Source organism: Lissotriton helveticus, chromosome 10 (assembly GCF_964261635.1).
Source record: "Lissotriton helveticus chromosome 10, aLisHel1.1, whole genome shotgun sequence".
NCBI classification, from domain to species: Eukaryota; Metazoa; Chordata; class Amphibia; order Caudata; family Salamandridae; genus Lissotriton; species Lissotriton helveticus.
The window spans coordinates 485,338,156-485,410,244 of NC_136071.1; the positions used below are offsets into that span (position 1 = coordinate 485,338,156).

The window sequence follows — 72,089 nt, forward strand, 5'->3', positions numbered from 1 at the left end:
ACATTCTTCACCCACTTTATTTTTCCTATATTGGATATCTGCTCTTCTTGGTTCAGACTTTTGGGACTTTGCTCACTGTGCATTGGACTGCCCAAAGGGGAGGGTGTCAAGGGGGTTAGGAGGTGCCAACGGATGTTGCTAAGTTAGCATGAGTTTGTACCTTGCATCACTGCCCTTTTAGCCGCTTTTTCCACACAACTCTAAATTCACTGGTTCTCATAAACACTTCTGTTTTCGATGCTTCGCATGGGAACTAACTGCCTTTCACTATTTCTGCTGTGCACTGAGTACTCATCTGTATGCCGTGCTCAAGAGCAGAAAACAACATTGCTGGTTATTCAGCTTTGGCCCGTCTCACGCACATATAGACATAACATGGAACACACCTTCGCTTCTGAAATTTCAAGTGCTTTTAATATTGCACAGGATGCAAATTACACACATTTGGAGAACAATCTGTACCGACGAAGAGCTGTGCTTGTCCGGAGATATAAATCCTATCATATAAGACTTGAGGTAGGGGGTTCCGCTGTCCAAGCCCAGAGGTCTTCCACTGACATAATAAATATAGCTCGTAGCATGGGGAGGGTGTTACGTGCTATTTGGCTTAATCCGCTGACATTAAAATATCCAATCCCCATTCGTACTTTATGCAATTGTAACTATGCTGATTGTATTGTTTACATGCATTCCTTTGCTCACCTTAGCACGTGTACTACATTACAGAGCTTGTTAGTTGAAATAAACATTTTAAACTATACCAAGTCTCTGGTTATACATATTGTGAACAGGTATGAGTATCTAAGTGAAAGAGTGTCTTGTTCCCACGAATTCTGAGAGGACCTGAGTCGCATTGTTCTAGGATATCTAATCATTGGTAGCTCCGCTGCAGTACGGAGAACAAATGATATACTATAGCTAGCCGGATAGGGGTTTCTGTGCACTGAGGCGTGCTTTTCGTACACCACAACATACTGAGGTCATGGTTTCCTGTGACTTGGGGAGCGAGCTGCGACCCAGTGATGTGGGGAGAGGGACCGTGAACGGGGTATCTGGCACAGACAGAGCTGCAGTATATTTTCAGTGTTGCCTCGCAGAGGTAGAACTATGGACCCAATGGCTTGTAGAGGGAGAGATGCGAGCTGAGGGACTGAATCACAAAATGGCTAGCAACACTTTCTAGTTTTAATCGTTCACAGACAATCAGCCGCAAGCTTGTGCTCTTAACCCCTCAGCCAATCAGATGTCAGAATTCCCAAATATCGATATCTGGCAAATGTGACATTTCTCAAAAACAACTGAACGGATTTACACCATTTAAACAAAAGCAAGCTTTCTGGACCAAGACCTTCCTCCCTGCCCAATTTGACGTAATTCCGTTCAGCAGTTTGACCTGTACCCTTGTCTCAAGTTTCCAATGGCAAATGCATTGCGAAAACACGTTTTGGGACCCCCCTTTTTTCTCAGTCCCCCCTTGACCAATCACCCTTAAACTTTCAAGATAAGAGCTGATCAAAAAAGAGAAACTTTTTGGTAAATTACGTAAAGATTCATCAAACATCGCAAAAATTATAAGCACATGGAGGTCTCCAGGAGGGGAGCCGCGCAACCCCCCTCCCAACATGAGTGAAGCTCCGAACCACAGCAAGCCCCGCTATTATTTTTTAAGAAATGCCCCCTGAACCTAGCCCACCCAGAGGCCTCATTAATATAAACGCGAAAACACCCGACCCCAGCGTGAATTGCTCAGATCTATTTTTTTTAACAAATTTTTGGGGTCCTGGGGGTCCTCATAGGACCCCCCTGAGCAGGCCTAAGGGGTCAGGGAAATTCTACCCTGCCCCTCCTCTTGTTTTATATCTTGGTTTCTCTGTTTTCTGGTGACTCGCTTCTACCGAGACAAAAGATGGCTAACAACACTTCCTAGTTTGGAGTGTTGGCAGCCAATCAGAGTGAAGCTCGTGCTTGGGAGTTAGGCTCCGCCCAGATATCGAAACTTTTATTTTTTTTATTTCTCGCAACTATTGAACGGATTTACACCATTTAAATAAAAAACGGTACCTTTCTGATCAGAAAGCTACCGTTTTGCTAAATTTGGGGTAATTCCACTGGCGACCGCCAGTAGGTAATATATATATATATATATATATATATATATATATATATATATATATATATATATATATATATATATATTTATATATGTATATATTTGTTAAATTTATACATAATTTCAAAATCATAAATTACGTTGAAATTATTCATTTGATAATTGTTTTAAAGTAAATTACCTACTGGCGGTCGCCAGTAGGTATATATAGTTAGGATTTTTTCTCTATGGGATTTTTGAAAATTCTATGTCTAATAACTTTGGCGTTTGTGGACGGAATTGGCTGAAATTTCAGGAAAATTGCACATTTTGTTTCTGAGCAGCCCCTGAAAATTTGGGGGGGTTTCGTCAAGGGGGGGCCGAGAAAAAAGGGGGGTCCCAAAAAGCGTTTTTCCCATGCAATTTTCCATAGGGCAGTTGGACTCACTTTTAGCTCGAACGGCTGAATGGATTTCAACGAAACTTGGCAAAATTGTAGATATTGTTTGCCCGATGTGCCTTTGCTAGGTCTCAATATATGTGCTCCAGTGGATTTTGATAAATTAGCGTTCAAAAATATATATATATCTGTAACAGCGCTCCGGTTAGCGCTCCGGTTCGCGTACCTGACGCGTAACGGAACTTCGCAAAGCGAAGCTGATTGGTTCTCCGGTGTCTGTCAACATTCTAAACAGTCCGGAGCGGCCGCCACCTTGTCTCTCAGTAGGATCGAGAGACAAGAGGAGGCCAAAACAAAGGGGGAAATGACCATAAGGGGGCATAGTAGATCCTCCCTGACCCCCTAGGTTTGATGTGGAGGCTTTAAAAGGGCCCCGCAGGGCAAAAAAATAAATACTTTTTTTTCGGTTTTTTTGCGTGGGGAGCGCCCGGTACGCGCACCGGGAAAAGGTCCGGGGAGCGTATTATGAGGAAAAAAGAATGATAGACTTTTCAAATATTGTATGTTTATTAATTGTTCGTTTTGTTGGTTTTTTTTCGTTTTTTTTTATTTAAGTAGCAATATGTAGGTACCAATGCAGAGTCAAAAAATTAATATACACTGTCTCCTTTGTAGATATCTTGCATGTTGTTTCAGAAGTTATTGTGGAATATGGAATTCATATCATAGTGTGTCAGGAAAGCAGAAACAATATGGAGGCAGGAGATGATAAAGAGATGTTAAATACACATTGGAGATAATATAGTTGGAGAAAGGAAGTAACTATGAGCAAAATTACTATGTAACATAAAAAAGTTGCACAGTATACTATAAGTCTGAATTTACATTATAATCAATTTGGTACTAGTTTATGAATTACATATAAAAATGATTAAAGTCTCAAACAATTTTTGATTATTAAATATAAATTTATTTTTGTGATTGTTTTTCAAAATTTAATAGAACGTCTAACATTTGACTGTCCGAAATGTCGTCATTTTCAGTGAACATAACTTCCAACATTTGAGTGTCCGAAATGTCCTTATTTTGAGTGAACATAACTTGCAACATTTGAGTGTCTGAAATGTCCTCATTTTGAAGGAGGAAATCTACAGATTGTACACATTGTAATAGTTCATGGTCCCGTGATTCATCCATGAATTCAATGTCATTTGGTTCAATGTTTTCTTGATTGGTCTCTGCAAGGACAATTTCAAATGACACTTTGTGTTCTCCTTCCATTTTGCCTGAAATTTGCATAAAAAAATATATATATCAGTAGAGATAGGGCACTGTTGGGATTAATTTTAGGTAGGTAGTTTTTAACAGTGAATTTATCTTTGGGCAGTGTATGGTATCAGACTGGAAGTAGAAATATAAAAAAGTGTATGTGATGAAACCTAAGTAAATTCATAATTATACAAGACAAGCCTAAATCCATCCGTAACTATAACAGAGAAGTCTATCTAAATCTATAACTATTATAGAGGGATAGTATATAACTATCAGAAAAAGTTTTCCATATTAACTTAAAGTGCACAATATACTTCCGTTTTCAAAATAACATCTTACCTTTTAAAAACAAGTTTAAATTGTCAGTGAAAATGCTCTTGCAATGTACTTCAGGAAGTAGTAGTCAAAATGGCTGTGTTTCCCTCTCTTTCTTTATATATATTCAGGTACATTACCAATCAAATGTCAGGTAAAAAAAGTAGAAAATGAAAGTAACATTTTAATTGGTTGTCATTTCCAACACTTCAGATGTGTTTTGTGAAGTAATTTACCTCAGGGTATTTAGAGAGGTCTACAGGCTAAATGGCTAAATGGAATTCCAACCAAATTTGTGAAAATGGTAGGGATTGGTATGTAGTATGAGCTAATCTATATTTGGTGAAAGTGTCTCCAGTGGGTTTTCTGTGAATTACTTTCCCACCTTTTTTAATCGAGCGCTTCCTGGTGCGCGCCCCGGTACGCGAACCGGCAGCATTACGGGAGTCCTCCATTTTGTGTTTCGGTAGAATTGAGATATAAGATGGAGGGCAAATAATGTTCAGAATGGGTAGAAGGGGGCACGGTAGACGTATCCTGACCCCCTAGGTTTTCTGAGGGTGGCTGAGGAGGCCCATATGTGCGGAAAAAAAAAAATTCAAATTTTCGCGCGGTTAGCGTCCGGTGGGCGTACCGGGTAGCGCTCCGGAAAGCGTAAATAGTGATCATAGTTAGGGTAGCTCTGAGAAGAGCTTTTGGGTCTGTGGTAGATTTAGGTACTTATAAGTAGGTGCCAATACATAGTTTTAAATTCAGGATGAAAATTCTATTCCCCTCATCTGAGAAGTGTACTCCATCTCCTCTGTAGATATCTTGCTTGTAGTAACGCAAGTTATTGTTGTACATGGAGCCCATTCCATGGTCTCTCATGTAAGCTGAAACAGACTTATTTACATGCTTCCTCGATTTCTCAATTTGTGGACAAAATTGGTTCGACCACCTCCATTTCTGTCTTTGGCATATATTTGAATATACCAAGGCAGTTTGAGGAAAAAGTGCCATCAATTGGTCAAAGGTGTCCTTTAAAAGCATTTCCAGACCTACCCCAGTCAAAGTGCCCAAGTCATTTCCTCCACAGGGCACAATTAACAGGTCAGGTTTTGGCAAATGCAAAAAGGTTTTCACCAATGGTATCAAATGGTGACATCTTAATCCTCTGTGGCCAATCCACTTGATTTCCACATTTTGTAAATTGAGGTTGTGTAAATTTCTGTTATCAGCATACCTTTGAGCCCAGTGGATGTAACTATGTCCAACAATCCAGACAGAAAACATGGTGAGAGGAGGTTCTGCTGCAGTCAGATGAAGTGTGGGTATGAAATGGCAGTTGAAACAGTAGGAGTTTGTAATGAAAAAAAAAGTGGAGTTTGTGTGCTAATGATTCAGTAGCAGTGATTGGTGGATTTTGATTGCTGAAAACAGAAAGTTAGGGTGCATGGATGAGTTCTTTGAAAGATGTAATTTGAATGGTCAAGAAAAAATCATTTTATGAAAGATTGCACTGGATATGCAGGTGTACTGAGAATTCAGAGTTCAATTGAAACATTGTTGTGTGAACTTGTAAACATGAGAGGTCTTTCAGGAGGTGGTTGCTATGGAAAAAAGGCAGAAAGGGCAGAGGGGGGAAGGGTGTTGATTTGAAAAAAGTGAGGGAAGAGTTTTGATTGGGTGACATGAGAGATATGTGTGATGAATTATAGCATTTCTGTGCCATTGTTGGTTGCAGCCTCTGGAGTGCATACCTTTTGCTCTGCTAAAGAAAAATTGGTGTATGTCTGAGACTGTTTTGAAACTCAAAAAGTATTTGCTAAGGTGAGAAAAGATTCATTTAATTTAGATAGAGAATAGTATGCTTTAGGGAGAAAATTATGAAGAAAGTTGTGTATTTAAAATGTTGCTTTGTGTCAAGTGTTTTACAAATAGATTTTGTTTCTTTGAGTTACAAAGCCATGTTAAAAGTGACGCAAAAATGGTGCAAGGGCCTTAAAAATACGCTTTCATGTGTGTTAGGGCATTTTAAGTCACTTCCCCATGAATGTGGTTGAATAATTGCTTTACTTGATGTGTTTAAAAACGTTTTTTGAAGTCAATTAGGTTTCTTGATATGTACTGCTAGAGTTTCATAGGCTGCTTGGGGCATATTTAGAAGGACTTTGAGTCACTTTGAAGTTATTTTTCCCATTTTAATTTAAGACATTTCTCCGTGGTGCAAGGTCCTTGTAAATACGCCCCCATGTGTGCTTGGCAAATTTAGATTTTGTTTCTTTGAGTTACATAGCCATGTTAAAAGTGATGCAAAAATGGTGCAAGGGCCTTAAAAATACGCTTTCATGTGTGTTAGGGCATTTTAAGTCACTTCCCCATGAATGTGGTTGAATAATTGCTTTACTTGATGTGTTTAAAAACGTTTCTTGAAGTCATTTAGGTTTCTTGATATGTACTGCTAGAGTTTCATAGGCTGCTTGGGGCATATTTACAAGGCCTTTGAGTCCATTTGATGTTATTTTCCCCATTTTAATTTAAGTCATTTCCCCGTGGTGCAAGGTCCTTGTAAATACGCCCCCATGTGTGCTTGGCTAATTTAAGTACTGACAGGGTGTGCTTCTACATAGGACCTGTGTTGTGTTTTCAAATTATGACCAGAAAATCGTTTTTTTTTTTTTAAAACGCTTTTCACATTTATGAGAAGGTCATATTGGTGTCTGCTTCTTTAAATAAATATTTCACTTTCCACCATGAATATGTGAGAATAATTTTCCTTGTTTGCCGGTTTAAAAACACGTTTCTTGAAGTCATTAAGGTTTCACAATATGTTCTGCAAGAGTTTCATAGTCACTATGATGATAATGATATACATTTAGAACTGTGTAGGAGGCATGGAGAAACTGAGGCTTCTGGAAGTGTCAAGGGAGGTGAGTAATGTACATTGCTCTGTTGCATACAGTCCTCATCTTCTGCGTACTCTTGGATATGCTAGACTACATCTGCACAATGAGATAACTAAGCTGAGGAAACACAGGTGATGTGATTGTGAATTGAGCATAAATATTTGCACGTTTTTCAATTACATCACCTGTGTTCCCTAATATTACGAATCACATTGTGCAGATGAGGTTTAGGCCTGTCCAGGGAGATAGAGGAGGTCTGGCCTTTGTTCAAGAGTGCAGTGGACATGACTCACTTCATTGGTAGACCTGCACATGTATTATCTCCTCTGTACTCTTCAATAAGCCTAAATTTCATCTGCAACCCTGTGTAGGCCTCACCTCAAACAAACCTCTGGATAGGCCACACCTTATCGTCATCTTGAATCAATCATTTAAAATGTTAGGGGCAGATTTATGATGGCCGTGCGCCTCTTTTGTGCCGCTGTTGCGTCACTTTTGTGACGCAGCAGTGATGCAAAAGATGCACCATGTTGCAAGATAGGCCTCACTTCATCTGCAACAAGATACCGTCAGTTTAAACTGTAAACATTTAGGACTGTGTAGGGGGCATGGAGAAGCTGAATCTTCTGTAAGTGTCAAAATTGTTGCATACAGTGCTCACCTTCTGCGTACTCTTTGATATGCTAGACTACATCTGCATAATGAGATACTTAAGCAAAGGAAACACAGGTGATGTGATTGTGAAATGAGCAAAAAAATTGCACGTTTTTCAATTACATCACCTGTGTTTCCTAACATTACGAATCACATTGTGCAGATGAGGTTTAGGCCTGTCCAGGGAGACAGAGGAGGTCTGGCCTTTGTTCAAGAGTGCAGTGGACATGACTCACTTAATTGGTAGGCCTGCACATGTACTATCTCCTCTGTACTGTTTAACAAGCCTAAATTTCATCTGTAAACCTGAGTAGGCCTCACCTCAAACAAACCTCTGGATAGGCCACACCTTATTGGCATCCTGAATCAGTCATTTAAAATGTTAGGGGCAGATTTATGATGGCCGTGCATCTCTTTTGCGCCGCTGTTGCGTCACTTTTGTGATGCAGCAGTGGTGCAAAAGATGCACCATGTTGCAAGATAGGCCTCACTTCATCTGCAACAAGATACCGTCAGTTTAAACTGTAAACATTTAGGACTGTGTAGGGGGCATGGAGAAGCTGAATCTTCTGTAAGTGTCAAAATTGTTGCATACAGTGCTCACCTTCTGCGTACTCTTTGATATGCTAGACTACATCTGCATAATGAGATACTTAAGCAAAGGAAACACAGGTGATGTGATTGTGAAATGAGCAAAAAAATTGCACGTTTTTCAATTACATCACCTGTGTTTCCTAACATTACGAATCACATTGTGCAGATGAGGTTTAGGCCTGTCCAGGGAGACAGAGGAGGTCTGGCCTTTGTTCAAGAGTGCAGTGAACATGACTCACTTCATTGGTAGGCCTGCACATGTATTATCTCCTCTGTACTCTTCAACAAGCCTAAATTTCATCTGCAACCCAGAGTAGGCCTCACCTCAAACAAACCTCTGGATAGGCCACACCTTATCGTCATCCTGAATCAATCATTTAAAATGTTAGGGGCAGATTTATGATGACCGTGCGCCTCTTTTGCGCCGCTGTGCGTCACTTTTGTGACGCAGCGGCGGCGCAAAAGATGCGCTATGTTGCGACATATTTACAACTTGATGCATCTAGGCAGATGTGTCATGCTGTAAAGTCCTGTGCCACATGAAACCTGCGTCAGGTTTCATGTGGGCGTTTTGTTGCAGGGTGGGCAGTCATTTGCATGAAAGCCCTGTAAAACTAACACAGTAAAATTAAGAAGATTTCACTGAGTCAGCTTTATGGCATTGCTGAATCTAATCCTTACGCCTTTTTGAAACAGGCATAAGGAGTGATGCACCATGCAATGTGTGGCTTGCCCCTGTGCATTGCAGTAGATATGTCGCGCTTATGACATGATTCCTGCAATGCGCTGCTTTTGTGGCACTGATGCGTGACTCATCTGTGCTGTTTTTGCTCAATGGTGCTCCGCATTGTAACTGCGGCACATCATGGGTGGCAGCGCAGTGGCGCACGTTAACTGGTGCATCCCTGGGGATGCGCCAGTTAACATAAATCTGCCCCTTTACATTTAAGTATGAGCAGGGGACACAGAGTTGGTGAGGCTTATCCAAGGTTAAGAAGAGATGAGTCCTGTTCACTGAAAACTTGGACGTAGGCCTCACCTCCTCAGCATCGCTGGACATGGTTAAATAATATCTACAGAAGCTGAGGTTTCTGTAAGTGTCAAAATTGTTGCATACAGTGCTCACCTTCTACGTACTCTTTCATATGCTAGACTACATCTGCATAATGAGATACTTAAGCAAAGGAAACACAGGTGATGTGATTGTGAAATGAGCAAAAAAAATTGCACGTTTTTCAAATACATCACCTGTGTTTCCTAACATTACGAATCACATTGTGCAGATGAGGTTTAGGCCTGTCCAGGGAGACAGAGGAGGTCTGGCCTTTGTTCAAGAGTGCAGTGAACATGACTCACTTCATTGGTAGACCTGCACATGTATTATCTCCTCTGTACTCTTCAACAAGCCTAAATTTCATCTGCAACCCTGAGTAGGCCTCACCTCAAACAAACCTCTGGATAGGCCACACCTTATCGTCATCCTGAATCAATCATTTAAAATGTTAGGGGCAGATTTATGATGACCGTGCGCCTCTTTTGCGCCGCTGTGCGTCACTTTTGTGACGCAGCGGCGGCGCAAAAGATGCGCTATGTTGCGACATATTTAAAACTTGATGCATCTAGGCAGATGTGTCAAGCTGTAAAGTCCTGTGCCACATGAAACCTGCGTCAGGTTTCATGTGGGCGTTTTGTTGCAGGGTGGGCAGTTATTTGCATGAAAGCCCTGTAAAACTAACACAGTAAAATTAAGAAGATTTCACTGAGTCAGCTTTATGGCATTGCTGAATCAAATCCTTACGCCTGTTTGAAACAGGCATAAGGAGTGATGCACCATGCAATGTGTGGCTTGCCCCTGTGCATTGCAGTAGATATGTTGCGCTTATGACATGATTCCTGCAATGCGCTGCTTTTGTGGCACAGATGCGTGACGCATCTGTGCTGTTTTTGCTCAATGGTGCTCCGCATTGTAAATGTGGCACATCATGGGTGGCAGAGCAGTGGCGCACGTTAACTGGTGCATCCCTGGGGATGCGCCAGTTAACATAGATCTGCCCCTTTACATTTAAGTATGAGCAGGGGACACAGAGTTGGTGAGGCTTATCCAAGGTTAAGAAGAGATGAGTCCTGTTCACTGAAAACTTGGACATAGGCCTCACCTCCTCAGCATCGCTGGACATGGTTAAATAATATCTGCAAAATTTTACTCTTGTTAAACAATTTTACTATTATAGTCTCTGAGATTTGTCTCTTACTCTGCAACATCTCATTGTTGTTCTCTTTCTTTAAAGATAACGACAACATCAAGCATGAGTGATAATGAGCAATCTGTTGATCTCGATCTTATCATTGAACTTGTTATTGAAACGTCAGTGGAAGTAGATCCCTTGGATGATTTATATCCTGTGGATGATGAAGAATATGATGAGGATGCTGATTTGTCAGAATTGTATGACATAGGGTGGGCAGATGACCTGCTCGAGTCTATTAACCTACAAAGACTTTTAGAAATAAATTTAAGATACTTGTATTGAAAAGTAACCATGTAAACCGTTTCATTTAAAATTAAAAACAACTTCAAAAACAGCTTGTGTGAAGTGTCTTCAATAAAATAGTGAAATATGCTAATAAAATTAGTTCAGATTCACATATAAAAGAGCACAGATCAAATGTAGAAGCATTCCATTTCTTTGCTACTATTTGTGAGTTTTAAATTTGCCAATGCACTAAAAATTATTGTATGTAGAATTGACAACTAGTATGTTAATTTTTTGACGACTGTTATTGATTTACTGTTTGGTAATAGTGGTTAATAACATTTTTTATTATATTTTACCACAGATTCAACTGCAGATCATTTCAAAACTACACTATGCCATCGAAGCAAAGAAGCCGAAAGGCTACAAAACGTCAAAGACAGCAGCTTACTACATGCTTGTAGCAGTCCTCTACAATAAAAACTTGTCAAGTCACCAAAAAAGCTCCGGGTAAGAGAACGAAATCTTTCCTAAGAAACATTTCAAGAAAAAAAAATATCAGTACAGAAAATGTTTTAGTCCAGAAAAAGAGAACCAATATAAACGGAAAGGAAAGGCCACTCAAATATTTTACTGCTAGAGCAGGAGATAACTCTGTGCATGGTAGTAGAAGGAAAAATCAGTTTAGGGACATTCGTAGACGAATGTTCCGCAACAGGATAATTGGCAATTTGTTAAAAAATATTAAGAAAGGTCAACAGAAAGTGGCTTTTTATAAGAGAAAGAGAAACATTGAGAAAATTATTGATCAGGCATTCGAAATTAAGCGAAAGTTATTTATTTTGATGATCAATAGAATTAGGAAACTAAACAAGGTAATTTATGATTTCAAAACAAATAGTAGATGGAAGGGAACAGTTAATCGTAGTAATTTTTGTGAAGTTTTTTCAGGAGAATGGATGCATAGTTCAAGTTGTGAGGCATTTTTTAATGAGGAGAGTTATTTCCAGGATAATGATTTGGTGCATGCAGTTGACACCAGTGGTCGAGCATATGAGGTGAAAGATGGTTGTCCGGTTGAAAAAGAAAAACTTGTGTCAACAGAGGCAGAAGAGGTGTTAGGTAATGAGGTTTTAGGAAGACGTCCTAAGGGACCAGTGTACACCTGGAAGTGTAGTAGTATTTGCAGTGTGCGACAGGATTCCATCAATTTGCTTTGTGATTTTGTACGGACATTTAATAGGAAAAGTTTAAAACAGAAAATGAAATTGTTGCAAGAATTAGATCCTTGCAGAGTGAGAGAAGTGACAGGTTTGCATGGTCATTCACTGGCTTGTCTTTCTAGGAGAGTATGCCAGAGTGTTTTCATCATTTCAGGATGCTAGCAGTGCATCATAATAAAGTGAGGAAATTAGTTAGAATGTTGTATTATGCTAAGAGTCCAGCAATTATGCTTGAACAATTATGCACTGCTCTTTTGCATGGTTCTGAAGTAGATGTGAAGAATATTTGTGAAGAAATTGAGTTTTGTTACTTTACAAGTAAAGAGAAGAATGTTGAAATTGACCCAGAAGAAAAAGGTAATGTGGAAGAGAGTGTACAGGTTTCCAGTACAGATAATTTTCAGAAGGAAATTGCCACGTTTCAGGTGAAATCAAGTGAGAGGCCTTATTTCACTTGTGTGTGTTGTCGACGCACTTATTATAAGAATCAGACTAAGTTAGTGGATTTATATGCAAAAAGTGAAAGGGAAAATAATAGTGAATGGAAGGACTTCGCAACATACTTGATGGTAGATAATAGTTTTGATTTGGGATCGGATCAACGTGTGTGTACTTATTGTTGTAACAAATTAAATCAAAACCAGATGCCTGCTAGAGCGGTTCATAATAATCTGGAATTGGTTGAGATTCCTTCTGAATTGAAGGATTTAAATACTCATGAATCTATTTTGATTCAAAGTGTTCATCCCTTTCAGGCCATTGTACGAATGGAGCCAAAGACAGGGAAATTGCCTCCATCAGATTTACAGAGAGAGGATTAAAGGGAAGAGTTGTTTATTTGCCTCTAGATTTGAAGAAAAACATTAATACAATTGGAGTAGAGAAGGTGGAAGAGGAACCTCTGGTTATCTTAGTTAATGGGGTTCCGACAAAGAGTAAGAAAATCTGGCAAGATTTAGTGGATGTTAGGAAAGTCAAAAAGGCAACATTGTATTTGAAGACAAACAATAAGTACTACAAGAATGTATATGTTGCAGAAGAGGAAGTAAGTGAAGAAGAGGATAGCGATTTGTGTGCTGGTCAAATTGAGAAAGTAGAAGCCTCTAAAAATGAAGAAATATATGAACATTATAATGTTCATCCTTTGCTTTCCAAGGAAGTCATGGGGAATGCTATTGAGTTGTTTCAAATGAAACAAGCCAAAGGGAGTCCCATTAGTGTTTGGGAGGAAAGTTTGGAAGCTCGGTGTTTCCCACAACTATTTCCAACAGGTCAAGGAGGAAGATATGATGAGCGACCTGATCAAATTCCTGCTTCTGAATACCGGACTTTACGATTGTATGCAGAAGATCCTAGGTTTCGTCAATGCATTCCCTATTTGTTTCATCTACTGTTTAAAAGCGATCTGTCTGGACTGTCATATGCAGTGAACCACATCTTGAAAAGTGGTGTACAGATGCAAAATATCTCGGCAAGGGACTTTATGGATAAAGTCAATGTGCAAGACAGTATTTTGGATTCTCACTTGATTAATCTCATGGCGTGTCAGCGTGGTACTAATAAGTACTGGTACCGTCGTCATGGTGATTTAAAATGTATGCTGAGGAACTTAGGAACTCCCACATGGTTCCTCACTCTCAGCTGTGCCGAGTATGGCTGGGAAGACTTACTTGAATTTCTACGAGAGGCAAATGGAAACATTGAAAATATCGAATTCAAGACACCCGGAGAACTGTGCTCTTTGGATCCAGTGAATGTATGCAGGTACTTCAATCATAGATTTGAAGCTATGATGTCTTTCATCATGAACAAGAAAAATCCACCTCTTGGAGAGGTGTTGGATTTCTTCTGGAGAAAGGAGTACCAAGCAAGAGGTGCTCCTCATATACATATGCTGCTATGGATCAAAGATGCACCCAAATTTGGAACAGATCCGGATGACTTAGTGATGAGTTTCATAGAATAGTATTCTACATGTGCTGTTCCAAAGTCAAAGGAAGACAAAAGCCTAAGAGAACAAGTTTTACGCTTCCAAAGCCATCGTTGTGGAAAGTACTGTCGTCGTAAATTCAGAAACAAGGACAAGTTCTACACAAAATGTCGTTTCGCCTTTCCACGACCGGTGATTTCCAAAGGAAGAGTGAACAGTTTGAGGTCTTCGCTGCGACATAATGTGACGAGGAAATCACCCAAAAATACATACAATTTGAAAAGAAACGAAGAGTCTAAGTACATCAACGACTACAACCCAGTGATTTTGTCCATGTGGAATGCTAACATGGATATACAGTTTGTGGCTGATAACTGTATGGCTGTGGCTCGGTATGTGACATCTTACATCACAAAAAAAGAAAAGACAGAATTGAAGGATATGTGGGAGGACATTTCCCATGAAAAGAGCCTCAGTAAGAAGTTGTACAGTTTCAGTCTGAAGATGTTGTCGCATCGAGAAATCGGAGCTTACGAATGTTCTGACCGGTTGTCTTCAGCAAGTCTCTATGCCAAATCCAGGAGTATCATTTGGGTGAGTCTTGGTCTTGCTGCAACACGTAATCGAGTTCTGAAACCTGTACGGGAAATTGAGTATTTGGCAGAAAAGGAGCCAAACAGTACAGATATTTTGAAGACCAACATGTTGGATACATATTATCCAAATAGAAGCAGTCACCTCGAGAATGTTTGTCTGTATGAGGTTCTACAAAATTACATATTCAAGAGGAACATCAAAGAAGATATTGATAAAGGAGTGTATGCTGTAATTGGAAGTGAGGGATGTCTGGTCAAGCAAAGAAAATGCTAATTGGTAAACCATCGAAAATTGAGTGGCGAATCTCCTGAAAGAAAAGATTTTTTCTATTTAGCATTTTTGCAACTTTTCAAGCCTTGGCAAGCAGAAGAGGAACTGCTTGAAGATTTCCTCTGTTACGAAGACTCTTTCAATGCCGCCAAGGAGACCATAGAATGTCCTGTTTTTCCCAAATATCTAGAAATGTTGAATGCGGAAATCAAGCAGGAAGCAACGATTGCAGCCGAGATTGCTAGAGACAGTTCTCAGGACAGTCAGAGTTCTGTTTCATTGAGTCAGGATCCACTAGGAGGACCAGTTATCGAAAATGAAGCTGCCACTGCCATGATTGAAGTGGAAAGAGCCATGGCACATGCTCAGGAGGATGCGGTTAACTTAGATGACTTGGAAAGACAACTCAACGTTGAGCAGAGGAAAATATATGACGAAGTTACCAACCAAATTGATCATGGATTAAGTCATGAGAAGAAAGAGTGCTCATGTACGTCGTTGAAGCCTGTCCGACTGTACGTGAGTGGAGAAGCGGGAACTGGAAACATTTTCCTCATTAAAGCAATTTCATGTTATTTGCAGAAAAGGACTGAGTCATCGCTGTCTTGTGTTGTCACCGCTCCAACTGGACTGGCAGCACATAACATTAAAGGTATTACTTTGCATCGTCTACTGATGCTGCCAGTGGAGCATGATAACAAATTACAATACCACAAGTTATCTGGAGATGCTTGTTGTGAAGTTTCCAGAGTCTTGAGGAAAATGAAACTTCTTATCATTGACGAAGTAAGCATGGTTTCCAATGTCATGCTTGCCTTTGTGCATTTGAGAATGCAAGAAGTTCTCAAAACAGAGTATGATGTGTTATTTGGTGGCAAACACATCATTGTTTTCAGTGATCTTCTGCAGCTGACACCAGTGAAAGGACAACCTGTGTTCAAAATGCTCACGCATGAAGATACCAGGAAGTGCCTAGGGAGCATTGGCAACGTTAATATATGGTTAAACTTCAATTATGCTGAACTGCGTGAAAATATGCGTCAAGCGAAGGATGAAGATTATAAGAATATTCTACAAGATGTTAGAATCGGAAAAGTGACCGAGCATGGGAAAGAAGCTTTACATGCACGATTACTGTCAAATTTGTATCCAGAAGAAGACGTTGTGCCTGAGAATATTTTTCAGGGAATTACTGAGAAGAAATCTGGAATATGTTTGATGCCAACTCTTGCAGAATGTGCCATCTTCAACAACAAAATGTTGAATTTAGAAAACCAAGAGATTGTGAAACTGGAAGCTATTGACAGAATAGAGCATACGGGAGCAACAATTATTTTGTCTGAGAATTTGAAATCAAAATTGGATTCATTAGAGAAGACTATATCTAAAACTGCTGGTTTTGTGTGCTTAAATTGCCGTATAATTTTAAGAAGGAATTTACATGTTGAAAGAGGTCTGGTAAATGGATCAATGGGTAATGTTGTTGATTTTGAGAAATACAGAAATAGAGATGGAATTGAATTTTTTAAAATTAAATGTGATGGCATTGAGGAAGTACAGCTAATTGGTCGTTGCTCTGCTAGGTTTTTGCTTGTAAAAGACTTATATGTTCGCCGTAAGCAGTTTCCTGTTTGCTTGGCATATGCGGTGACAATCCATAAATCGCAAGGTTTAAGTGTAGACAGTGCATTGGTGAATATTGACAGTTCTGTGTTCAAGGAGGGTATGGCATATGTGGCATTGTCACGAGTCAGAACTTTATCGGGATTGTACTTGATTGAGTGTGATGTCACAAACATTTGTGCGGATCTAGATTGTGTTAAGGAATACAATAGGTTAAGAAGAGAGTATGCGCCACATTTGCCTCAATATCCTTTGTTTGAGAAACGTGTGGTAGGCCGGAAACGAAGAAATGTGACCAATAGTAGGGAGGTTGTAGCAAAAAGACGAAAAGTCGATGAACCCAAAATTATAAGCAGAAAAAAAATGGATTCTGTTGAAGATGTTGTTGGTTTTCAATTTGAAAATAGTTCTGGTGTCAACTGCTATGCTAATGTAGTGGTTAATGTTGTCTTTTCTCTAGAAACTTTAAAAGAAAAGATTGTGGTCAATTCGGATCAAAGATTTTGCAGTTTGTTGAATTCTGTGTTAGAGAAATGTAGCACTGATAGAACAAAAATAGAAAGTGTGTCTGAAGTTCGAAATCTGTTAGACAAATGTTCAGGTCAAACGCAATTCTCTCAAAAAATTCAGCAAGATTGTCAGGAGTTTTTAATGTATATGCTTGATGTATTGCAAGATGAAGGTGTAGATGTAGATCATCTGTTTGGACTTTCTTATCAATAGCAGCATGACTGCGAGAACTGTAGGGTATCAAGTACTACTAGTGTAGACTCAGAAAGATTTATATATTTAACTTTGCCAGACAGTAAATCAGTGTCCTTTAATAAGCTAGTAAAAGCAGCCGATCACAACATGGAGTGTAGCCAATGTAAGTCTGTAATGTTGTCCACATTATTTATACGAACATATGGCCAGTATGTCATTTTAATGTTCCAACGATGTAGGCCTGATGGAACAAAATTGACAACTTTAATTAAAAATGTTGTGGCTTCGCAGTTGTCAATATCAGGAAGGACTTTTGTAACTGCAGCAATTATATATCATGACCGTCCTTCAACAACATCAGGACATTACACAGCTTATTTGAAGTCTAGAAACGGCTGGTCATTCTGCAATGATTCTGTTTTAACTTTCAAAAAAAATTGCCTTTTGACCTTAAAAATTCTTACCTGGTGTTTTTACAACCAACATTTTAGGGAAAGAATCTCGGGATTTGCTCTGAGGAATTTCAAGAGGTTCTAATGGCTCCTACACTATTTGGCCTTGAGGATAAGTGTAGTACAGAGTAAAAAGTTATTTTTGAGTTTTAAGTAGTTCCTGAAAAAAAAGAAGGGTTTCTTACAGAGAGTGGTGGGCATGGATTAGTTAAAGGACAACAGAGTATTTCCCAAAGCAAACGGTGTTCTTACCATAACACTTGACGTCATGGAAAAATAACTGCACTTTGAATGAGTTCAGAAAAACTGTTTCTTTTAATAAGCTAATTCAAGCAGCCAATCAAAACATGGAGTAGAGGTAATGTAAGTCTGCAATACTGTCCACATTTTTTGAACAAACGTTTGGTTATAATGTCATTTAAAAATTCCAACTATATAAACCTGATGAAAGTAAGTTTTCAACTTTAATTACAAATGTTGTGGCTACACAGTCGTTGATTTTAGGAAAAACATTTCTTTTTTTTTTTTTTTCTTTTTTTTTACAAAAAGGCATTTTTATTTCCAGTCAGAAATAACTTTTAATGTGTAACATTTACAAAAATAAATGCAAAAACATTTTTATTCAAAATTATTGGTAAAACTTTATTCTTTAATCCATTCCTTGCCATTAAACAGAAAAATTGTAGAGAGCAATGTTTGTTTTACAAAGATAATGCTATCTCCCAGAAGCCTTGAACAGAGGGAAATAGGAATGGGACAAAGAAAATAATAAAATAGAGAGCCTCTATTCAGAGAAAATAATTCCTGATCTTTTGGTTAAAATACTTACACTATTCTGTTTCTTTGCTTGATGAGTGTAACTGGAGAACTTAAGTAAGAGATGGGAAAAACAGAAAAGAAAAAAACCTGAAAACCATGTAGGCACCATCTGTCACCTTGATGCAAATATTCTCAACTATCAAAAGCTGAAGCAATTCTTTACAATATGCTGGGTGCCGCTGCAAACCATGCGTATTGTCAGGCACAGACTTTGATGTTTTAACTCAGTTTTTAAACCAGTAAAAAACAAAAAGGTTATTAATGCTGCAGTGTTCCAGGCAGCAAACTTGTGCATGTATTAATATATATATCTTTATTTAAATTATCACACAGATGGCACTTAACCCATATGAAATTCTGCACTTTATCAAACAGCCACAGAGAAAATAAATCACAAAACCCCCCAAAAAGCGTGGAGTACTTCAACAAACATAACAAGTCTTTCACTCATTCAACATTTTGTTTTATCAAAATTCATAAGGCTAAATTAGAGCTTGGAAAAGAAACATTCTGACATTTGGCCTTGAATTGATTAAGGAATTGGGGTGCAAGTAATTATCCACACGTACGTATACGCTATAATTATATACACGTATGTATAACATACATACGCTATGTATTCAACCCTGTTTACGTGGTCCTCAACGCAGACTTCACAAGGAAAATGTATTATCAAACTGCAGAAAAAAACACAGGGAGCTATGGCATTGAAAAACCTTTTCAGAAAGAATTACGGTGGATGACACACGTCAGTGCAGAATTTCATAGGGTTTATTATAATACAACTGTTTCGATTTACACAGGCAAAGAAGATGCGCAGATACCAGTTGCGTAGGATGCACCATTCAAATAAAGCTTCTAAAATGTTGATACTATAAGGCTTTCTCTTTAAACTCTCCACCAGCAACTGTGCATAATTTCTTTAAAAAAATGGTTTCTTCAATTTCTGATCTTAAACATAACATGGAAGATGTTAAAATGGGTGTAATAGTTACACAGAATAAGTTTTTCAGAATTTCTGAGGGACAAGTAGGTAGATCTTTTTTCCTCTTCGGTACACCCCTCGATTGATCGTACTTGATTAGGTAATGTGCTTTGTCGATGTTAGTCAATAACACCAGCTTGACGGATCTTTCTCTCTATGCCATATCCATTTGTGTTATCCGGTCCCTTTGGTTGGCGAAGAACCATTAAACGTGGCGCACTGGCATCATCTAAAGTAATGCTTTTCAAACGATTGACCAATCTGTCTGGACGAGGAGCTGCAACTGCCTTTGGACCTTCACATACACGCCAAACATTACAGGCACTACATTTCCCAGTACGTTGGTTTAGAATAACTGCAAACTCCACTTCATCCCCAGCTTGCAATTCTATCCCATCCTGGACTTCTTTTACATGGAAAAATAGTTTTTTGCTGTCACCCACTTCATAGTTAATGAAGCCAAACTGATCTTTAACACATTCCACGGTACCTCTGCGAAGGGGTTCAATATTACAAGCCATGGTTTGTTTGTTCTGTCCAAAAACACCAAGCTGGAATTTGACTGTTTCACCCTTCTGCAGGCAATCAGATTTATTTGCCATCCCAACTATGCCAAAAGGAAATACTTGACTTATCATGTTCACTAATGGAGGAGGTTCTGGTTTGGCAAGTTCAATGCCAACATCTGTGGCTGCTTCAGGGTTTTCTGGGTTGGCTTCCAGGGATTCTTCAGATAGCTCCTCACTGGTCTTTTGCTTTTCCTCCTCAGTGATTTCAATCAATCCTTGGTATTCACTCTGTGTTGGATCCACGCTTCGGAGAGGTCTGATTACTTTACCCCAATACACTGGGTCATCAATCTCGTTATCGGAGTCGATCACTGCATTTGTTTTGTTAACCCTTTCGTTAACATTTCTAACTGCAGCTATTATATGACATGATCGTCCTTTGACAACATCCACTTATTACACAGCTTATTGAAAATGTAAAAAAAGCTGATGTTTCGGAAATGATTCACATTTGACTATGAAACAATGTTGCCTTTTGACTTAAAAATATTCTTACTTTCTGTTTTTAGAAGAAAGAATTTTGGGTAGGTAACTGGCCTATAATGATTCTAGGAGTTGATATAATTTTATGTACTGTTTTAAATTGCTTTGTGATTAAAAGTGATGTAGAGAATTAAATAATTGTAGTAGTCATAGAGGTAGTGTAAGTCTGCTTCATAGTAAGCAGTATCAGTGTCATAGGAAATGTGGAACATGAGTGAGCAAGAAGGGTAAAATATTACTAGTACAGGATTGTGAAAGTGATCTTGAACGTTTTCTTTCTGAAAGTTGCGGAAAAAGAAAATGACGGGATTTGCTTAGAAGAATTCCAAGAGTTATAAATGGCTCTTACACGATTTGGCCTTGAGGAGAAGTGCGGTAGAGAGCGAGAAGTCATTTATTGTATGTAACATATTTGTCAAAACGATGGAGCTTTTCTTTCAGAAAGTGGTGGGCTGAAAATAATAACAGCCCAACAGAGTGTAAGCTGTTCATAGGACATCCTTCGACGTCATGGAAAGTAAGTTACTTTTAAGGAGTTCTGATTTCTGATTGGTTATGTTATATGGGTTTTTTAAACACAATCATTTTGATTGTGGGTTTTTTTCCCCGCTGTTATATGATGAATACCTTCAAGTCACTGTTTTAGTGAAATTTGATATATTCTGAGAACAGCAAAAATAATTAATTCTGTACTTTGTATAGTGAATTTTAATTTGTACTCGTCTTATCTCATGCTCACTCATCTTTTACTACCTTCTATCAATCCTCCTTACATACTCACATTGCCTTTTGTTTTATTCTCTATCACCCTTGCTCTCTAACTCCACTTATCTTTCAACCTTTGTTTCCCTAATCCAACTCTGTTTTTTTCTTTTCTCCCTTGCACCATTTTCCAGCTTTTAGACCTTCTGATTCGCTTGTCTTTTCCATCTTTCCTCCCATTGTTTTCTAAATTAAATATTTTTGGGTTCTCCTTTTTTGGTGCAATCAGTTATTATAACTCACCCTCACTCATTTATCTTTCTTTGTTGCCTCACTCAGTCTGTATCTGACACTCTTTCCTTCACTTCCTCTGTCTCCTCTCTCCCTCACTCTCTTTTCCTTATTCACCCTTTCCTTATATAGTTTACCTTATTCACTTTCTTTTAGTAGCTTACACAACTTCAATTTAGTTTGCTCTTCTATCCTTCTTTTCTGTCACTGAAAGTATCTTCCTTTTTCTTCTCTTAGTAATTTACTCTATTACAATTTCTTTTTGTCTCTGACTGTCTATCACCGTTTCTTTCTCTTTTTTTTCTGCATTTTTATCTCTAACTTTATTTCTTTGTAAAATTGGATGATTGTCAATCTTTTCCCTTGTCTTTTCTAATTTTTAAATACATGTTTTAATATTTTTCAAATTTTTGTTCTTTCTTTCACAGATTGAAAATATAAAAATAACAAGTGACTAAGTTAACGACAATTATAAGGTAAGTGTTTTGTACTCTTTTCGTTACATTTCTATCACATTTAACTTCTATTAGTTCCACTGCTTCATTTGTTTAACCCTCAGTTTCCTGCCTTTGCTACTTCCCTCATTCCTTTTCTATTACTTACTTATTCTACTCCTTCCACTCCTTTTCTCAGTCCCTCTGTTCTCATAGTTCCTCACTCCTGTTCACTCACTGCGTCTCTATTACTCTCACTATCTCTGACTCATCACTCTTTCACTACTTGTTCATTATGCTTTTTCCCTGTAGTTCAAGCACACTAAGGGGCATATTATCAACACAGGCGATAAAATTATCGCTGCTTTTATCGGCAGAAAAATGCCGCAAAAGCGGCTTTAGCGGCAGTTTTCTGCCGCAAAAGCGGCTTTAGCGGCAGTTTTCTGCCGATAAAAGCAGCGATAATTTTATCGCCTGTGTTGATAATATGCCCCTGTTATTTACATTTCTTTGCTGTTTCAATCATTCCTTTTCTGTCACTTCTTCTTTTCTGCTTTCTGTTTTTTCTCTCTGTTATTCCACATGTTTTAACCTTAGTCACTATCATACATCTTGTTTTATTCCTATTTACTTTTGCTCACTGTTTTCTTAACACTTTCCCTCAGGATTGTTCTTTTAGTCCGGTTCTATCCCTTCCTCTCATTCCACATCCTTTACTGTTTTTCTTCTTAATTTGAACATTCACTCACATTCTCTAAGAAACTCTTGTTTATTATTCTTCTACTCTCCTTTTTTTCTTTCACTTCCTTATCTATTTTGTTTTTCACAATTATACCCTCTTCCATCTTTTCTTCGGTAAATAGATCTATTAAACAGTATCTCTGTGTTACTCTCTCTAGCTGTCTTTCTTTTAACATTACTCTCTGTTTCCTTCCCTTATACTTACTCTTCTTTTTTTTTTTTTTTTTTTTTTTTCTGGTTCGCTTCCGGTTTGCGTACCGGCGCGCGAACCGGGAAGCGAATCAAAAGAAATAGAGGTTGCCAGAGTGCTAAACATTCTAGCAATTTTTTATAAATGGGAGGTAGTTCTGAAAAGAACTTTTTTTATTGTTTTTATTGTTTTATATTTTTTTTATTATTTTTCTGAACATTTTTTTACTTTTTTTGTATTTTTTGAACGGTTTTATATTTTTTTTGGTTTTTTTGGGGGGGGAAACGAAAATGATTCATTATAAAGGGCTCAACAGGAGCAACAAAAAAAAAGATAATTTATTTTCTGGGGCGTTTTGGACAATTATGATTGTCAATAGCTACATTGATTAAATTTATGCTACTTTCCCTGTAGCAAATCAATTGGCCGCAATAAACGCACACTTGTTTCACACTCCCAAACTTCATCTGTATATTTGGGACCGTCTCCCTCGCCTCTGGTCCCGTCACTGCCTCTACATTTGATGTTCTGGCCACAGGAGGGGGGTTATCCTGCAGGTCACGTACCTGCGCAGCACTATAATTAATAGGGTGCCACCTCTCCATGTGGCGATGCATGGTGTAATTGCCATAGCTATATTTCTTATCTGTCCCTTTGGACAGATCTTTTTTGCAGATAAGGCAAGTAACATAGCGGGCATTTACTTTTTTTGGGCCCCCGGGATATTTGAAAAATTGCCAAATGAAATTTTCCTTGACATGGGACCTCCTAGGCTCTTCAGGCAAAAACTGCCTCTCTTGCTGCTCTTCCTCTTCTTCCTCTTCTTCCTCCTCTTGCTGAACGATAACCTGAGGAGGTGGTCCTCTCTTCCTAGGAGGTGGTGGTGGTGGTGGGGGTGCACCAGCTGCAGCTACAAGACTTGCCATTTCTAAGTAATCAAAAAAGGTCTTCCTCCCACAAAGTTGAAAGTCAGAGTGAGGAAACAAGGAGGGGTTTTCATCATTTGGGAAAAAAAATAGTTCTAAACCAATGAAAAGTGTTATTTTTAGGTCACATGACCTAGCCTTACATCATTAGGAAACCAAAAGTGAAATGAACCAATGAAAAGTTTTATTAACAAGTCACATGACCTGTTATGCTTACGTTACGCGCTCCGCGACGCGCCCCGGATCGCTTCCGGGAAGCTGCGCTTCGCGCCTCGCGCACCGGAGCACTTCAGGGTGCGCTAACACGGCGCGTCATATGACGCATTACGCGACAACGTGATACGTCGCGGTTACGGGACGCGTCACGATGTTGTTTTCTAACGCCGCAGTTGCGCAAACGGAACGTTTACTGGTTCGCGGACCGAGTCGCGGCACCAAATTGAGCTAACGGGAAGCTACCCGGTTCGCGGACCGGGAGCGAAACAAAAAAAAATAATAAAAAAAATACAAAAAAAATTGTATTAAAAACATATTAAATATATTTTTCGATTTAAAGAAGAATACATTATATAGCTTTTGATATTTGCTATTAAAAAAAACATTGAAATTCACTTAAAAAACCATAGGTTATAGACCATATATAGTTAGGAATTAGCATTTACAAAACCATGAAAATTCACTGAAAAAACCATAGGTTATAGACCATATATAGTTAGGAATTAGCATTTACAAAACCTTGAAAATTCACTGTAAAAAACCATAGGTTATAGACCATATATAGTTAGGAATTAGCATTTAAAAAACCTTGAAAATTCACTGAAAAAACCATAGGTTATACACCATATATAGTTAGGAATTAGCATTTACAAAACCTTATTTTACTCACACAAAACCATTGAAATTCGCATATATAGTTAGTTGCACTAACTATATATCGCGCACCCGCAATCCACTGCTGATGATGTCACATATTACATCATTCATGACATGGTCAGTGACATCACTGATGACATCTCAAATGACATCACTGATGACATCACTGATGACATCTCAAATGACATCACTGAGGCTTTGTTTAGTGACTCCTTACCATAGTGTCCCACATATGCTGGCGTTTGGCAGATTCATTGATTTCATTCTAATATCTAGGTACTTCACCAAGGCCTGCGCTGTTGGTGGAGCGCTGTAATCAATTTCTTTGTGGCCCCGTACCTGGAACACCTTGGAACCACCACGACTCTGCCCCCTGTAGCGTTTTTTTGCCAACAACCCCAGACGACAACTCCTTTGCTGTAGTCCTCCCGCCGCCGCTCCTGTCATCAGCGGCCGCAGAGCGGGGGACTACAATTCCCTTGGGGCTTTGCGGCAGGAGCCGCCACCGCCATCTCCCGCCCCCAGGAGGCGCTACAAAGGCCCGCGCTGCCCGTGTCGCGGGACGCCGGGCGAAGCCCGGGCAAAGGGCGGGCCATTTTGTGGTCGTTCAGAGGACAAAGGAGGCCGGGCTGGGCCACCCCCCTAGGCCCTTGGCTGCACTAAATGCAACCACGGGACTACTCTGCAGTGTATAGTAAGAACTTCATATTTGTGAACATTGGGACTTACTGCTTATTTGCATTCTATTAGCTACTAAAATGTCCACTTTAAAAGCTAAAAAACAAGCCAAGCCTACCTCACATTCCTTTACAGCAATCGACCGTATGCTCCAAAAGAAAATTGGAGCAGTGGCGATTGCTATTGAGCATGCTGAGAGACACCTCTCCTTACCTGCGGGGTTACTGCCCCCTCTCCTTCCTATTAATATATCTGGGACAACCAACAACACTCAGGATTCGTATTTACTTCCGTCATTTATATCCCTCCCAGGCATGCCGTCTGCAACAAATGTACATCATAGTCAACCCCATTTGGACGTTATTACTAAGGAACCATCTTTCCTGCCTATCATCGCAGCTTCTCCCCCCCTGGTCAATGATGACTGTGCATCCCTGGGGATAATCAGTGAGGATGGGTCTTTTCTAGAATGGGCTGATGGACGAGATAATGAAGGTGACATTAGTATCCCTCCTCAACTGCGGGATCATGATATCTTGCTTGAATACACAAAAGATTCACTGCAAAGGGAAACACCACTAGAAATCTCCTTGGAGGAGACTTCCTTGGTGGATCCTCAAATACCTAGATCCCCATCCACAACTCAAAAAAGTCAGGGTGCACATAGAAAGAGGAAACATGGGGTGGATAACTTCCAAGGTAGAAGTGCTAAGACCAGGAAAAGAACGTATACCATAGCAGCAAATGGAAAAAGCTTAGGGAAAGATTGCACATCAAATGCGACAAATGGGCTGAATAATGAAATACTACAATTCCCCCTAATTAAAGAATTGGTTGGGAACTTTGAGCAACTAATTAAATCACTAATACTACCCGTGGTACACAGATTACAAATCATTACAGATAAGCTAGGATACCTGGAATCCACAACACAAATCAATGTAGAACTGACCAGGGAACTCACAAAACAGGCCAACAAAAATCCAGTATGTAAGAAAGTAACCATACCACCACCCCCCCAGGAAAACAATCATAAGATCAACACAAAAACAACCAAAGGACAAACAAATCCTAATAGTACTTCCGAAAATAAAAATACTCCGCAACAATCACAGCTCAAGGTGGTTACCGATAATTTGCCATCTTCATTTCAAACTCAATCGGGCCCAAAAAATAATGGGGCTAAAAGCACGAGGGCTGTTCCTGTGAATAGTCTACCTAATAGCAGAAATAAAAATAGGACAGAGGGGATTCTGCTTAATAATAAGGAAACTTCCATACCCAGAAATAGCAATTTAAGTTCCCAAACGGGGGCAGAAAACAGAACTCGCCCAAACGTCCCAATTATTCTTCCCCCTGAATCAGCTCCCTACGTTGCTGTGCTGACTGGGGTTCCTGAACTGTTGCCAGGCCAATATGAGGACTACAGGAGCCTTAAAAATAAGGCCATCTATTGGTTAAAAACAAATAGACCCCTTCCACCAAACATTAACGGAGAGATACTATACTTGAGAAGGACAAAATGGTTGGGTGTGAGACCGAAGGACATTAGTGGAGACGTAATAATAATTAACTTCAAAGATCACAGGGTTATGAACTACCTAAATGATTGGTACCAGGAAAATGGAAATCTGGGCATACAGATTCGGCAATTAAATTATTGTTTTCCCAGGTCACTGATATTACCCCAACATCAAGTTAAAATTCAATATGAGGGACAGCAAGAGGCTTATCACTACCCAATTCCAGTTGTAAACAGATACCACGCTCTTTCAGGACTAGATGGTTTAGATTGACGTACCCAGGGTGACCCCCGTGAGGCAAATTCTTTGCCTCAAACACACTTGACCGGTGAACAATCAATAGTTGCTACCCAACTTACTAGTAATACGAGGGATACTAATGACGTCTCTCCTCAAAGAAGTAGCACTGAATTTATGTCAGTGCCGCTAAGTGATCCATCATCACCATCCATTACTGAAAATCAGGGTACCATAATCACCTGGAACGTAGCGGGTCTTGCTGCAAAAATTAATGATATCAGTTGGGAATCGATAAGAATGACCCATTCTATTATAGCCCTCCAGGAAACATGGGCAACTGAAGAATCCCATTTACTGGGATATAAAACTATTTTTACCCCAGCTGTACCTAGCAGAAGAGGAAGACACAAGGGAGGTTTGTCCCTGTATTTATCAATTACCACTGGCCCAACCGTTCTTAAAAGCTTTACAGATAGTAGTTATTATCAAATCCTAATCTCAATGTGGGGCTCTCAAATAAATTTGGTTATAGTAAACTTCTATAACAATATCCCCACAACACAAATAGAGAATGTTATTAAAAAATTCTCAGCTACCCTTAGTAACATCGAAGAAAGCTTATCAGGAGACATGGCCCTCATGTGGGTAGGAGATTGTAATTGCTCCCTATGTTCAAGGAGCCTACAGGGTGTGTGTGGTCTGGAGGATGAAAATCAAGGGGCGCTGAACCATTTTTCTCATACTAAATTAGGGGACCTGTTGAATAATATACTGGGAGATTACTCCTTAGCTTTCATTAAAGAAGTTTGTACCCCTCCGAAAAAAGTTAGTCCCACTTTCAATGGCAGAGGGGCAAAATCAACTATTGATTTTACACTCCTTTCTTCCCGTTATGCTGCCTTAGTTACTAACTGGGAGACAGTCCTTACTGGTGTGAGTGACCATTACCCTATTTCGGTAACTTTTAACTTTGATCTGGGTAAGCCACCTCAAAATAACTCCTCAAAGTACGATCTGAATCCAATCCTTGGGCAACAAAATGGGTTTTGCATTAAATGGGAGAAGGTAATCCCAGAAAATTTTATAAAAAGTTTGATTACTAGCTCCAAACAGGAAATTAATACTTGTTTGTCACCAGAAGAAGATCCAACTTCTGTGCTTGAATCTTTTAATAAAATCTGTTCATGCATTAAACAGTTCCTGGCGAGAACCCATCGTAATGTGGTTAAGGGCTCACCTGGGTGGTTTGATGCAATTTGCACTAGGGCACTCTCTGCTCTCGAAAAAGCCCTGCATTCTATTCCATCAACCAGACTACAGATTCAATCGGCAAGGCGCAGGTATCGTACTGCCTAGGCTAACAGAAAGAAAGAGCTGAAATCCCAAGCTTGGTCTGCTCTCCATGCACCGTCTGAGCTAAAGGATAATGTTGCCTTCTGGAAGGCTGTAAACGCACCGTTCTATCGAGATTGTTAGGGCCCTCGGATAGATAATGCCATATCGGCACAGGAATGGTAGAATCACTTCCAGGCCCTCTATAGCATTTCAGCCCCCCTAGAGGACTCCACTCACTCAAGAATTGCATCAGAAAAAGCATGTACTCCCTTTCCATTAGACATACAATTTGAGATTGAGGAGGTCTATAAAGCACTAAGGGAAAGTCCTGCGGCTAAAGCCCCTGGACCAGATTGTGTTCCCATTGATGTTTTTAGAAATCTCCCGGATCTCTGGGCGCCAATGTTTACTACAGTACTAAATTGCTCAAATAAAATTGGCTTTATTAGGACCTGGCAGGAGGCAGTCCTGGTTCCCGTATACAAAAAGGGGGACAGGAATGATCCTGTCTGCTATCGGCCCATCTTGCTTTTAGATGGGCTCATGAAGATAGCGGGCAGGATAATTCTTGCCCGTATACAGGATTGGTTAGAGGAGCATGATGTTTTATCCACCCTACAATACGGGTTCAGGAGAGGGAGAGGGACAATAGAGCAAGGCTTAAATCTTTCTCTAATAACTTCTAAATATATTCATGCCAAAAAAAATAATTTATATGTAACATTCGTAGACCTTAGTTCTGCGTTCAATTGCGTAAGGCATGATACTTTGTGGCAAACTCTAATGGACATTGGGCTGGATAATAGGATACTTACCTTTATTAGAGAACTTTACTCTGGGGCTGGTGCATGCTTAAGATATGGCAGAAGAGGGGAATGCTCAGACTTTTTTTCCTATTCATAGAGGAGTAAGGCAGGGGTGCATTCTCGCTCCCCTGCTTTTTAACTTATATATCAACGATATGGGTTCCTTTCTCACAGAACAATATTATGATTACCCAGTAGTAAAAGGAAAACCCATCCCAATTCTCCTCCGTGCCGATGATGCCGCTATTCTCTCACAGACAAGGATGGGACTCCAAAAGGCAGTACAGACTTTTTCACATTATATGAGGGATAGGGGGCTACATGTAAATGTTTCTAAGACATTTACCATGTCATGTGGACCGAATAAATGTAGAGCACCTTGTCCGATTACCTTGGATGATAGGCGTGTGGAGCTAGCTGATATATTTTGCTACCTGGGAGTGCACTTTGATAGACAGGGTACGTGGAAGCCCGCGGTACATGCGAGGGCTTTAGCTTTTAATAGAGCAATGGGTGCACTCTCAAATTTTGCTAAAAAGCTAGGGTCCAGGCCAGCAAGGGAGCTTCTGCAAATATTCAAAGCCAAATGTGTCTCAACTGGTACCTACGGGGCGGGTTTATGGGGATCACAGCCTGTGGAGGCCATTCAACGTATCGAGAACAGATTCTTACGATACATACTGGCCGTACCAATGAGCACATCTATATATGTGCTGCATGCTGAAGTTGCCCTGCACTACATCTCGGACATTATAAAACTGGCACCGATTCTACTCTGGCAAAATGTCTGGACTAATCCTGCCACAGCACTTAACAGAACTATTATAGATGACTGCTTGGCTTGTGATGGGGCTAAAAATATTAAATGGTTCACCTACATCAAAAATTTTGCATGTGAAATAGACCATCCTGAATACTTTTCAAACCCAACTACTATGGAGCTCGTTTCACGATCTGTCGTAAAAAAAATCTCTATTAGAACATCTGGAAATGAATAGATGAAATGAAGAAAGGACCAAGATAACTGTCATAAGCCACGATGACGTCACATTGCACAGGGGCATTCAGTTGTATCTCGTATTAGACCAACCTTTTTATTGCCGTAGGCTTTTAACATGTTTCCGTCTGGAAACTTTTTATAGATTAGTAACTCTGCCTCGATGTAATGATTGGTCAAGAGAAAAAAGAATTTGTCCCTGTGATGACCTGTCATTTCAATCAAATATTCACTGTACCCTTTTCTGCACCCTCTACAGTCATCCGAGGCGGCAAATTCTGAGACCTCTTTTCTTATCTTGGGGTCTAAGAAAATCAAGAGAAGCATATAACAAGTTAAGGACATTGGATGATCACTACACTATAAGTACTGTAACCCTGTACCTGAGAGCAATACTTAGACTGAGAAGGTCCATTATAATTGATTAGCCCTAGTTTGTACCAATGTATTAGTTTTAACCTTTTAAATAGTTTGAATGTACTTTCTGAATTCTTAAATGTTTTTAATAACTCTCAATTGAACAGCATAATTAGTGTTTTAATCATGAGTGTAAATGATATGATTTTTAAAATTGTGATTTTATTGTGTATGCTTTTATGAATTTGTTTACACAATTCGAATAAAGCTTTTGAAATTTGAAAATTTGAGGAAGATGTCATCAAAGGAAACTACCACTCAATAATGGGATGTTTGTAGTTAGACTCTTCTCCAGGGGACTTTGTCCAGGAGTTCGGATTACTGTGCTCCGAAGTAGCCAAATGACTGACTAGGAGTGTCCATGAGGAGGCCTGGTGGTTTATCTCCGAATGTTCCAGGGCCCATAATGAATTAAAAAGGGCACTCCACGCTACTCCACGCAACAGAGATTTAGTCAAAACCGCAAGGTACAACTATAAAATCACGATTGAGGATAGAAAAGTAGAATTAAGAAGCTCAGCATGGGAAGATCCGGAGAGATCAGGAGCCCTAAATGATTCCAAATATTTTTGAGAAATAATCAATGGCCCTTTATTCACTGAAGAAGTGAGGCAGATGGACTCACTAATTTGGGGAGATGCTTGGGTAGCTCAATTTACTAAACATTTTAACCCGCAGCACAAGAGAGCCGAGGAGTTTGCAAGGAATCTGCCCTTAGGCCTTTCTGCAGCCACCCATCATAGTTTATCCATCACTGTACCTGAGGTTGAGGAGGCGTTAGCTAAGGGGTCCAGCCTGAAAGCACCAGGTTTAGATGGGGTGCCCTTTGGCCTCTCTAAAAGCAATCCTAATTTGTGGGCACCACTATTGGTGAACATTTGTAAAAGGCAGTTATTATTGGCCCAGTGTCTGTGTCCTGGAAGGAGGCATTACTGATCCCTGTTTTTAAAAAGGGAAGTAGAAGCAACCTGACATGCTACAGACCAATCTCATCATTTATGCTTTTATGATGTCCCCATACTCCTGCCCCAAATGCCTTTTTAGTGCAACATATGTGGAAGGGGTATGGGGACATCATAAAAGCAGTCAGCTCCAAACAGTGGAAAACAAATTCACCAAAAGGTTATATGATGACCCCGAATAGTGCCCCAACCGGTTTATGTCACAAGGAACTGGGATTAAAGTTTGTTGAGGATCACATAGCTAGTGGCACTTTGTTCCTATGGGCGAGAATTTGGCTGTCTGAAGAACTAATGTTTTTACGAGAAGTTATTACAGTCTGTCAAAACCAGCCCAATGCTCTAAAAATACCATGGATCTGCTTCTTGAAGGATAAATATCATGATATATGGTTGGGGCACTTTTATGACAGCCCTGAAAGTATCCCATTGAATGCTAAAGTCATTATTAAAAAGGGGTTTTACTCCAGGGCCAATTTGCGCTATCTAGAACAAGATGAGATGGACCTACCACAGATGTTCCTTGTCCCATTGAAATATTACCTAACTTTTGCTACTGATTTGCAGACTAGATTTTATTTAACCAGATTTCGTTTATGCACTGTGCTCTTTTTGTTGGCATTTCCTGGTCAAAGAGGGTGGGCTGATAAGCTTATACTGTGTCTGTGTGACAACTCTATGAGCCAAAGCACTATGCACTTTATTCTATCCTGCACCCTATATAAAATGGCAAGGAGTAAATTCCTAGTCCCATTACTAAGGAAAATCAGTACATACACACACATTGATGGTTTTAACTTCCTGTGCACATTGGCTGCCCCTGATATTTGTATTGCGGTACCAAACTACATAAAGGTTTTTATGGCTATTAGAAAACGTTATGAGTGAGAGCTCCTGGACAAGAATTGTTTTATTTCACGCTGACTTAAACCATTCACTGTAGATTTAGAATCCTATGCCTTTTGAATTTTATGAACTGTGTAATACTAGTCTGCTCTAATTCAATTACGGCACGTAAAGAATGTTATGTTCCCAGAATTTTATGGATTGTCTTTTTAACCCATTGATTGTAATTGTTTTGTACACTATGATAATTTTATTACACACATTTATGGTTCTTTCAACCGAAATAAAGTTATTCTTGACTAACAGACTATATTAAACATAATAATTAAAAAATGTATATTATTTAATGTATTTAATATTTATTATTTCATTGTATACATATATATATATATATATATATAAAACACAATATTTTGTACACCTATATTTATGACTTAGATTTTTTAATTCCGATATTTTTGTACTTGCCATTAGAAATATAGGATGTTGATATTTTGACATCGATATTAATAACGCGATATTGTGGTATTGGGGATATTTTAGGTGTCAATATTCTATCAGTGAACCATTCCAGACAGACAGCACCATTCCTCTGTGATGACCACTAGCCTCTCTTTCACCGAAAGGCAACTAGCATGAGCAGATTTGAAGCACTGTATCCATGATCATGGGCCACACTAAACATTAACAGCTCAGCTTCCTAAAAATAAAATCATCAGCAATAACATAGTAGTTGGCGTTCAGAGAAATTGTAATCTGCATTCACTCAATGTTCCGTTCCAAGCATAGTCATAGTGTTCCTATTGTAAATGTTGACATTTGGATAAGAATTTTTGTAAGGACAATGTTGGACTTGGCCGATTCTGCAGGATCACCCGAAATTTTTTTTTCTTCACCCTCCCTTTATCTGAACCCACTGTTGTCGGCTTTTGGGCTCTGGGGGCTTTCACACTGATAATCAGTGCTAAAGTGCTTGTGCTCTCGCCTTTAAAACATAGTAGGAATTGGTTTACGCCCAATTGGCATACTTAGTGTACTTGTAAGTCCCGAGTAAAGTGGTACTACTAGTACCTAGGGCAGGTAAACTAAATGTTGTTAGTGAGTCTGCAGCATTTATTGTGCTACCAACTTAAGTTTTGAGCATGCCTTTAAACATGTCTGCAGCCTGTGTACAGTTTTAAATTGCTATTCAATCTGGCAAAATAAACGTTTTGCCAGACCCAATCCTTCCCTTTTAAAACATATAAGTCACCCCTGTGGTAGGCCATGAACAGCCCAGAGGGCAAGTTGCAGTGTATTTAAAAAACTAGACATGCACTTTTAAGTTTTAGATGTCCTGGTGGTCAATACATTTTTCACTACTACAAAGCCTACCTCTCCCATTAGATAACATTGGAGTTAAAACCTTATTACATTTACTAAGCTGTAACTTCCCATTGGAACCAGGTAGGCAAGTCAAATTTGGTGTCTAAGGAATTGTAAATAAACACTCTTTCTAATGGTATACTCAGATTTTTTATCACACTTCAGAAAATGCCACTTTAAGAAAGTTAAAGACACACAATTGATAGAATGCAGAACAAACCAAAACATTTACCCCCAGTCAAGAGATCTGAGTTAAATCCATCATTCTTTTGCTCACCATGCCGCTCCAGTTTAGACCTGCCCATATCGTCGTGGTCAGGAAGGGGCACCAGTTAGGTGAAAACACCATGAGGATTTCTCATTCCATGTATTTGAGATACCACCAGCCCCTCCCAGTCCAAGGGGCACAATTTTTCTACCTACAAAATACTACGTGATATTGTTAAATCGTATGTACTTACTAACGCATGCTTATTAGTTGCAGCATCATTTAATGTCCTTTTTTCTTCACCTTATCAAGGTTACTTAGGAGTGGCATATACAGGGCTGGTCCCTGTGTAGTCCTGACGAAGAGCACTGGGGAATGCTCGAAACATGTTGACCAATACTAGTCACAACTAACCCATTACAGCTAGGTTTTCCAGTATTTTACCCCGTTTTTAGCCCATACCGACTAGGAGCAAGAATAAAATAATTTCGTCCACTAGCTAGGTATTTTTAAACTCACTTTGGTCCACTCCACTACACTTCCTGCACTACACATAGTTCTCACAACAGTGCTCCTACGTAATCCGCAAGTCGTTGCACGTCTCAGATGGCCCCTATGATGAAGCATGTCATCGTGGGGAAACCCAGGTGAGTGAAGGGACTTAAGAAAGAAAAGTTTTTCTTTCCTGTAGATTCTCTAACTCGAATTGAGTGAAGAAACCACACCCCTGACTAGGTTCTCTACCCAACACTTTGGGGTTTTCAGGTCTACTACAGTTTTTGGAGGGTGGACCTAGCTTATACCTCTACCCTTTTTTTTCCAGACCGGACTGTTCCCTTGAGGCACAGGGTCAAGACTGGTTTGCATATAGCTGTGTCTTAACTGGGATGGTGAAGTGAGCTAAAGAACGATGATGGAGTCAACCCAGATCTGTGACTGGGGGTGAGTGTCTGAAAAGTTTCAGCGCTCCATCTATCATCTCCTTATGTTTTATATGTTGACCCTAAGTTGGCAGGGTATGCCCAGACATGTGTCCCTTTCTCACTTTGCCACTGGATTCAAGCTAGCCTGGCTGATGAAGGGTGTTACCCCGAAACCGGCCCCAGCATGCTTGTTTCTGGTCCATGGAAAACATTGCTTGGCAGTTCGGGCTGGACTGTTCCTATAAGGCACTGGGTCAAGACTGATTTGCATATAGCTGCGTCTGAACTGGGGTGCTGAACTGAGCTAAAGAAAGATGATAGATTCAACCAAGAGCTGTGACTTGGGGTGAGTGTCTGAAAAGTTTCAGAGTTCCCTCCATCATCTCCTTGTGTTTGTTTTGTTCATCCTAAGTTGGCAAGGTATGCCCAGACGTGGGTCTCTTACTCACTTTGCCACTGGATTTAAGCTCGCCTGGCTGATGAGGGGTGTTACCCTGAAACAGGTCCCAGGATGCTTGTTTCCGGTCCAGGAAGACATGGCTTGGCAGTTCGGGCTGGACAGTTCCCCTGAGGCACAGGGTCAAGACTGATTTTCATATAACTGTGATTGACCTGGGGTGGCGAAGTGAGCTAAAAAACGAGGATGGATTCAGCCAAGATCTGTGACTGTGGGTGAGTGTCTGAAAAGTTTCAGCACTCCGTCCATCATCTCCTTGTGTTTACTTTTAAAAAGTAGGCCTTTTCCTGTCTGAACCGTTTGGTGTCCGCTGCTTGTAATCTGGGCTACATGACTTAGTGCAGGTGTCGGTTGGTCTTTGTGTATTGCTCCCAAACACTGCGACAAAGGGAAGATAGATGTTGGTAGGATGGGAAAGAGCTGTCACGTACCACACTTGCACTGTCACAAAGGCTCTGCCTGCGCACTCTCACAAAGGGGTTGTCACTATTCTTTTGAGACCCTAGACAAGCTGGGGCTTGTACAGGGAGAAAGGTGATACCTGACTCTTCAGGGGGTGAAAACCTCTAGAAGCTTCCTCCTCTTCAAAATGGTCACCAGTTATAAATATTGGAACTCAGACCTCAACTCTTCAATACACTTTTAGACCTGTGAAATATTGTGCCAGGAAGAAGGACAGCTGTTCTGCTGAAAAAACTGCCACTCTGCTGGACTCCTGCCCTGAATGTCTGCTGCCTGCTGTGATGCCCTGCTGCCTGGTGCCCTCTTTCCTGGGTGAGGAGACTGGACCTGTAATCTGTTTCTGGGACCTCCAGAATGACTCCAAGGCCTAGTGTCTTGTAACCAGCACCTGGACTCTGCAACTGTCCCGGACCTTTAGAAGTGGGCTTCAAGTGCGCTCCCAACTCACCTTTGGAAGCAACCCCAAACACAACCAATACATCGCCTCTGGTGCATGGAGACTTTTCTAGAACGAGGAATCCGCATTGCAGCCTTCATCATAACCATGGCTGCACAATGCATCCTTGATGCAGACCCCATATCACAAACCCCTTGTCAATGACCTCTTCAACGATGATGCAGGACCTTGCATAGAAGCCTCACAGCTGCCAGGAACTGATGCTGCGCAACACATCTCCGACCCAGACATCATACCACGTCAGCTGTGCAATGCATACTTGATGTACAAACTCACAATTCTCCGCAACCAGTAGTTAAGGTACTCCTGTTCAGTTGCTCAAGTGGGTCCCTGTAGTCGGCCCGCACTCCATCTCGGTTGCCCTGAACTTGTAACTGTGTCACGGTCTACAGTTGGCTCTTTGTGCTTTTTGGTTCTATTTTCACTTGAATCTTTAAACCTGCATATCTCCTATTCTACTGATTGAATTTTTCTCATTTTGTTTTCGTTTTAATTAATAAAATAAAATGTATTTCTCTAATCTGGTGTGGGATCCTTTTTGTGTATGTTTTCACTTGTTTGAAAAACTGTATAAATACTTTACACATTGCCTCTAAGTTAAGTCTAAAAACAACAGTTGGTGGACAGAATGCAGAACAATGTCATACATTCAACCCAGTACAGAGATCTGGGCTAAATCCATAGTTTTTTGCACTCCACACCACCCCAGTTCAGACATGGCCATATGCAAATCAGCCTTGACCCTGTGCCTCATGGGAACAGTTCAGCCCGAACTGCCAAGCCATGTCTTTCCTGGACCGGAATCAAGCATCCTAGGACCGGTTTCTGGCTATCAGCCGTCTTCAGCCAGGATAGCTTGACTCCAGTGGTGTGGAGAGCATGGGACTCATGTCTGAGCATACCCATCCCACTCGGGGTGACAAATGCAAAAACAACAGTTGATGGATTGAATACAGAACAATGTCATACATTCACCCCAGTACAGAGATCTGGGCCTAAATCCAGCGGTTTGTTTTGCACTCCACACCACCCCAGTTCAGACATGGCCATATGCAAATCAGCCTTGACCCTGTGCCTCATGGGAACAGTCCAGCCCGAACTGCCAAGCCATGTCTTTCCTGGACCGGAATTAAGCATCCTAGGACCGGTTTCTGGCTATCAGCCGTCTTCAGCCAGGGGAGCTTGACTCCAGTGGTGTGGAGAGCATGGGACTCACGTCTGAGCATACCCATCCCACTCGGGGTGACAAATGCAAAAACAACAGTTGATGGACAGAATGCTGAACAATGTCATACATTCACCCCAGTACAGAGATCTGGGCCTAAATCCATCATTTTTTTGCATTCCACACCACCCCAGTTCAGACTGTTAAGTCTGGCTGCTCTGTGCCAAGCTACAATAGGGTTGAGCACATGTTAATTTGAGGTTCACTTGTGATTTCACCCTGACAAGGGTTGTGGTTTCTTCATGTGTAGGGTTTCGCCTCCCCCTCGACTAGCAACCGTATTTCTTTAAAAAAATACTCAAGAAAACATGTAAAACGTATAACAATTAAGACAATATTTTGTCTTTTTGTGATAAATCTATGAAATAGAGGCTCACCTTTGGTATAACATTAATAGCTATGCCCCTAAACAAAATCCAATAAATCGTGAGTTCACAATTGATGACTAGTTAAATAAGGTAGGAATTCTCTATTGTGTCTCCTTTATGAAGTCCTGACTGGCTTGAACCTCTTGGGCTCTCATTTGGTCTTTGGTCTAAGATGCTCCTCAGTCAACCAGACTAGGACTCTTTCCTTTCAGTACTCCTAATTGAGTTCTAGAGCCATATGTACGACGAAGTGGTGGAGTGTGTCATTAGCCTCCTGGGCTTAACGACGCACTCCACCACTTCGGAAATGCAAGGCTGCACCATATTTACAAGGATGTGGTGCAGCCTTGCGTTTCCCCCTGCAATGGCACTAAGTTTCACAACTTAGCGCCAATGCAGGCACCCTTGCACCAGGGTGCAAGGGTGTCTGTGTGCAGCGGAGGATTGGTTATGTGTAGGAAGGTGTCCCTTCCTGCACATAACCAATCCTAAAATGCCATGCAGCACACATGAAAGTTACACCTTCCTGTACATAAAAAAACCATGGCATTTTGCTTTTTCCATGTGTGCTTCTCAAGCCAGCACACATGAAAAAAGCAAAAACGAGGAGAAATAATGCATTTCTCCTCGTTTCGCCACTTTAAGACCAGGGTTTTCCTGGTCTTAAATTGGGTGCTGCCTCTTATGTACGCCACCCTTGTACATAGGGGGCAGCGTCAAATGCAATGGGTGTTGCAGTGGAATACCCACCACAACACCCACTGTACGCCCCTTTTACGCTAAACATAGCATGAAAGGGTGCCTTATGTACAACGCTCCCTTGTACATAAGGCAAGACCCCTATCGCCACGTGAACGTCACAAAAAGTTACATTCCTGTGGCAATAGGAGCTTGTACATATGCCCCATACTGTTTTGTCTTCAATTTATATCATGTTTAGTACAGTTGCAATATAGATTTATTGGGCCAAATTACAAAGTTAATTTACACTTTTGAGTAAATGTACTCTTTTAAGTAATTTTGCATCTTTTCAGAATTCACAAACTGCTTTTTTGTAGTATTGTGAACTTTTATAGTAAATTACACTTTTGCTGTAAGTCCAGCTCTGCAAATGGCCAACCAGTGAAACTGCAACACCCTCCCATAGAAGATAATGGAGGTAAGAACTTAGAATGAAACCTCATAGGAGCTAATGTTAAATTATATTAAATTATTTATTGTTTAAAAGTAGAAATAAATAGAAATACATGTTAAAAATATACAAAGATAAGGACGCCTTGCTTATTTGGAATGCCCTCTAACCAGCGTGGACTGTGTCTTTGGATTCCCGCCCCGAGACCTTGCTGCTGCTCTGAACTCCACTGCTCGCAGGACCCGCTGCGCGGGTCCCGCTTCGTGGGCGAGGACTGCTGGGCACAACGGGGCTTTGTACTGGTTACTGCTGCTGAAGAGAGACGGGGAAGAGCTGCAGGGCTGCGAGCGACTGCAGGGACTCCAACTACCAGGAGTCCCTGCCCGGCCAATAGTGTACACCTGGCCCGCTCTCCCTGCAAACCCCGCCCCCAGCGAGTCACTTCCCCTATAACCATAACAACGTTACCGCTGCGCTGGAGCGCGCGGGAGCGCCCGGGGCGAAACCCGGGCAAAGGGCGGGCCCTCTGTGGCCCTCCGTAGGCTGGGCTGGGCCCACTCTCTTTTGTCTGCACGTCTTCGGTTTTTCAGTGGACTCTGATATAGGTATTGGACATGTCATTACCGCTATGGAGGGAACACCAGCGAAGGCGGGGGGACTTAGAAATGGGACTCTAGATAACTATTTCTCGCGGGCACAGGGTGATGTGGATAAGGAAAATTCCCTGTCGGAGCGTAGGGCGGAGCGTCGACGCTCTATTGAAAACTTGAAAAATAAGCCTTTTGGTGATATCCTTCCCTACCCTATCTCCCAAGAGGGAGGTTCCTCTAACATTAGCCATGATTTATCACCCCAGGAAGATGTCCCTCTTCTACTGCGGGATGATATTCTTAACCCCTGCTTAACTATCGAAAAGACCCTTGATGTTACCACTCTTTCCAGTCCTACTAGTATGGCTGTCGACTTAGTCACTCAAACCCCCACCGTAGTAAAAATAAAGAAAACTAAGCCGAAGCATGTAGTTGTGGCTGAGATGCATGGCCCACCACCAAACAAGCGTAGAAGGAAACTGAGGGGAGGGCAGGGCAAAACCAAAATTCCCCATTCCGAATTCGGAAAAGCCCCTAAGCTCCCTTCAATTTCTGATAGGATAATACTGGATGCCCATAAAGCTCTTCCTGACAAGGGTACTAATACCACTGATCCAGTAAATGTCCCGGGGGATAATCTACATAATACATCTCCCCCCGTTACCTCCATAGGGAATATAGAATTTTTACTTAGATCATTGCTTCTGCCTATCAGTGACAGTTTGAAGAAAGTGGAGATCAGACTCACGATTTTGGAGGCAACAATAAGTAGTCTGAAAACCTCAGATACTAAACAGGGTAGACCCCCCGAATTTAATCCCCTTCCTAACCGTCCCCCCAATATCCAAAACCTTTCAGCAAACGCGGGACCTCCCTTGGTTGCTATTGCTGCCCCCCCTCCACAACCTCTTATGGCCAACTTAGCTCCAACACTATTTAGTAAACCTAATACTCCATTTCTACAACCAGTAGGCCCTGTTCCCCCTTTGATTACCTTTGATGGAGCTGCACCCAATGATAGTATTGCTCCCCCGCTTTTTGAGAAGCCTGTCCCTAAACTACGGAGACCCAACTTGCCACCTGAGGCCAACAGGCTAACGGTGGTTATGGCGGGTGCTCCCCCTCTTGAAGTGGGTGAGGGTGAGAACTTTCACTCACTCATAAGGAAAATTATCAAATGGTTGAACTGGAATAGACCTCTCCCGGCCCATTTTAACAATGAAATTATCATGGTGAGAAGGGTACCGTGGCTGGGGAAAACCAGAAAATCAATAATTGGGGACTGTATTCTGGTGAGTTTCCGAGATTCTAGGACTGTTTCACATATATGTGCGGGGTCAAATAGATCTCCTGACTCTACCATACAGACTCTGCCAGTTTCCTTTTTCTTCCCCCCTACCCCTATGCACCATGATTTAACTCAAGGGAATTGGACGAGGGTTGAACGGAGGGTTAGACATCGGGGGCATGCTGCACGATCATTTTACCAACCCCCGGAGACACCTTTTCTTTATCACAACCGATTCAATTGTCTTAATGGACTGGACGGGGTTGATTGACTGCTCTCAACCCCAGAATCCAACCCAGTCACTTCTGGCAATGGTTTTGGTGTAATATCTGGCATCAGTTCCCCCTCTATTCCTACTCTTGTAACTCCCCCCATTGCAGCTCCGGGGTACTCATCATCACAGGGTATAGGAACTATTACTAATAATTTAGTTACAGATACGGCCCAATGTTTACCAGTTAATCCATCAAATAGGGAAACTGTCAGTATAATGTCCTGGAACGTGGCAGGGCTCAAGTCCAAATTATCGAATCCCATGTGGTTAAAAACAATAGAAGAGATGGAAATTCTCTGTATTCAGGAAACCTGGACCCTAGAACCCTTCCACCTTCCTGGCTATAAAACCTTTTTTACACCTGCAGTGGAGGTTCACCATGGTAGGGCTAAAGGGGGACTGACGACGTTAATATCCAACTCCCTAAATTACAAGAAGATTCACTTATTCTCCCACAACCCGTACTATCAGCTAGTGCGGATTGATGCAAGCAAGGAATTGTGTCTTTTAATTATAAACTTTTATAACAACATCCCTCCTGCTGACCTGGAACCGACCCTAAAGATGTTTGGCAATGATCTAAGTAATGAATCAGATAAAAATGCCAGGGATGTTTGGGTTGTTTGGGGGGGTGATTTTAACTGTACTATATGTAAGAAAAGCCAGAAAGGAGCATGTGGGCTTATGTTGGATCCGGATACTGACCTAACTCATTCTAAACATTCCATTTGTGGAGACTTGTTAAACAAGATTCTTCACTCTGAAGATCTAGGATACGCAAATGAAATTGGTCAAACAGAGCTCCCCTTTTCCCCTACGTTTAATGGCAGGGGTGTTCTGTCTATAATAGATTTCATAATAACTTCTGTTAGGCACAGACATATGGTCAAGAGGTGTTGGACCCTTGATACCCCACTTAGCGATCACTACCCGATAATTATGGAGATTAGAAATCCTTTTCAGGCAGTGGCTATAGAGAGGAGATCTATGCAGAATATTTCTGACATTAGTGTGGCAAAACAAAATGGCTATGCATTAAAGTGGGACAGGGTAGTCCCAAGTGATTTATTATGCAATCTGGTAAGCGAGTGTTTGCCTAGTTTCTTGACCATTCTGGATGAAAGTGCGACTAGTCAGGAGATTCTTAAACAGTTCAAGGTTATTGCTTCTCAAATAAAGGGCAATCTTTGGGTGGCTTCTAAATCAAGTAAGGAAAAAACGGAAAAATGGTTTGATCTCACGTGCACAAAGGCCCATTCTGAGCTTAAGAGAGCTTTACATGCTGTCCCCCGTAATCCCCTAAGGGTTAGGGAGGCGAGGAAATCCTACCAGTATGCATTGAAAAGAAGGAAACTGGCAATTAAAACTGAAGCCTGGGAAAAGCTCTGTGAGGCCTCACTGAGTAAGGATGTTTGTGCTTTTTGGAAAGCAGTAAATGCTCCCTTCCTTGACTCAGGAAAAGCACGTATTGAAATTGCCATTACCGAGGACTCTTCGGTGGGCCATTACTCTAGCCTGTATAGCACCTCAACTGATGAGCAGATTCCTCCATTGCAATTATTAAGGTCTAATCAGGGGGAAATGAGAGTTAATGGCTTGGAACTAAAACTTACTCTAAAAGAAATAACCGAGAGCCTTAAGGCAACACGGGGCGGTAAAGCCCCAGGTCCAGATGGAATACCTCCTGACCTGTTCAAAAATAATGTTGATTTATGGGCCCCATTATTAGTGCAACTATTTAATGCATCCCTAAAGATGAACTTACTTCCATCGTGATTTATGTCTGTTATTGTTCCAATTTTTAAAAAAGGGGACAGACAAAACCCTACCTGCTATCGCCCTATCTCCCTATTGGACAGTACTGTAAAGATATTAGGAAGAGTAATACTAGGTAGGCTACAAGAATGGTCGGAAGACAACTCTATAATTAGCGACCTTCAATACGGGTTCCAAAAGGGCGTGGGGACAGTAGACCAGGGTCTAAACCTATTTATCCTACAGCAGAACTACACCAAGGCACGACGTGAACCCATTTACTTCACCTTCGTTGACTTGACGTCAGCGTTTGACTGTGTCTCACACAGCAAACTATGAGATATTATGGAATCTCTTGGTGTAGAAGGAAATATAATCGCCTTTCTTAAGGATTTGTATTCAGGTGCCATCGCAACAGTGCGTTATGGTAAAAAAGGTGAATGCACTAGATCATTTGATATTGGGCGTGGGGTACGCCAGGGTTGCGTTTTAGCACCTTTCCTATTCCTGGTATATATTAACGGAATAGAGAACGCCCTAGTGGAAACAACTTGTGATATGCCTAGGGTAGCCAAAAGACCAATCCCTGCGTTATTTTATGCAGATGACGCGGTCCTAATGGCTCGCACCCCAGTGGCTCTGCAATGCCTTATAACATCCTTTAATAAATTCATGGTTAATCTGGATCTGAAAATCAACTGCTCCAAGACATTTTCCATGAATTGTGGCCCTGGTGCTAGCAGAAGAAGGAGGCGGATGTTTATTAATGCAAGTCTCATAGACTATACTGCCACCTTTTCTTACCTTGGTATTTTATTTCACGAAGCAGGGAACTGGACAGAGGCGATAAAAGTAAGGAAAGCCCTGTTCTGTAAATCTATTACTGCCCTTAAAAATTTCGCTAAAAAGATGGGGAAAAAACCCACTGTAGAACTTTTGAAAATTTACAATGCCACCTGTGTTTCTATTGCGGTCTATGGTGCGGGACTGTGGGGGTATGAAAATGTTAACTCTATACAAGTGGCCAAAAATAAATTCCTGAGACACATCTTAGCTGTACCTGAGAGTGCCTCTAGTTACATCTGCCATACGGAATTGGGCCAATGTTATATTGAAGATTTAACTAGAATTCAACCAATATTGTTGTGGCATAGGGCCTGGACTAGTGATGGATGTGTACTGAACCGTGCTATCTTAACTGATGGATTATTGGATTATCCATTGGATTATTGGATTATGTTGGGAGGATAAGGTGGTTTACATACATCAGGGAATTCCTTGGAGATGTTAGCTGTATGGGCTATTATGACAATCCCCTGTCCATGTGTAACATCACGAGAAAAGCATTAAAAATAAAATGTATGAAACACCTGGAAGAATGTAGAATCACAGTGGAACATGAGAAGAAAACTGTCTTAGCCCATCTACCTGTATCAACTCAAGGGAAAATCCAACCATACTTAACCCTTTCTTTGACAGAATTTTCGCAGTTCATTTTGACCCGATTCAGATTAAGCATCCTCTTTAGGGCCCTAAGCTTCCCCGCAATGAATTGTTGGTCCCGTAATCTCACTAAATGCCCATGTGATGACCAATCGGAACAGTCTAATATCCATATCTTTTTTTTCTGTAAATACTATACCTTACCCAGGAAAAGATTGATTATTCCAATTTTAAGGGAAATGGGGGTGAGACGTTGTAGGGTTGCCTTCCTGGAACTTCAGAAATTAGATGTCATTTTTAACGTTGCCTGCATCTCGGAATTTCTTAGCAATGTTTTTAGACTACGTAAATCAATTTGCATTTAAATTTAATCCATGTTTTATCCGAAATTTCTTTCTGTTTTTATGTATTGACTTTGACAATGTATTATTATGAATCGCTTTTAAATGTACTTTTATGGTTATTATCTTCTTAACCGAATAAAGTCAAATTGAATCGAATACAAAGATAGAACATATTTATTATTTAATTGTAAAATATTTAGTTTTAAATGCTTTATAATATATACAAAAAACTTTATTTATAGTGCACCATAGACAAAAAAACAATGATAAAAGAATCATTTGTATGCCAAATAATTCTCTAACCCTAACACAGCTACAAATGTAGTCGATGGACGATGCATTTAAAACATGCCCCCACTATTCAACGAAACTTACACAGTACGTGATTAGTATCAAAACAAAAATATCCCTTATAGTTTTGCACTACTCCCTAACACAGAATGCAGTACATACAATGAGTTTTAACAATATTTATCACAAAAGTAAACAACTACTCCCTAGTACAAATAGTAATAGACTTTAAGTATGCCATTCCATACAATTGTTTCCCAAATGTTCATATTCAAGGGTACTATTTTCATTTGAACCAGGCGATCTAGCCCCACCTCCAAAAATGTACTCTTATAATGGAATATGCAACAAACATTTAATTCACTTTTTAGCTAAAAAAAACTATTAGACAATCTCTCTACACTAAACCTCAATAAACATTATGGTTTTTTAGTTGACTCAGTTGTATAAAATAAATGGAAAAAAAAATATGTCCCCTTTACTTAAGTATTTTGAAAATACTTGGGTTTGCTGTCTACATCAATCAACAGCAAAACACACAAGGTGATGGACGGAAAGTTGCACATTGGTAAAACATTCACCCCAGTCACAGATCTGGGTTTAATCCATCGTTATTTTGCTCACCACGCCACCCCAGTTCAGACATGGCCATATGCAAATCAGTCTTGACCCTGTGCCTCATGGGAACAGTCTAGCCAGAACTGCCAAACCATTTCTTCCCTGGACCGGAATCAAGCATCCTCGGAGCGGTTTCTGGCTATCAGCCGTCATCAGCCAGGATAGCTTGACTCCAGTGGCGTAGTGAGCACGGGACTCACGTCTGGGCATACCCTTCCCACACAGGGCGAGTGGGACGGGTATGCCCAGACTTGAGTCCCCTACTCTCCATGCCACTGGAATCAAGCTATACTGGCTGATGAGGTGTGAAAGCCTGAAACCAGGCCTAGGATGCGTGTTTCCTGTCCAGGGAGGACCTGGCTTGGCAGTTCTGGCTGGACTGTTCCCATGGGGCACAGGGTCAAGACTGATTTGCATATGGCTGGGTTCAAACTGTAATGGCATGGTGAGCAAAAAAACTATGGATTTAGGCCCAGATCTCTGTACGGGGTGACTGTATGACATTGTTCTACATTCTGTCCATCAACTGCTGTTTTTGCATTTGTCTACATCAATCAAGGCACAAACTCCAAGCCACAAAGCATATTCAATGATGGAATGTGTATCATAGCTCACTAAATCACAAATCAAACGCCAACAATGCAAGTGGAGGGTAGCATACCCCTTTCAAAGGGTAATCAGAAGGCTCTAAAGTGCACTATATCAATGTATTACAATTTTTTAAAACAAACATAGTCATCAAGACTTAAGAATTAATCTAGGCCATGCATACATTCTAAAACCAACAACATGTAAACAAACCAAACAAAAGAATGAAACATTAGCCAGTTCAGCTTTTACAAAACCCACTATGCTTGCGTTATCTTGAATGCATAGCCTACAGTGGAATTTAAATGAACAAAACCTACACACGAACAGCTACCAAATATTTCATAAATACATACATAAAGTACCTACAGCCACCCAGAAATAATTTCAAGATTAAGCACAATAGGAATGGTGTACTATATTCCATTAACCAAAAGTGACTTCAAATTTCAGCCAACTCTTTAAGAATGGAATCGGTTTTCCAGCTCTGATGATGTAATAATAGAACAATTTATAAAATAACAACTCTCAAAGGGTGACCTGCCTAACTAATGTTTATTAGAAAGGTCTGAACTTGTGACAACCATTGATTTGGATGCAACCAGAAGGAGGATGTCTTGTAAGAAAGAGCAGACCAGTATCTCAGATGGGGAACATTCTTATTTTTTAAAGCAGCCCTTGTTCTTTAACGGAACCAGTGCTGCTTTAAAAGGAACATGTATGGTCCTCTGGACTACTACCTATTCCCCCTGAAGCTGCATCTCCAATTCATAAAGGGTATTGAGTTTTCATTAGTTGCTACCTCCTTTGAGGAATCACTTATTTTTCAAACGTTTGCAACAGGAATTATGATTGAAAAACTTTGAAATCTATCAAGCTAAATTCCACATTCCAATCTGCAATTTGGTATGGGTCAGAGCTCCTTATTTGTGAGATTGACATTGTTTTTCCAACTCACAAATTGGGTTGTGTATATTACAAAAAGAGACTTTGCGATCACAAACCTAGTGATTTTATGATTGGCTAGGTTTTGTGACCAAAACACAATTTTGAACATCCTTCCCAAAATTGTCAAAACACAATTATTATGCATAATGGATAATTTTATTAAAAAGTCATAATGCAACTAAAACATTTGCCACCATGGGCACTACAAAAAAAGCAACAACTACAATGAATTCTAATTTCAAATAAAAACTATCTCACACACAGCAAACATTTGAATAATGCATCAATAAAAAAAAACATTTCAATAACAAAATATTACAGAAACATAAATAAACAAAGCTATCCAACACAATTAAAGTCAGATATAGCCTGATATGACCACTTTCCAGCGTGATGTACTTAATCTCATTAAACGGGTAGAATTCCTAGAAGGAAGAGCAGAAGACTTAGAAGGGAGGTCCTGTTGTAATAACATTTGACTGTGTGGGCCGGCTGGGGTGGACAGGAGGCAAAGACATGGTGAAATATATTGTGTTCTGGATATGGACAGTGGTCGCTCCCCAGGGTCTTTTTGACTTGTTTTCGATTTGGCGAGCACATGGGTTTTCGTGATCTAGGTGCTGTCAAGGATGCTATTCTCATAGTAGTAAGAAAACCAGTCACTCTGATGTAGATAGTTGTATGGTCTTATTATTCTCAGGTTACGCCTTGGCTGTGCTACAACAGTGGCTCTTGTTCCTGCAAGTTAAGAGAAGGCATTAAATATACCCTTATGTTTCCAACATGACTCAAGTTAATATTAGGACATTGTGCTTTGGCGACCCCAAAGATGCATGGGACTGGTTAGGCAATTACGACAATAAGCATAAAACTGATTGCCCCTTCTCACAGCAAAACCAAGAAGATAGAGGAGTCACAAAAGCAGGAAACGCACAGTATACTCGGGGCATGACCATCAGTGCTGCAAGCAAAGTTTGTGTGAGAAAATTGTCTGGTTGGCTATAAACAATTGACAATCTGGAGAGATGACTAGAGAGATGACTCCAAATAGAGCCACACTGGCCTGATGTCTGGTTCAGATAACACAGGAATTCCGAAACAGACTGGCCGGTGCTGACCTCAGAACGGCAAATGAGTTGTAATAATGTGCTGGCGGAACCGTCTGCATCGCAGCCCTCCTACCTAGTCTACTGAGTAACATTACAGCCTTTGGGGAGGCCAAATCTTGTTGAAACATGTTGGGAACATTTGCATTGAGGGATCAGTGATTTATAGTTCTTAAACTGGACATAGGAGGCTGCCACAGCAAGGAACTAGACAAAACTTCTCTGTGCATGGCAATGTTCCCTCCACTCCAATCAATGCCTGGGAATTACTAAGTTGCACTTCTTGTTTTAATGGGTCCATATTTTGGGTGGGAATAGTTCTCACATCAATGCCTGGCAATGCCACCATGGAGGTTACATCTTAGGCATTGGATGACCCAGTAGTCAAAGATAAAATTGGTAAACAGAAAGATCGATATTTTGAGGCCAAAGATGTAATGTCCAAGGAGCACACCAATGAGCGGGAGGCTTTTAATGTAGTATGCGTTGTCTCTGCATTGGTACTTCCTTTGGTATTAGGAGACCCTAATACTAGAGTTCACAGTGACTGAGGGGCAGATGAGCCTTTTAGCCCAGATACAAAAGTCCAAAGAGGAGAAAGAAGCATATATTCATTTGTTAGAGCATCGTGCTCGCCAATCACACCAATTGGAATGTCATGACTGTCGAACTTATTTGATTTCTAGGCATGCATATGGTAACAGAGCTGGTAGGTGGGCTCCTGGCATAGCTAACTAGACAGGACAAGAGAAGCCATTAGTACTGATAGAAGACAGTAATGGCGTGCCCAGCTAGACCCAAGCAGGCATCAATGAAGTATTCTTCAGCTACTACACAAGCCATTATGCTGCTAATCAAACTCCCCTGAGTCCATTGAAAAATACCTGAGGGGCTCATACGATACTGTCCATGCACATGCTCAACGGGATGACATTAAATGCCCAATCATAATACAGGAGTTGCAAACTGCCATTTGTCATTTGGCATTGGGCAAGGCCCCAGGGACAGATGGTCTTTATACCGAGTTCTATGAGGCATGTTCAGTCAAACTGACCCCCAAATCGCTGGCATTATACAGAAGGAGGTATGACCTTAGACAAATGCCAAGTTCGTTGTGTGAGGCACTTCTTCTGTAAACTAGGACTGGGTACAGGCAACACAGGAGGTACAGACCACTCTCAATACTAAATGTAAATTATAAGATCTGTAGTAAAGTTCTATGTGTGATAGCAGACCTGGTGCATCCAGACTAGAGTGTATTAATTCTTGACTGTAGTACAACACAAAATATGCATTGTCTTTTACACATTGTAGGTTCTGATCTTGGAACCCACATAAAGCCTGGGGTTTTGTCAATAGACCTTCAAAAGGCAGTTCACACAATTAGCTGGCCTTACCTATTTGCAGTGCTGGAAAAGATGGGATTGAGACTTGGGCTGATTATATAGGTCAAAATACTGTATAAAGTCCCAGTGGCTAAGCTGAAAATGTTAAGTTTGTTTCCGACCCTGTGCAGATTTGCAGGAGGTCAAGGCAGGCCATTTTCCTATATTCACTGTTATTTGTCTGGTGGATAGAGCCTTTTACATCCTGTGTCTGGGCTGAGAGTCATCATTTGGTAATCAGGGTTGCGGGATTTGAGTGTATGATATCCTTGTCCACTGATGATGTCCTTGTTTATGTGGGGAAGCTGAAACAGGGTCTAATCGCACAGTTAGATGATGGACTCATGATCAATTGGGGCAAAACATACATGTGTCTGCTCGGAACGAGGGCCTTGGAACTCGTGATAGCATTTCCAAGGGGAGATTTGGATGGGAAGCAATATCATTTAAATACCTGAGCATTCCAGTTCTCCATGACCAGCAGGACATTATTGAGGCTAACAGTTGGAGAGCCATTAGGGGTCAAAGATCCAGCATAACATTCTAGAAATCATTTCCATTGAATGTTATGAGAACATTATCCCTGCTTAAGACGGTAATGCTCCCCAGAATGTTATATCATCATGCTAATTTACCATATAGAATGCCACTGAGTAATTGCTGAGAACTGGGCTCGATGATAGAGACTTAGTTATTGAGTGAGGACAGGCCAAGGGTGGCATTCAGCACGCTGAAGCTGCCTTTATACACGCGAAGATTCGGATCCCCAAACTTTAAATGTTACCATTGACTGCTCAGTATCATTTAAAAGTTAGATTTTGCATGAAACTCCAATAGGTTAATTAGCATGTGTCTTCCAACAGCTGCCCCCTGTAATTGCTTTTCCTTAATGAAGTGTTCCAATTGCTCCCAGAACAGAAACAATGGTTGAGACCTTTTGTAGGCCTATCTGGGTGTGACGTGTGTAACTCCTCTCAGCTCAGGAAAGTGAGCTGAGGTAGATTCAGGAACTTCATTAACTTGAAATGAACCAGAGTGAGACCTGTCCATTCATTGCTAAATGTAAAGAGGGACATGTGGAAGAGAAGCCTTTGTTCCCTAGGCCAAGCATAGCCTGCTTGGCATCAACCAAGTAGAATGAGCATCTAGTGACTAGACGATAGTCTCAGAATGAGTTTATTGTGGTTGTTAAGGAGGGGATCGCGCATTTTCCTAGACGCATCCCTGAGTGAATCCTACTAAAGGGACACCTCAACTTTAGCTCAATTTCTGAAGCTGTGGGAGAAAAGAAGAGGACAGAACCTGCTGTCTGACCTGTATGGAAAATTAAGGGGCTGGACCTACTTCAACTTTTACCTCGGGCTGAGACATGGACTAAAAGGTCAGTTAGCAGACCTCCTTAGTGATTACAGCAACACAACATGTTGCAAAAGGCCTTGCTGCAAAAGGGACCACTAGACCAGTAGCAGCTGGACCTGTACTGGACTCTGCTGACAGCCTGCACTGGAGTGAGGCCTGGCTCCTAAGTACTGTAGTATTCTCCCCCCACCCAGGTACATGTAAATATTCACACAACACACAGAGCTCGATATTACAAGTCTTTATTCTTCAGAGTGTAACCATTAACTGCCCGTAATACGTCATGAATTTTCTTACCCACACCCAACCACTTATGTCACTATTCTACGGAGTTTGTCAGGGACCACCAGGATGCCGCTATCTCTAACATAGATGATACTACATCTCCCCCTTGTTAAATAACAAGTACACAAAAAACATATATACATTATAATTCCTCAATGAGGTCAATCTTCCAGATCTTGTTGCGTGAGGTTGAGGAAAGCAAAGGAGATATAGGAGAGGTATCCAGAGCCGACACAGGTGATACAGGCACAGGTGCAGTCTTTGGACTCTTGTTACTCCTAGATGGAAGGTTCTCGCTTTCGATGCAGGTGTTTAAAGGAAGAAGAATTTCTTGTGTTGTACCATCCAGGACGATGAGCAGTCGACATGTACCCTTTATTAGTTACAACCCTCAATGGGTCAGTATGAAATGGGGCATCAGACTTGTGTTTCCATTTCTGCCTGACAATATTTGGTCTCCTCTTTTGAATACAGTACTTTGAGCACCGCAGCCTGTTTCTGCAGAGTTCTTCATTTTGTGTTTGTGAGAGTAATCAGTAGTGCCAAGTTTATCAATGTCGATACTTATTTCAGTGTTCCATTGTGGAAGTTTGGTACCCATGGCTCCTCCAAACATTAAGGTGGTAGGGCTTTCACCTGTGGTAGAATGGGGAGTTGACCTATTTGCACAGAGAGTAGAGTGAAGAACTGATTTGAGTTCAAGTCTTTCCAGCAAAGCGCGCTCAACAGTCTTGTTGAGGGTGCTCATGAATTACCCTGGGCCAGAGAGGTGTGCTTTTCTGATGCTTGACATTTAGGTGAGTGAGAAAATCTTTAAATACTCAACTATTGAAAGGTGGGTCATTGTCAGATTTCAAGATTTAAGTAATGCTGCATGTCACAAAAACACTTTTTAATCTCTAAATGACTATCAGTTTCAGTTTCATTATGTCTTCATTTCGATTAACAAAAACTCTTAAAAGACAACATGCTTCGATAAAAATTATGGCCTGGCACAGTACCACAATGACCGCTGTAACCAAAAACAGTAAAACATCAAAATTACCTAATAAATAAGATAGATAAGAGATACATGCAGTGAAATATTATCTTAAATTGTCTGTAAGAACATAACATAATTGCTGAGTGGGTACAGCAATTATGTTAAACCAACCGAATCAGCTAATATGGCAGAGGTTGCAGAACTCCATACTGTCGGGAGGGGTGGGCCTCAAGTTTCCCTGGAACCCCCGGGCCCTTTCACGCAAACCCTTGGGGATAAAAATAGTCCTCCAACTCTCCATGGATCCTTAGGTCCTACTTTTAAAACAGTGGAGGTGACTGTGCAAAGACCCTTACCTGCCCCCGGTGGAATCTTAGAAGAACCTCTCAGTCCTCTTTTGACTGAGGAAGCTCGAAGTAATGATTTCACTCTTCTGGATCTAGAGCTCTGCAGGAGATATATCGCCTGCGATACTAGTAAGACCATAGAACCAGTAAATACTCCAGCAGTAATAGCCCCTATAGGACTCCAATTATTCAGTAGCACTCCTAATAAATCTAATTACTCTCTATCACAGTCACACATCTCCACGAGCCCGATCTAAATATTACCGATATCCATCCCAATCAATCCACCAAGAAGGATAATCTTGTCTCGGACTCCTTATCATCCCTTGAACATCTGTTATCCTCCATTCTAAAGTTACTAGAAAAATTTGTTGGAGGTTCAGATTGTGTGCTGGAAACTGTAACCCAAATATTAAAGGTATTATTAAATAACAAACAGGGGAAGGAACCTAGTTTAAAAACTGAGTCCATTCAAGTAGGATCGAAAGTGAAGAAAGATATAGTGGTGGAGAATAAGTTTGATAATTTCAACTATGAATTAGTCCTAATTGACCATGATGATAATTCCCAACCTATTGAGCAAAAGAAAACAGTGGCTATGATGGGGAAGATCATTGAAACCCCATCAAAAGTTCTAGTATCTGATTGTGTTCTTGAGCCTGGTCAAGAAGAAAAATCATGGTGAATTCTGAAAAAAGGATAGATAAGGAGCTATTTCCTATTTTTAAGTCCCAGACAAACTAGGAGAAAGAGGGTGTTCTGGACTTATCATGTGTGGGAAAAAAGGAAAAAAATGGGAAACCTAAAAAGAACAGAGGGAAAAAGATGACACTAATCCGAAGATTTGCAAAAAAGAGGCAAAGAAAAATTTGTTTTAAAGAACACTTAGAGACCTCTATTGGAAAGGATCTTTCTCAGGGGCTATTGTATAATGTATCACAAGATATGAACCAGCATGTTGAAGCAGACCAAGTGATCCTGGAACCCAAAGATCTGGTGATAGGGCCATTGGTGACTTACAATGTTCCCTCCCCAAATACTATACCCCCCCCAGTTAGCCGCTTTTAATATCGTAACAGGGGGGTTACCATGTACTAAAATTGAGGAGCATCAGAAGCCAGTTAATGTAGTATCTTTACACTCAACCCCCTGGCCATGCCGTTCCCTGAAATGGTAAAAAGTAAGGATGAATCGAAAATGCCTAATGATGTTCATGGAAGGGAAAGTATAGATACATCCCATTTTGATTTTTTTCCTCTATTTGATAAGGATCTCATATTAAATAGGTCCTCGCTTCTCAAATGTTTTTTGGAGATCGAAAGTCTGAAACTTATCCAAAGTTAGGATATGGATTTAGTTTCCATCTTTAAAACAGAAGTCGGGCATATAACGAGGGTAAGGTTTCACTCCAAAATTATTGCAAATCATATTCTTCAATGGTCAGAAGGTCTACAAAGTAGGGGGATCGATGTCACTCCTTTTTTAGAGAAACCACGAAATAGAGCTTTTGTTAACAAGCCCCTGTTAACTCAGGCAGACTCAGGCAGTAGAGATTGTCCTCTTGAAACTGAGGACTTAAAAATCTGTATTTCAATAAATGGTAGACAAGTGAAACTTATAGACCCCATCTCCCTCTCCTCTCAACGGAACCCTATAGAGGAGAGTTTACAATGGAACTGGTTACCTGGTGTCCTGACGAGCAGATCCATTAATAATCTCCCACTGCACCCTCTTTTTTAGCAATGAACTAAAAATAATATCGTGGAATGCTGCAGGAATAAAGAATAGCTGGGAAAAGTTGCAATTTTTACATACATTAGATGCAAACGTGATCTGTCTCCAAGAGACGTGGTGCACAGAGAAATTATTATTAGGTAAGGACTACTTTACGCTAGATGGCAGAGGTACTCCATCTAGGGGAGTTCATGCAAGGGGTGGGGTGGCTTGCCTGTTATCCAATAAGATAACATTGAATTTTGTTCATTACATAGACTCTAGCAACCCTTTTCAGGCAATAACATTGTTTAACTTTGACAATGCTGAAAAATGTAAACCACTGATACTGATAAATGCATATATTCCTCCAGATGCCTGCCATAATGCACTTCTAAAGAAGCTTTTTTCATACATAAAGAAAATTATTGAAGCAGAACCTACCCCTCATATAACTCTGTTAGGGGATCTTAACAGTAAAATCTCCAACCTTAGCCTAGATATGTTCAGAAATAAGGACAAAGAAGAATCCTTGCAGATTCCTCAAGCCCTCTTTCCATGTAACATTAGGACAAATAAGAGAGGGAAACTGCTCCTTGATGAATTGATAGAAATTGAAGGTATAATAGCGAATGGAAGATTACCCTCAGCTATACCGGCGAACTTCACCCATAAATCAAATAATAGTGAATCCATTCTAGACTATGTGATAGTGGGAAGTACCTCCTTTTTCCTTTTGAAAGATCTTAAGGTCTCTAATACACCCCATAGCGATCATAAAGTGCTAACTCTCACTGTAATTTTAAATCCATCAACGACGGATTCATGGTTATTAAACAGTGAATCGGTCGCTTTTGGAAAGAAATCAGGGAGATGTCACTGGGATATTAGGGCAATTAGGGGTTTGGAAAGTATTCTAAAGGCTGCCGTGGAAAATTTGACTAACTGGAATGGATTTGAAATAGCATGTTTTGCTGATTTTATGAATATGGTGATTTCAATTGCAAAAAAACCAAACCCAAAAGGTAATATTAAAGTAACTCCCAGATCTCTACGTCTACTTAATATTGAAATAAGTAAATTAATTAGGGATCAGTACCTGACCTATTCCCCTGAAAGATATCGTAGAATTGTACTATTAAAGAGAAGGAGAACTAGGGTGAAGGTTAAGATGAGAAAAGAGAGGGAAGATAGTGTATGGATTAAATTGCGGGAAGCTGCGTTTAAAGGTCAAGTAAGAACATTTTGGTCTCTTATCGGGGAGGGCTGTGGAGCTAGAACTAGACCACTTCCAGTAGCTATCGAGGAGCATAAATGGGTTTGATATATCCAGAACCTTTACGCAAGTAATGGAACCGTAGCTGGCTGTAGTGGAGCAAATGAGGACCTCTTACCATATGGACCGCCCTCTGAAAAAGATATCGAATTGGCCATCAAGGGTTTGCGCCCCTCCGGGGCGATGGGTCCGGATGAGCTTCCAATTTCAGCTCTAAAACAAAATAGTGTAATGTGGAGTAAAATCCTCTTTCCGGTGTTTAGTTTCTTCTTTGCAAGCAAAACTGTCCTCCCATCTTGGAATGGGAGTATATTAGTTCCCCTTTTCAAGAAGGGAGACCGTGATGCTCCACATAACTATCAACAAATTGCACTTTTAGATGCCGTAGGTAAAGTCTTTGCCAAATGCCTCTTGAAGCAGATTAATGATTGGGTGGACTTGGGTGAAATCTTACCCTTTGAACAGACTGGGTTTAGGCGAAGGCATGGAACCATGGATAATCTAACGAGATTGCAAGTTATAACTGAAAAATATGTTAAGGTCCGAGGAGGGAAAGTGTATGTAGCCTTCATAGACTTCTCCACAGCATTTGATAAAGTAGATCGTCCTTTGCTGTGGAGGAAACTATCAGTCCTTGGCATGCCGGCCACCCTTCTGGAGTTAGTTCGGGCCCTTCATACTGACACCTGGTGTAGAGTCTTGATGGGAGGGGAAAGAGGTCTATCCCAAGTTATTACTACGGGCAAACGGCTTAAAACAAGGCTGTTTATTGGCCCTTTTATTATTTTCCTTATATATATCTGACCTCCCCTATGCACTGTCTCTAAGTGAAGGTATCGCCCCATTATTGGGGGAGAAATCGATTGGCTGTCTGCTATATGCCGACGATATATTAATATTGGATCTAAGACTGAAGGGACTAAATAATCGTCTGCAGGTATTACATGAATATGCAGAGGCCCATCACTTAAAGAAAAATGTGTCAAAAAGTAAAGTAATGTGCATGCTGGGAAGGAAAAAGTTGAAGTATGGGAGTTACGCCTGGTCTGTAGGTGGACAAAAATTGGAAGTGGTAAAATCTTATGTCTTCCTAGGAAAAATAATATGTGGAAATTCAAGCGACAAGGCTCATATAGGAAACAATATTCGGAAAGCAATGGCACAAGGTAAAAGTTTAATCTCCCTTTATAGATCCACAGGCAGAAGACACTTTGCTTTTTTACTAGAGGTTTTCCGTGCTAAAATCCCAGCTTCCTTATTGTACGGTATCGAATTACTTGATCTAGGAAAATGGGTTTTTTAAAATATAACAGAAGGTAAAATCTTGCGGTATCTAACCTCAGTTAACTTTGGTCTGCGTAGTAGTTGGGTTCAGGGCCTTGCAGGGATAGTGCGATGGGTTACTTGCCTTGTAAAGGGAGAACCTGGTACATTAAGATCTTTTATTCAGAAAGAATTACTAGGAACCCTAAATGAGCAATCTTTAATTGTAAAAAATGTTAGGATTGCAGTTGACCTGCTTCATTTGGATGAATCTGTACTTTTTACTTTATCACCATATCAGCTAAAGGCCATTTTGAAACGGGCTACCTGGAAATTAAGTTTCACTACGGACAGGGAAGCCCGTATTTCAAAGAAAGGTATTTATCCGGCCATTGACTCTTGTCTGATAAGTAAAGTACAACCGTATTTTACTTGGAACCTCCCCCATGGAGTACGCCGTTTTTGGCTTTTATTGAGGCAGGGTCTTCTTCCACTGAATAATGTATTGTCCAAATGGTATGGTTCCTCTCCAGTCTGTAATGTATGTAATAATTCAATCCAGGATGTCACCCATGTACTTGTTGTTTGTCTGACTCTTTTTCTTTATCGGCGTAAGTGGATGAGATCAATCTGTCTACAACTATCCATTTTGTCTGCCACCGCATTTACAGACGCCATTTATAATCCACCAAATGAAATGTTTTGCCACAGAATTTTTTACTTTTTTAAAAGCTTTTTAGATATATATTAAAATTTTGTATGGATGTTATGATTTTCATGAGTGTTTTACCTGATGTTTTATAAGTCTTTGTGTATTTGTATCCTATACCCTATTGTACGAAAATGTATGTTTTTATCTTCGTCCTTCTTTTTATGTGGATCTCATTTGAGTTCCAAAATCATAAATAAATTGAAATTGAATTGAAATTGATTGTAAGAACAGATTCTATGTCATATAAATAGCTAAAATCAAAAAAAAAATTAGAACCAGCATAAAAGACAATGAACAAATTTGGGCATGATACATATGAATACTGTCGACTATGGCAAATTGGTAGGAATAGCTGCTAGAGAAGGGACAGAAACTATATATTACATATGCGGTAAGTTAGCAAGCCCTCAACTTTCTCGCTCGAATGACCCACAGCCAGCTCAGATATTTAGTCACTGCTATGACAATAGGGTCATCAGTGTTAGTTTTCAAAATCCTAAGAGCCTCCATAGCTACTCTGATGCCCATGTTCTTGCACATAGATTTCAGCCATTTGTGCCTAGGTGACCTTTAGGCAGGACATACAAAGAAAATGTGAGCTAGTGACTCAGTCTCGGCTGGACAAAATAGACATTTAGACATTTAGACATTTAGTCGTCAGAAGGACGCTAGACCGGTACTTAAGGCAGCCATGTTGACGCGCAGCGGGCACGCGCGGCGGGCTCGCCGGAGCATCGCCGGAGTCACGCCAGAGTCCAGCCCGTCTGCGCCCGTCCGCGCACGGACGGGCTTGGGGGCTGGGACTTCTGGCCAACGGTGTATTTACTCCTCGGAAGAGCTGCGCAATTTGGATATAGGTGAGGCATGCGTGGATTGTGCAACTTTACTGAAACTCAGAGAGTACGCAATTTCTGCCCCCCTTAATGTGATCCCCTCAGGGCGGCACTCCTCACTGAAAATAGCTAGCTTAAATACCCGTTCGCTCCACTGTCACCATGTAGAAATTTATAACTTGTTGCAGGACAATGAGATAGACATACTGACTCTATCAGAGACTTGGTTGGGCGATAACTCGATGCCGGACATCATCGCCGCCCTCCCAAGCGGCTATGATGCTATATGGCATAATCGCCCATGAAATGCACGGGGGGGAGGGGTAGCGGTTCTTTTTAAAAAGGTTTTGTCAGTGGAAAGTCTGCTGTCAGAGACAGTTGATTTAGCTGATTTGCTTGGGGTGAAAGTCACTGTGAATAATTCATGCTGGGTGGTGCTAGCGGTTTATCGCCCACCCAATGCAACGCCATTGTTCCATGATTTATTTGGTCCCATTATGTCGGACTTATGTACCCGCTACACTAAAATTGTAGTAACAGGAGACTTTAACCTACATTGGGAAGAGTCCCATTGGGACCTGCCTATGCGCCAATTGGACACCTTGATGTCAGCCCTAAGTTTTAAACAACTTGTGGAGACTCCCACACACAATAAAGGCCATGTTCTTGACCTTGTGTGGACCACCGATCCAAATGTGGCCTTTAAAGACGTTGCCCCATGTATATGGTCGGATCATTATCTAATATCTTGCGAGGTACGCATTAACGGCCCTAGAAACAACCTACCACTGGAAGTGAGGAGTATCCGTAATTGGGCAGAGGTTGATTTGCTAACCCTGACCAAGGTACTCTTGCCAAGGGATCGCTCTTTGAGTCCTGACTATAGCTTGGACCGGGACTATGCGGATTTAACGCAGAGCCTAACCCTAGCTATTGATCAGATAGCTCCTAGGAGAACAAAGCTATTAAAAGGACCTGGTAAAGGGGCCCCATGGTTTACGCCATCACTGAGGGACCATAAAAGGAAGCTTAGAGCGATGGAAAGAGGATGGAGGAAAACTAAACAGGCCTCGGCTAGAAACCTCTATCGAACCTCTCTTAATCTATATAAAAAGTCTATTGCTCTAGCGAAAGCTGAATACTACGAGGCTCGCCTAAGCAAGGCAGCCAATGTCCAGAAGGAGACCTTCAAGATCTTGTCGGAGTTGAGTAAAAAACCCGATAATTCCCAGTCTCCTTTAAATTGCAACGCCTTTCAGGGATATTTCTTGGAGAAAGTGAGAACCATTATACAAGAGATAAAAAGTGGCACGGCAAATGGGATGGCCTTGCCTACAGCCCCTCATAAACCGGCTGACTGTACCATCACACTGTTTCCAGAGATTGATACACTGAGTCTGGAACAGTTGATGGGTAGAATCAAATCCGGATCTCCAGCAGATCCGTGTCCACCAAGAGTCTTTCAGCTAGCCCGCCCTCTGCTGGAGGAACGCATCATCTTCCTCCTTAATAGATCCTTGGAGACAGGGCATATACCAGCTGAGTTTAAGGATGCACGTGTAAGACCCCTGCTAAAGAAATCAGGCGTGGACCCCGCTGTGCTAAAGAACTATAGGCCTATCTCTCAGCTGCCATTCCTCTAAAAAATACTGGAACAACATGTATTAAGATCCCTGTCTATGTACCTGGAGTCTCACCACCTACTTCATGAACGACAGGCAGGGTTTCGAGCCCATCACAGCACCGAGTTGGTGATGCTCTCGGTGCTGGATGAATTGAGAGGTCTGGCTGACGGTAAGAAACCGAGCGCCCTGATTTTGTTAGACCTTTCAGCGGCGTTCGACACCGTCAGCCATGCGTTGCTTCTGGAGAGGCTGAGTGACTTTGGTATTAAAGGTCGGGCCTTCAGATGGTTGCAATCCTTCCTTTCTGGAAGGACCCAAAGGATACAACTTGGGGATGAAATCTCCGAGGTGGGGACGTTAGAATGTGGGGTGCCGCAGGGCTCGGCCCTGTCCCCACTTCTATTTAATCTCTAACTGCAACCTCTGATTGCTTCTTTGGCGAGCATGGGCTGCACAGTATTTAATTATGCGGACGACACTCAGCTGTTGCTGAGTGTCGATAACACAAGTGTCGCACAACTCCAAACCCAGAACATCTTGAGGTACACGGTCCAATGGATGACGGGAAATCTTTTGAAAATCAACCCAGACAAGACCGAGGTATTGGTGATTCCATCTGCCACCTCCCCATGGGGAGACCTCTATTGGCCCGCGGAGTTAGGCCCGGCTCCAAAACCTAGCCTGAATGTAAAGAGTTTGGGGATCAAACTGGACTGTGATTTATCAATGGTCAGTCAGATCTCCTCGGTGGTGGGAAGCTGCTCCAACATCATCCGGCAGCTACGTAAGCTAGCCCCCGTTCTCTCCCAATCTATGATGCGCTCAATCGTAGCAGCCACCGTGATCTCGAGGATAGATTACGGAAATGCCCTCTATCTTGGCCTGCCAAAAACTCTGATATATAGGCTACAGGTTGTTATGAACGATGCTACACGTCTTATTTTTAGACTACCAAGACGAGCGAAAGCATCTCCCCTGCTACAGAGCTTGCACTGGCTCCCTATTAAAGAGAGAGCAGAATTTAAGAATCTGTGTATAGCTCATAAGGCAATCTATGGTTTGGCACCTGCCTACATCAAGGATCGCCTGGCGGTGTACAGCCCATTGAGATCTCTGAGATCTTCAGACTCTCAGTTACTGGTCTGTCCCCGGTACAAACTGGTAACTAAGGGAGGGAGAGCCTTCTCTGTGCTAGTTCCGCAGCTGTGGAATGCATTACCTGAGCCGCTGCGCAGGGAAGAGAATCTCCTACGCTTTAGACGGGTGTTAAAAACATTGCTGTTTAGAAGAGCTATGAGTGCAATATAGACTAATGGTTGCTTTTCTGTCTTTGCTAAGTTATTGTGCTTACCATCGATTTCCGAGCGCCTAGAGACCTGTAGGTGATTGGGCGCGCTACAAATCAAAAATAACAATAACAATAACAATAACAATTTATCATCCGTAGGGGGTACCAGCTTTTAGTAAATACTTTGATTGGAAGAGAACCCACCCTAAACTGATGATACAACTTACTGTCAGTTGGTCTTGTAATGATGTATGATTCTAGTTTTGGTTCGTGTTTTTGGTCGATAAAAACCTGTGTCAAGGAGCTGCAATGGTGTTGTGTACATTGCTGCAATCTAACCATACTCCAATAGGCTGCTTTAAAAGCATTTTTCGTGGGGAAAGCCACAACGTCTGGATCCTCCCACAGTTTACTCATCCCCATAATGATCAATGTGTGCTTTAAATTCCTTATCCAGGGTATTTTAGTTGTGGAACCCAATGCCCTGACTTCAGAGAAAGCTTGGGCATATGTAGTGAGCTCCGGAGTGGTCCAAAGTCTTCGCCAGAAAGCTACTGGTCTAAACCGTGCCTTGTCCATGATTTTGTTACATCCTAAATCCAAATATAAAGGCCACAGTGGATTAGATTGCAGAAGGCCAATCAAAGATCTTAAAAATTTGTTTTGGGCATCAGTCAGGGAGGATATGTCGTTAAAACCCCATAGTTCCACCCCGTACAACACTGATGAACCTACTTTGAGGTTATATATTTTAAGTGCGGGTGCTATGGGCTTGGTCTTGGAAAGCCTATGCTCTTTTGATAATGCTCCTGCAAGTTGGGAATGTTTGAGGGTCACAATACAAATAGTAGTGGAGGGTCAAAGGTATGAAATTCACAAGATACGACTATGTAATGGAACTAGTGATGTTAGTTCGCTAGAGAGGGTACATCATTCATAGTTTTTCAAAAAAAAAATGTTTGAGGGTCAACAGATCAATCTGGGATTTCCAACTCAGTTTCTTTCCCAGTGTTAACCCCAAATAAGTGAAGGTGTCAGTCTGTTCCATGGGGAAATTATTCATAGTTACCCTCCCCTTCACGGCCTTTGATCTATGAAACACCATGAACTTCGTTTTGTCCACGTTGACCTCAAGCTCATGCTTGTGGCAGAAAACCCCTAAGTGCTCCAGGGCAACCTGCACGCCTTTTTGAGTCTTGGAGAGCAACAGGGTTTCATCCGCAAAAATGAGCAACGGTATTTTCATTCCTGCCAGCATAGGAGCATCAGTAACCAGGATACTCAATAGTTCATTGGGCATACCCAGAGCCTGGAGGGCACTCCACAATTTTGTACGTGGAACTAGATCAAACGTGGTCTTAAGGTCTACAAAGGGCGCGTATATCGTACAACCTCCAATGGCGACTACCTTCCAATACACAAGAATAAACCTAAACACCTGGTCAATGGTGCTTATAAGGGGACGGAACCCTGCCTGTAATGGGTCAGAATATCCATCTTGTCTATCAAAGCCTGTTTTCTTACTAAGGCAAGCCTTGCGACTATTTTTTGGATAGAGTAGATTAGGCGTATTGGCCTATAGTTGCCTGGTAGTGAACAGTCACCCTTCTTGTGTATAGGTAGAGTTTCAGCACCGGATCATGTTTCGGGAATAAGTGCGCCACTAGCTACTGCATTTGCAAGGTATTTAATGTAGGGGATCCAGTTCTCTTGATCCGATACAAACAGGTCAGCCGGGATACAGTCTGGTCCTGGTGCCCGGCCTCATGGGATTGACTTTAGCACATTTTCCACCTCGAGGCGAGTAAAAGATGCACTGGTATCGGGTACGGGTTGGTAGATAGCAGGGATATTACAACTAGAGGCTGAAAACTGAGCCTAGAAATGAGAGACCCACACCTCAGGGGCGACATGGTTTGCAGGTACTTGGGAAGTCGCTCCGCTGCCACATTTAACAAGATGCCAGAAGTGGGTCACATTATGCTTGTTGCTCGCTACAAGCAGATCATGCCATCAAGCCTCATCCCAGTCCTTCTTCGCCTGCTGCTGGGATGCCTTGCACCTAAGTTTAGTTTTTCATATGTCCCCCATTACCTGTGATCTAATGGCCGTAGCCAATAACTTATATGCCTCCCTACAGGCTTTGTTATACCAGGCGGCTGACTTGGTGGATAGAGCTCTTTTTTTGGGGGGGGTTTGATGAAAGACTTTTTAAGCTTCCCAAACAGCTCGTTATGGACCTCTGGGATAAGACAGTTAACCTCCTCCTGGGAGTCGCATTCATGTAAAATGGAGAGTGAGTGACCAACCAGGGATTTAATCTTGGCCACATCTCCCTTGTTGTTCACCATCCTAGCCCATCTAACTCTCCTCATATCGTTGGAGAGTGTGGCCTCCACTGGCCTCTCCTCAGCAACCCTAGAACCGCCACTAGATGGGCCAGGAACCTTAAGGGTTAAGATTAGCGGATTGTGGTTACTTTCCATCCACTCCTGGATCTCCATGTCTAGAATAAAGGACCAGATTTCAACATTAAGAAATATGTAGTCGATGCAACTACTTCTAGTTCCATTGCTGAAAGTGTGGGTACCCTTGCTATCCGAATGTGTCCTCCCGTTGATTGCTCTGAGGCTCCTTTCTAAACATAACCCTTTGAGCTGTAATGCTGCCTCAGTCCACTTTTTAATGGGGCTTATGTTCAATTGTGGGATGTTCCATTGAGCGTCCTCTTCCAAACTGAGATATCCATCATCATGGTCGAGGGGCTCAAAAGTGCAATTAAAGTCGCCCGCTATAATCAGGTTGCAGCCTCCTCCCAGGGTACCTAAAAACTTGTCACGGTCTGCAACTACTGTTGAAGCTCTACCCCCAGGCATCCCTCTCGCATAGACATTAAATGCCAGAGCGTCTAGCACGTCAGCCTTCCTACTCCGCAAAACCAATATAGCAGGACTGTCAATGAAAAGTGCTTGAACTCCCAATCCATCTGACTGCCTGACCCAACACGTGAGTTCGTCAGACGACGTGCCTTTCTTGCCCCCTGGTGCTGGTTTATTAAATTTAAGATAACCTGGGAAAAAGACAGGAGTCAGTGGCCAGGTTTCTTGAAAGGACCAGAAATCATATTTATCAATAACACTTCCCAGTCAGTAGAGGCAGACTTAGTTGACAATCCCGCTACATTCCAGGAGGAAAAAGACATTGAGGGCTGTACTTGTTGTATTACGGTGATGTTGGGTGGGTCAAATGGACCCGTAGTGTTGGTCACAACCACTGGCTTGTTAAAAGAGATATTATACTGTTTGGAGACACCATAGGTACAGGGATGTTTGGCTAGGGGAATAGTGACAGTGTCCCTTAGTGCCGACTTGTTAGCAGAATGACCAATTTCCACAGGAACGAAGAAGAATCCCTCTACCTCCAGGACAGAGAAGCAAGAATGCGAATAAAAAACACACTCCTATCTACTGTCCCCTAAAAGTATGAGGGAATAACCCAAGGAGTGTCCACCACTCTCCTCATACGAGGGGGTCAGCTGGTAAGAGGCGGAGTCTTGGTAGTGGTCCAGGCTAGGAAACAAAAACCAGGGTGCACCCTGTAATGTACACTCAGATATAACTACAATTATTGAAACATTGACATGCAAGGTTGCACACAGTATTCTTACCCCAACTGAAGGTCAGGCTCGCCTTATCGATGAGTTCAGTGAAGAGGGAATTCAGGAGACCCAAAAACAGGCCAGGACGAGTTGAACTCACAAAGGACTCACACACCAAACACATAAAGAAACAATATAGGGAGTGATGTGTACCGACCGGCTGTGAAGGGGGAAAAGGCAGCAGAGCAGTCACACACTCAGGAGGAGAGACACCCGGCCCCGAGGGACTACCAGGGTGGAGCGCTCTCTCTCAGAAGGTAGGGATAATACAGGGAAACAAGAAAGGCTTGTTAGTGCCAAACGGCAGAAGGTAAAAGAAATGAATTGAGCAGGACGCCCGCAAAATGTGTGAGGAAAGGCAGGGGAGTCGCATGAGCGAGCTCGAACGAGGACAGAGAAATGCCGATAACCGGCAAGCACTTTCTTTCAGCTCACAAGGACAGCGGGGTGCAGCAGGAAGAGGCAGCAGCTCAAAACAGGCAGGCATATCTCCAAAACACACGGAGGGATCTGAAGCACGCCACGGAGGATGCGAGCAGGAACCAGGAAATGGAGAGGGGGGCATGGTACTGGAACAGTAAGCCAAGCAACGGCTACGTTCTGCCGCGCCTCTTTACTCGCGTTAGGGAGCGTCCATAAGGTGCAGTGAACATCGGGTTAGGGATAAGGGCTAAATATCACAATGCCACACACTCCAGGGATCATTGGAGTACACTCCCACCACTCCTACTACCCAAAAACCCCCCGCCGAGATGGAAGTAAATATAAGCGAGGGCACCTGTATGATCTCGCCATCTCGCTTCATAATGGTGTTACATGCGTGATATAGGATAATTCTATTACCCGGTAACTATGGCGTGTCAACTATCTGGCTATTTTCCAGACTGTTCCAGTCCATGAACATCTTTGTGTATCATGATTATACTCCACTTCAAGATGGCGCCCGGGCACACATGATGACGCTCACATGCCGTCATCTCCACACGCCGGAACACCAAGCCGGCTTGTGAAGTGTCGCCTAGCAACCTAGCCAACTGACACGCCCCCTATGACGAGCACCGACTGGTATACATGGGCGCCAGAAGCCTCTACCACTCGACTAGCTGCTTTGTGACCGAGCGCTGGTCCGGTGTGCGTAGGTTTAGATACATTGTCTCCACGCCGCACAGGTAAGAGGGGAGTCCGCCTTGGATACCACTTCCAGACATCATCTGGATACACCAATACCTGCGGGCAGGGTCCATTGACCGCGGTTTTCTGCCGCCGGGGGAGGACGTATGAGCTGCCCTCCACCGGGCTGTTGGCACTGTTAAAGGGCGGATGCAGCGCCCGGGTCCCCAGCTGTGGCGGAAGCTAGCCCTGCGGGCCGCGGTGCTCCGGCGGCTTGCTACTGGCACTGACCGGCTCCTTACCTTTACTCTGGGGCTTGTTGATTTGGCGGGGCGGGCTGCCCTGGATGCACCGCGTTTCCCCAAATTTTTGGGGGGGGCGTTGTTTTTGTTTTGGCTGCGGTGACCCGGGTTTAACCTGCGGTGTCACCGACAGGGCTACAGCCTAACCAGAGTGGTATGCTCCCGCTGACACCACCGGTTGGTCTGAATAACCCCAATGAGACGAGTGGGTAACTCCAGCACAATGTAATAAACACCCTGAATTTGAGGATAGACCATTGATATCCTTAATAGTACCTAGAAACCCCTTTCCTTTCTTACCTTCTAGATTGTTAGTTGATAGCACAGGTCCCACCAAAGCAGACTATGGGGACCGTCTACAGCTACTGAGGGTAAGTCCCAACAGAACGACCTGTTTAGCTGTCTTTTTTCTTTTTTTGTTTTTCTTGTCGCTATTTACATCTAATGAGAATGTCCTTCGGCACTAATGTCCTCACTAATTTCCTCATATTAACATATCCGAACACAATGTTGATTCGACTTATGGTTTTTGGAAATCCAAACATGAGATATGATACTCAATTACAACTCACTCGAGTTGTTGATAATTTTCCCACTTCTCTCCACGTTTTGGGATACACCACTTTCTGGGTGTACTTTTATTAGCGTTTTTCACCAAGATCTTGGGCTAGATCCCTTGGAGAAGAGTCACTAATGTGTGTCTTTCTCTTATTTTACCACAGGGCGGATTGTAACACAGGAACTCTCCCTGTTCCAGTCTCTGACCCTTCAGGTAGTATTTGCTACACTTCGCAGCCCAACCAGGGCTCCTTCTCCAGTTTATGAGCACTCTTTAGGTCCTGACGAATTGCCACTATGGCATGAAACATGTTGACCGTAGCACTAATGAGGGTTGAACGGGTCTCCCACCCATAGTCTGGCTGAGTCCCCATACCCCTGTCATTTTTTAATTAAGGTAGATAGCTACATGAATAAAGGGACTTGAGTAGACTATACTAACCTTTTTTAAAACACCCCACCTCACGCTCACTACTTCACAACTTGGGCCCCTCACACCCACTCATACAAACGGCTTGGAACAAAAGATCTCCGTAAAAGTGTAGCACCCAGTGCTACCCATCAGGCATTGCAGCGCCGGCTTGACGCAGGAGCAGGAAGCCGATGATGACACGAGGCAATTGGCTGGTGATATGACAGTAGCCGTTGAACCAACCTATTGTGTGAGGCATCCCTAGTTCCGACAAGGGACATTTGCCCTTGATCCCTCAAAAACAACCACACCAGGAGAGAGGAAGGAGTATTACTCTTCTATATTCACATTACTGCTCAGGGGAACTGTGTGCACCTTCCTTGAATAGTGTCTGATGGGACACGCACACTGGACCCCTTTAAATATTGTCCCGCTCATGTCCCTCCCTGTTGTTTACTAAATAACGAATACCTGCAATCCCACATGTCAAGGCTTCTAATTCCTAACAGCACCCCTCCTCAAAGGCCTATTCCCAGGACCAGGCTTAGAGGGATGGAGTCTGTGGAATTGTCTGATTAATCTAGCTGCATGGATGTTTTCAGCTGGCTCCCAGGATCTCTCTTCTGGGGGATATCCTACCCAATCTATGAAGTACTGGAGTCTGCCTCTAGATTTCCTGGAATCCAAGATTTTACGTACTTCATACTCGGCTTCTTGATCGATTGGTACAGGTGGGGGAGGGATTTCAGGGACAATGGGGGGTAGATATTTTTTGATCAAGGAACTGTGGAAGACGGGATGTATTTTCATGCAAGGGGGTAATTGTAGTTTCAGAGTGACAGGAGATATGATTTTTACTATATTGTCCAAGAAAACAGACGCTAGTTCTTTAGAGGAAGGCACTTTCTTCAGAGGAATGAAATGTCCCATTTTAGACAACAAATCCACTACTACATAAATGGTGGTATAACCTTGACAGGAGGGCAAATCAGTCATGAAATCCATGCTTATGGTGTGCCAGGGTGAAGGGGGGATGGCTAGATGTCAGAGGAGTCCTGTAGGTGCGCAATGCGAAGCCTTTTGGCGTGCACAAATGGCGCAAGCTTGTACATAGGCTAACACATCTTTGGACATAGTTTCCCACCAAAACCATCTGTGACACAGCTCATTCGTTTTGCGTCTGCCGGGATGTGCGGCCAAATTGCTGCTATGACACCATTCTATGATTTTTTGTTGCAGAGCGGAAGTGGGAACATACAGTTTGTCTTCATGGTAATACAACCCATCTCTGATGGTATGCAGGGGATTATGCAACCAGTCTTCAGAAGACATGACGAGGAGATGTCCCTTGATGTCTTCAAGGAGGTTGTAGTCTTTTTCTCCCACCCCAAGTATCTTGCTCTCAGGAATAATAGGAAGAGGTTGTTCCGTGTCTGTGCTCTTCTCATGTCCAAAACGTGACAAGGCATCAGCCTTTCCCTGTTGCGCCCCAGGTCGATAAGTGATCAGAAAATCGTATTCACTAAAGAATAACAGCCACCTCATTTGCCTGGGCGTGAGAGCTCTTGCAGATTTAAAGAACTGAAGGTTCTTGTGGTTGGTCTGAATAAATGGTGACTACATGGGGGGATCCTAACAAATGATGTCTCCACTCTTGGAAGGATAGCTTAATGGCCAACAGTTCTCTTTCTCCTATGGTATAATTTCTCTCAGCAGGCAATAAGGTTTTTGAGAAATACGCTATAGGATGCATTTGGCCTGTCTCAATGTCTCGCTGGGAAAGGATTCCCCCTACAGCATATTGAGAGGCATCAGCCTCCACAAAAAATGGTTGTGTGTTGTCTGCATGATGAAGGTATGAGCAGTGGTGAACTTGTCTTTTAAGTCACGGAACACTTGTTCTGCTTCGTCCGACCATACAAAAGGCACCCCTTTTTTCAAAAGTTTTGTTATTGGGGAAACAGACTCGGAAAAACGTTTGATAAATCGCCTATAAAAATTGGCGAAGCCTAAAAAAGACTGAATTTCTTTGACGGAGGTAGGACTCGTCCACTTAACCAACGCCTCCACCTTCTTAGGATCCATCTGAAGGCCACTAGGTCTGATTATGAAGCCCAAGAAGTCCACTTCTGAGGTGTGAAACACACTTTTATCTAATTTGGCGAACAAGTGGTTATCTTGCAATTTGGTTAAGATTTTTTGGACATGCTCCACATGATCAGTTTCATTCTGAGAGAATATAAGGATATCATCAATATAGACAATGACAAAAATATCGATATATTCCCTCAAGATGTCATTAATAAAATATTGAAACGCCGCAGGGGCATTACACAGGCCGAACGGCATGACGCAATATTCAAAAAGCCCGAATTTGGTGCGAAAGGCGGTTTTCCATTCATCGCCCTGTTTAACGCGTATTAAATGGTAAGCACCCCTGAGATCGATTTTGGTGAAGATCTTTGCTCCTTTCATCTGGTCAAGGAGGACAGGAATAAGAGGAAGAGGATATTTGTTTTTTATGGTGATTTTATTCAATGCTCTGTAATCCAGGCACGCTCTGTGCCCACCTTCCTTCTTATCAATGAAAAACAAAGGGGATGAAACAGGTGAAGTAGAGGGTCTGATAAACCCTTTGGTAAGCATGTCATCTAAATATTCTTTCAGATAGTCAGTTTCTGAGGGAGTCAAGGCGTAAATTCTACTGCAGGGCAAGTCAGTACCGGGTATCAAGTCAATACGACAATAATAGCTCCTATGCGGAGGTAACTTAGTGGCTTCTTGTTCACTAAAGACGCTTGTATACTCCACATACTGGTCAGGCAATCTCAAGTCCTCCCCCGTTTGAACGGCACAGTATAACGGGAGTTCTTGTTCTATGGCTTCCTGGTAACAGTGAGCCTTACAATACGGGGATATCAAGGTGACAGTTCTTTTTTCCCAGTCTATTAACGGGTTGTGTACCTGTAACCAGGGTACGCACAAAATGGCACCGAAATTGGGAGCATCTATCAAATCAAACTCAATGCTTTCCGAATGACCGTTATTAAAAACGATGACCAAAGGCGAGGTTTGATAACTGATCAACCCAGAAGATAACTCGGAACCATCTACGGCCCATATGGATTCAGGTTGTTGCTTAGCAACAAAAGACAGACCCAGTTGTTAAGTGAGTTGTATATCAAAAAAGTTTCCGTTGGCTCCGGAATCCAGAAGTATAGACATGTTGTATTGTTTTTGGCTCATGTAAGTAAGGGTGATGGGTAACGTAAAGTGTTTTACCACTTTATGTGGTATTCTTTGGTTGATAGAGACCTGTTGGGGTGTGTAGCTTGAGGAATTGATCTCTCGGTTCCTCAAGCTTTCTAGTTTTCCGAACTAGAAAGGCTGCTGGCTGATAGTCTTGGTGTCTTAGGGCGAACTGGGCAGTCTGTTGCAAAATGACCCCCTTTTCCAAAGCATAAGCATAAGTTCAACTTTCGTCTCTTATCTTTCTCTTCTGTGGATAAAGGTCCTCGTATTCCCCCTATTTGCATGGGTTCTGAGGTATCTTTTTGGAGGGGTTTCTCGAGTTTGGTTACTACGTTTCTGGATATACTACTTCGATTCTTTTCCCCTTTCCTCTCATGTAGGCGGTGATCCAATTTTACGACTAGGTCTATGAATGAGGCACAATCTTCCGGTGTGTGGAAAAGTAAATTCTGCCATGTTCTGTGTCCCTACGTATCATCCATCATATGTTATGTGTGCATGATTAATATGCATATATATTCCCTATGTTCGATTCAAGACGCAATTATAGTTGTGTCCACCTCTAGTATGTCAGTTTCCAGTCCTCGTGAATACTACGAATATCAGGCCTATGTAAAGTTACGTTGCCACGTCTCTCAGTGTGCACGTTATTTCATTGTAAAGTCCCCGTTTCTAGGCCTCAAAAGGGCCTGGACACCAGATTCAGCTCCTGTCTCCTGAAACCTCGCTGAGGAGCGATACAGCCCCCACCTGTATCCTCGACCCTTCACTTACTTCCTGCCTCGCAGAGCCCGGTTCAGCCTGGCTCTGCCTCTGAGTCTGCCAAGAGTATGTTATAGTTTCAGTTATCAGTTCAGTCCTCCTTCTCTGCATTCCTAAGCTACTGAACTGCATCAATAGTTTCCGTCATTGTCTAGCCTTTCCGGCTCCATGTAAGAGAAATACTGTATTTAATGGTCATTTCATATTCTTCATCACGCACTACATGTAGAATAATGCATGCTCCAGTCTTAGAGTCTGTTAGCCTTTCCCCTCCTGACTTCTAGTTTATATCAACATGTTCTCTAAACATCAGATACTAGATACTGCTTAGGTACATGTCGCCCTGACTCTCCAGACTTCAGTCTCTGCTCCTAGCACAGAGTTCATAGCCCCCAGCTTCTCCTAGTGATACGTCATTGCCAGCTTGCGCGCACCATCAGGTTAGAGGTCCCGGCTCCTCAGGTAACCCCCTCCATGGTTTCCGCCCCATTCATGACATATTCTGTTACGTTTGCATCACATGTCTATGTATACGCCCTGTTACACCTCTTTTCACCCTTATCTTTCGCGACTGCTACGCGTCATGCCTTTTGCTCCACCCACTGCTCCGCCTATCATATGTACTGTAATGCAACTGTTTTACTATATATGCTTGTGTATTGTTATTAAATGCGAGCGCGCTCATCCCAGATCCAGCCCCGGCAGCTGCTGGGCCCTGCCATCCTATTCCTATGCAGGTTGTCCTGTTCCTGTCCTTTATGCTGTAATAAACCTGCGAAACTCCTACTACCTCGAATCTTGACTCTTATTTATTGAGCTATCTGT

General features: G+C 41.7%; 1 pseudogene across 1 annotated transcript; it reads right to left on the minus strand.

The window, feature by feature from the left end:
* Positions 1-19,054: 19,054 nt before the first annotated feature.
* Positions 19,055-51,772, minus strand: LOC144784036 (cold shock domain-containing protein E1 pseudogene; annotated as a pseudogene). The gene is made up of 2 exons (XR_013601614.1): positions 51,649-51,772; positions 19,055-20,215 (listed from the first exon to the last, which is right to left on the minus strand). The product of XR_013601614.1 is annotated as a cold shock domain-containing protein E1 pseudogene (transcript).
* Between the last annotated feature and the right edge of the window lie 20,317 nt (positions 51,773-72,089).